The sequence below is a fragment of the Cnephaeus nilssonii genome (assembly GCF_951640355.1).
Source record: "Cnephaeus nilssonii genome assembly, chromosome: 9".
In the NCBI taxonomy this organism is placed as follows: domain Eukaryota; kingdom Metazoa; phylum Chordata; class Mammalia; order Chiroptera; family Vespertilionidae; genus Cnephaeus; species Cnephaeus nilssonii.
In genome coordinates this window covers 62,534,874-62,606,962 of record NC_137080.1, presented here as the reverse complement: position 1 = coordinate 62,606,962, position 72,089 = coordinate 62,534,874, and positions in this window count along the sequence as shown.

The window sequence follows — 72,089 nt, the reverse complement described above, 5'->3', positions numbered from 1 at the left end:
CTAACACAGTAGTGACAATAATAGGCAATATATTTATAGCATCAGGTATTCTTTTGCAACTCAGAGAACTTTAAGAAATCCTTTGATCAAAGTTATATGAGATTATATAAAATTTAACATAAGTAACCACAATTTCTTATGTTACACCAGCTTATAAACTTTTTTTAAGAATAATAATTAGTAGTTCTTTGTGGAATTCTCTTTGGACAAAAGTGATTCTGATATTCACCCCCAATGACTTGGGGAATCTACCAGTGTATCTCATGAATGTGCTATACAGTAGTGTCCTTGGCCATTTGTTAACAGCTACATATTCCTGCTTTTTGTGGTTGAATCTCCTGTCACTGCTGATGCCAAAGAAACAAGCCTGCCTACTGTCAAATCTCATATCTGAGGGAAAAGAGAGAACCCCTATCTCTAATTACAAAAGAAAACTGATGACATCAAGGCAGTTTAAAACATGAACTCTCAAAGTGTCATAGAAATTTTACTCAAGGACTATCAATTGTTTTTTGCTTTTCTTTTTGCAATATAAGTTAAGCACCAAAAGTAGACCATCCTTAAAACCAACCATTTCCTCTAACACCCAACTCTCATGAAACAGACTTGTGCGCTTAAAACTAACAAGGGGGAAGACCATACCAACATTGTTTGACATCTTAGTTTTCTAAGAAAGAATTAAATCAGGATTTTATGTGCAATCTACTGAGTTTTAAGCCTTGATGGCTAATTTAAGCAGTGAATAATATTTTTACTATAATATAGAAAACTACCTGAGATATTGTGATTTATAATAAGAAATATATATTTTGGTCTTCACCCATGGTTTCTGGCATAGAGCTCTTATGTCCCTTGCTAAAAGCCACAGAGGGATCTTTTGTTAGAATAGTTCATCTTTGTTGCCAGTTGCTGAAATAGCTCGAGTGATAAAAGTGAAATGGCTGTCTTGTTATTCATAATAATCTCCTTTTAACCACACCTGACTTTACATTAGTTGGTTGATTTTTGGAAAGCTTCCAGATAACTACTGGATTGGGGCGGGTTGCCAGGAGAACCTGTCAGGTAATTAGAGGGTTAGAACTTTTAACTCCATTAGCTGACTTCTGAGGAGGGAAGAGAAGATGCAGGTTGATTCAGTCACCAATGGCCAATGAATGATTACATCAATCAGTAGAGGCCTGGTGCACGGATTTGTGCACTGGTGGGGGGCGTGGCCTGTGGGGATCGGCCCACTGTGGGACCGCTGCTCATCCCAGTCAGCCAAGTGGCTACTCCTGCTGCGGGAGCGCACTGACCACCAGGGGGCAGCTCCTGCGTTGAGCATCTGCCCCCTGGTGGTCAGTGCACATCATAGCTACTGGTCGACCAGTCATTCTGCCATTCGGTCACTGGATTTTTATATATATAGATGTTTATGTAATGAAGACTCCATAAAAATCCTAAACAACAGAGTTTGGAGAGTTTCTGGGTTGGTGAACATGTGAAGGAGCTAGGAAGGCGGCACGCTGGGAGTTCTGGGTCCCTTCCCACATACCTTGCTCTATGTATATCTTCCATCTGGTTGTTTCTGAGTAATATCTATATATATGAAACCTTACTATGCAAATAGACCAAATGGCAGAACAACAGAACAACCAAACAACTGGTTATTATGACGTGCACTGACCACCAGGGGGTGGATGCAGAACATGCACCGGTCGCTGTCATTCAGGTGAGCCTCTGGTGGTTACTGAAAATTCTTTGCTCCCATGTGCTGTGGTCCCACCCGGCGCTTGCACCTGCTGCCAGCACTAGCCTCACTCACACCTGCTGCTGGCTCCCGGTGCCGAACCTGATCACTCGCCACTGTCAGCGGGTGCGAGTGGCAGCTGCCGGCCCCGATCGCCCCTCAGGGCTTCTCTACCTCCCCCTGCTCCTGAGGGGTGATTGGAGCCGGCAGCCGCCTCTTGCACCTGCTGCCGGCAATAGCCCTGCTCCCACACGCTTCCAGCGCCAGAGCCGCTGCTTGCACCCACTGCTGGCACTGGCCCCTCTTGCACCTGTAGCCAGCACTGGAGCCACCGCTTGCACTTGCTGCTGGTGCCCAGTATAGGTCCCAATCGCTTGGCACTGTCAGCGGGTGAGAGCAGCGGCTGCTGGTCCCAATCGTCCCTGAGGGCTTCTCCACCTCCCCCTGCTCCTAAGGGGCAATCAGGGCAGCAGCCACCACTTGTACCCACTGATGGCACTCGCTTGCATCCACTGCTTGTGCCGGCCCCAATCGCTCTGCGCCGTCAGTGGGTGCAAGCGGGGCTCTCGCCATAAGTGGGTGGGAGCAGCAGCTGTAGGAGTGGGGCTGCTAACAGACAGGAGACCGGGGCTGTGGTGGGAGGGGCTGGGCGGGGGCACGGAGGATGGGCTGAGACCCGCCCCTGTGCCCACCGCAGCCTCGTAGCCCATAGTTCCTTTCAAGGTACACGAATTTGTGCACTGGGCCCCTAGTCTTTTTATAACAAACAGGTAATCTAGTAAGTAAAATGTTTCCCTGACTTCTGTGAACTGCTCTAGCACGTTAATGAAACCCAAGGAAGGGGTGGTGGAAATCTCTGTTTTATAGCTGGTGGGTCTTAATCACCTGGAATTTTTATTGTCATTTGAAATGGAGGAAAGGACATTCTCGTGGTGTAACTCCAGGTAGATAGTATCAGAAATGAATTAAATTGTAGGACACTCAACTGGTGTCACAAAACTATGTAGGGTTGGGAGGGGGGGGGATCCCCACACATTTGATGACCAGAATTCTGTGAGTTGAATGTTGTAATAAAGTCGAGAAAAACAGAGGCCTTGTTATTTACAATTCCTTAATTGCTATGCATTCCAGGAGGGAAGGAGAGATGAGATGTCTACAGAAAAGTCTACTTTTAGAATATTTCAGTTCCAGAACATTACTTAATAGTTGGGAGAAAATGTAGAGGAAAAGTTACAATAAAAACACATCAAATTTACACTATTTAACTGGTCTACATGCCGAATTACCTCTTCTTCATTTTCAGTGAACATTCCTGAATAGAATTATTGTGTGGTCACCTCTTAAAAGGATAGCTGATGTGTACATCTTCAGTAGAGGTTAGCTTCCATAAAAACTCCTGTGTTATAGAATTTCCCCCAGGCACCTTTTTTACCTTAAAGTAAAGCAAGAAGTTCTACTATGCACAGAAAATAAGCAGTATGCAGAAAAATGTCAATACTTCCTATGTGGTATGGCATCAATAATATGGTCTGTGTGTTAGAAGATGGTCGATGACATAAGGACATCGGGGAATTGAGGGAGCTGGAAGGAGTAATGGTGAAAATAAGGGGTAGCTTGGGGACCATAAATACCCCATAATCTCTGTCTGCCCCACCAAGCCACCTTAAAGAGATGTACCAAAGAAAACAATTTTTTTTTCTGTGCAGACATAGCTTTAAGACAAATCCACTATTTGATGCTTCAAAAAATTTAAAAATTTGCTGCCCAAAATGTCCCCTTTTAAGATAAAGCATTTGAAGCACTACTAGGAAGGGTGGGCAAAACAATAATACAATGTGACTGCTCAAGTCATTATAATCTAGTAGTTATTAATAAAGGTTTTCTCCTTTTGCTTTATTGTGACCAGCACATTTGCCCAAAGGAAAGTAAGGTAGCTATCCCAAGCCTCTGGAGCTTTGAGATGGCAAAAGAAATTTTAGGATTATCATGTTAAGTGTGTGTGTTTGTGTGGGGGAGGGGGTTATAATATAGCAAATTATAGTTTCAAAGTAAGGGATTAAGCTTATAGCTAATCACAGGGAATATGTTATTGTTCTTGATGTGAGAATAGCTTTTTGGCAAGAAAACTCAGAAATGCAGGGTTTCATCAGGTTCCACTCTAGGGTAGAGAAGCCAAGTTTTTCTAAAATATAGAACTCCTTGAGGACTTAACAGCATAGATCCCATTCCATGAAGTTCAGATTTGAGTATGGGGCACTGATTTAATAAAATTGTTAATTTAAAGTTGGTTAATGATGAATCATAGATATTGGGGTTTTTTAATTTTATGTAGTTCTTTTAGATTGTCAGTATGTGTGTGCATATATATATATATATTTATATACATACTAAGGGCCCAGTGCACGAATCCATGCACCTTGAAAGGAACTCTGGGCTGTGAGGCTGCGGTGGGCACAGGGGCAGGTCTTGGCCCTTCCTCCATGACCCATGACCCCACTCGGCTCCTCCTGCCTGCGCCACCCCCCCCCCATCCCTGTCTGCCAGCAGCCCCACTCCCACTTCTGCTGTTCCCATGCACTGGCAGTGCCGGCCCCACTCACACCTGAGAAACTGAGCCACTGGATTTAAGGTAGGCCTCTTGGCCAACTGATGTGAAGTTTGATCTAATACAGAGCAGAGGGGGGAAATAGGTTTAAGTTTCCTTGGAGTATAAAGAGTTCAGTCCAAGTACTCAGATTAGTCCTGCCACATTCTGTTTTAAAGCTTTCCAACAAATCTGTGTCTGGGAGTCACAATTTGGTCATTAATTAGTAAGTGTCTTTTGGAAAAATATGTATGTGACTTCTCTGAGTTTCTGCCTCTTCGTATTTAAAGAAGGAAAGAGAGCTACAAGGAAGCAGGTTATCACTACACTTGTATGTGTGTTCTATGCTATCTTCTTAGCAGGCTACTCCCTGTGGGGTACACCATGTCCTGAGTGCCTGACGGCTGTCTTCCCCTAGTGAGTGAGAGGCATGCCAAGAATGAAGGCCTAGGTTATTTATCTGGTGGTAGTACATTTCATTTGACTGCAACCTCTGGCCATTTTGACACCCTGTCTATGTGTTCTGAGAAAAGAATTTGTTCACTAAAAGCAGACAAACAAAGCGTGGTTGGCTGTGGCTTTTTGTAGAAAATTTTTTTTCTGGGTTCCTAACTCTGCTGCAAAATGATCCCAAAAGACTGACCGCAGATGATCCACTCATAATGCCACGTGGCGAGGCTGCCCTCCATGGGCTGTTTATTGTTTTCCCTTGAAACAGGTATTCCTCACCTGCTCACCAAACAATTTCATACACTCCCTGGGGGTTATCAGTAAAGTGTCTACTAGTAAACAGATCTTGCTCTTCCAGTCAAGGATTACAGCTTCAACCCAGGCTTTGTATCCCCATAGTAAACTGGCAAAGTAGTTGTCTTAATTGTTTATTTTTTAATTCCACATTTACCAATGAAGAATTTCAGATTGTTATAAGAATATAGTTAAGTATTTATAGGCTGTCCTATCTGAGGAGAGCAATTTGATTCTGTCCCGGCAACTTCCAGAAGCTGAGTATTTCCACACAGAAGGATACATCCCTTGATATGGAAGGGGAAAGGAGGAAGAGTAAGTACACATGTCATTATAGTTTCATAAAACCACAGACTTTCTAAGGAAAAATAGTTTTGAAAGACATCTAATTTAATTCCTTCATTTTGTGAATGGACAAATGGATGAGCTCATCCTAAGGAAGGATGTAAGGTATGATGTTCCTGACTTTATCTTCATTCCTATGGAACACAATATATAAACGTCCCTTGGAAAGAAACAGCTTATCCTGTACATCTGCTAGTCATTCCAGGATTCTCCTTTTTGAGTTTTGAGATTATACAAATTAAAACAACACTTCTAGTTTACAAAGGGTAAAATAATATTATCAATAATAAAATTACTTTGAAGAGTTAAAATCATTATATTACCTGAGGTGATATTATTTGAAATAATCCGTCCATTCCCCCTCCCCGAAATACAATCTTAGTAGTTAAGAAAAAGGAAATGAAATTGTGTTATTTTTGACATAATCATAAAATTGTTTTTCTCCAGTCATGATGTCAACTTCAACATACAATAAAAAATAAAGTAAAATAAAATATCACTTCCTAGTGAAAAGCCTAGTAAAAACAAAGCCTGTTTATGGAAACTCTTGTTTCTTTCATCTTTCTTCACCCCTTCCTCCAACCCCAACCCTTGCTGTCCCTCCCTGTTCCTGGTCCCCTGTGTGTCTCCACCCAAAAGGGAATATTTCTGAAACATGATAATGGGAGACTAAGATGAAGGGATTTCTGGAATTGGTGACTTTCCATGCTTGAGGATTCTTTGCAGCAGTGGTAAGAGTTCAAATACCAAATGATACATTTAAGGTTACATTGACAGAACTCAAAGAGCATATTTTCACTAAATAAAAAGCACTTAAGTACCTATTTCCTAATGTGGTTCCATTCCTCAGACTAAGTTCACATTATTTTTCTCAGTGTTTAAATGGACACAGAGCTTCTAGCCAGACTGTGACACCCCACTTACATGTTCCTTCCACGAATTAAGCCATTGAGGACATTTTTATGACCATATTCATCATTTACGAGTCCCCATGGTATTACTTTTGATAGTGGAAAATCTTATCAGCATATTATTCTGGTTTCTTTAGCAAAGAGAATTCTCCTTAACAGTATTCTATTACGTACGTGATGTGAGACCAAGAGACTTGAAAACGTTTTTCCCCTGTGTTCCCTGAGTCATCTTATCTGGCATTTCACAATACATTCCAAAAAGCAGGAGGGGGAGACTAACCACAACAGTAGCAGAGGCAGTTCTTTGGGAGGAAATGCCTTATTTCAGGGAGGGGAAGAGAAAGACAGGAAAGGGGGAGGGGGCAGAGAGAATGGGAATCAGAGCTGCCAGGGATTAAGACAAGAAGAAATATTCACTTTTTTTGTAGGGTTGTTCTGAAACTCAGTAAGTGAATCACAGGAAGAAGGATAAAGAAATTTAAGGAAAAGAAATAACCAAAAAAATCTTGGGTCTTGATTGTGATATTGGTCTGTTTTCTATCCTATTATACTGGGTCCTCTGATGGGACAGGTCAAGAAGATGTAGGACATTTACCAGATTGGTCCAGAGTGTGTGTGTGTGTGTGTGTGTTTGTGTGTGTGTGTGTGCGCGCGCGTGCGCGCGCGCATGCATGTGTGTGTGTACATGTGCGTGTGTGACCTGCCTAGTTTAAGTTTTAGTCTTTGATATTGTGATAATATTTATTTCCTACTGTTTTTAAGGGCATTATATAGAAATGCCAATTTGACTTTCCAAAAACAATATCCAAGTAAGGATGGCAGCCACAATTTTTTTGTTAAGCTAGGAGATATTAACCTAGTTTTTTAAAAAAAAAAAAAAAAATCAAGAACCCAGCCAAAGTGGCTGAGTTGGTTGAATGTCATCCTGTGCACCGAAAGGTTGCTGGTTTGAGTCCAGGTCTGGGCTTGTACCGAAGGCAAATGATCAATGTTCCTGTCTCACATTGAAGTCTCTCTCTCTCTCTCTCTCTCTCTCTCTCTCTCTCTCTCTCTCTCTCTCTCTCTCTCTCTCTCCTTCCTCTCTCCAAGCATGTCCTCTGGTGAGGATTTAAAAAAGAAAAATCAAGAATGACTTTTTTCTCACGATCAAGTGAAGCTACCATTACTTAAATAGAGAAAGTCTAACCCAAAAGGCCTATCATAACTGAAACAAAGATACAGAGTTTGCAAATATTCTTAAGCTAATTGTTGATTTATTTTCATATTTAACATGCTATCATCTGATAGCATGGACAGGAAAGGTAAAGGATGGCAAGAGGATCATGGAGCTGATGCATATTCTCAAGCTGTTCCATGCTCCCCAAAAGATGTCCAAGAATTATACCTACTGGCCAAAATATTTTTAAGACTATTATTCTGACATCTTTCTGACCTTACATTTCTACATTTTGAGTTTCACAAAGACAGCAGAGTTGGAATTTTACCTACCCTAGATTAGATTTGCTTTGTACAAAAATAATATTACCTTGCAGCCAAGTAGACAAAAGCCTGGAACCAGCTCCAGGACAAATGCTTAAATGGTTGCATTGCCTGGAACACGGACATAGGGTCAGGGAAGGGGAGGTAACACCATCCATGGGCTTCATTGCCTCCCATTGTTGTCTAAATTGCACCCGGCTGTGATAAAAGAATTTAGTCCTCTGAACATTTTCCAGAAATATGGGGCCTGAGGGCAATAGGAACCAGTAGCGATTGAATACATTCACATGGATGGGGGCCTCAAATGCAACAATGCCCCCACACTTTCTAGTTTATTCATCTGCTTATATCCCAGAGCATGGGAATTAAGAGAGGCTGGTTAATGAAGTTTCAACAGGAGGAATATGCAATGTTCTGTCTTTCTACTATAAGAAAGTTGTCCAAGCATTTGCATTGAGTTTTTAATTCTAACACCCATTCTATGTAGAATTGTGAGGAGGCAAAAATGTATGGTCTGTTTCATTAATGTTCCCACCCTAGCCCTTAAGGAGGAGAGGAGAGGGAGAGGAGAAAGGGGAGAATGTTGAAGCCCTGGGGAGCCATTCTGTAATGTTGGGGGTCCCAGGAACATGCTCCACCCTTTCTAAGCCCTGCTTCCTTTTAGGGGAGAGCAGAGTTCTGAGTTTTTAATGGAAAAGTTGTAACTAGTTCAGCAGGAGGCAGGAATAGCTTCAGCAGCACCCTACTGGCAGTTGATAAAATGCTCAACTTTGACAAGAGTTTATCAGTTAGTTATAACCAGATAGTGTTGGATTACAAACCCTCCAAAACACAGTGGCTTAAAATAATAAGCATTTAGTTAGCTTTCGGGTCTGTAGGTTAGCAATTTAGATTGGGCTGAGCCAGGGCATTTTGAGTGACTCATCTCTCCTCCATGCCTCTCATTCTTCAGCAGTCTAGCCCATGCATATTCTTAGGGTGGTGGCAGAAGCACAAGAAAGAAAAAGTAATAACAAACACACTCTTTTTAATCCTCTTCTAGTATCATGTTTGCTAACATCCCAGCCAAAGGCAGGCAGCCGCACAGCCAAGCCATGGCAAAAGGCATAGAAACAAAATGGATGAAAATTTGAAGCCATCAATGCAGCCTTCAATTTGGGGCAGATGCCTTTAGTCAGTCAGTGAACCCTTAGCTTCCCCAGAGTGATAAGATGCCAGCAGGAGAGCGATAGCCATGAGAGATGAAGAATTTGGAAAGGAAAGAAATGATTTTAGTAGAATTAGAAGAGCTCTTGGCCATGCAGGAGCAAACCAGGGAGATCAGTGTGAAATCACCTGGTATTTGATTGCAGGGCACCAACATGAAACAGGCTACTTAGGGAAGGAAGAAAACACATATATTAGACTAGAAATCAGTAAAAGAACTGCTAACTCCTCTGTGGCCTCACATATGCTAGAGCATAGCAAAACAATGAAGTTCCAATCTGTTCTTTAGAGTTTCCAAATAAAAAGTCGCAAATCCCCAAAGGGTTGAAATTAAGTTTGCATTGAATGTTTCCATGCAAACTTAATTCAACCATGCTTTGAATGTTTCCTCCACCTTGGTTTTGGTTCACTGATAATGATCTTTTAGAAATCTTTCTCAGTTGTACCAAACTATATCTGCACCTCACTGGTCAACTGCAGTCAGGAGCTCTGAGGTATAGGACAAGCACAAACATAATATAACACCCAGGGAGAGAATGCTGGAGAGCCAGTTGATGATGGTGCAGCATGGAATTTCTGAATTAGTGCAGGGATGAAGGATGTTTGATAGTTCGACAAAGAAAGTGACATAGAGTCAGTGAGTTTGACTCAATGGGACCACATTTTTGAAGGTATCTCTTGCTTAAAATTGGTGTCCAGGCATGTTCAATCCCCTTAATGAGTCTCTCCAATCAATGAGCAGGCCTACAGGTACAACCATGGAAAGTCCTACTGGGTACAGCCCTTACAAGCAGTCTTCACACTCATCTTCCATTTTCCACTCCTGTCCTATTTTTCTTCCAAGTCTCTTAATACTTCAATAGAAAATGCCACTTGTCTTCATCCAGGCTTTAGCTCTAGATTTCCATGTTCTGAAACCTTGGCCAGAGCAGGTCTGCTCTGAGACCAACCCAGGCTCCAAGAACTGTAGCTCAGGCATAATACTCATTTGTCGCTTTAGAGTTTTAGGAGCAGCCTCTTAGGACACTTCGGCCCTGAGAAAAGGGTCAATGAAGGTTCTTAGACCAAGAAAAAGACAGAGAAAGAGAATGAATGGTGGGCGGGTTGGACAACTAAGGTATCACTTAATAATATAGAGAATGAAGCTGTTTGAAGTCAAAGGGAATTTTTAGGTCCCACTAAAGGAGTGTAAACATACTTAAATGCCAGAATTTTAAGGATGTATACCAGCAAATTAAGAGAGAAGCAACTAGAACTACCAAAACAAAGTGATGAAGAACCTTGGGACTTAAATTATGAACATTACATAATTATGACCCAACACAGAAATCTGTATAATGAGTTTTTTAGCACTGATATAAGAAAGTACTTCTTGTAATGTAGATGTGAACCAGTGTGGAGACAGATAATCATCAATAAATGACATAGAATCAAGTTCTGGTTGAACAAGGGATGAAAATATGTTTTCTTATCAAATACTAAGAATTTCATCAAATTTTCTAGTTGCAGAAATTTGGGTTTAGTGCTAGGATTATGGTACTCATTATTTAAGTTTTGTGATTATAATATATCTCAGAATACATGTGTATGTATATCATGTTTAATGAGTTATATGTAGTACATTTATTCTCTACATTTATTAATCATTTCATTGGCTCCTAAGTTAAAAATCATCTCCCACACACACCTGTCTTTAGGTATTGTTGAAAACTGGTGTCTGAATCCAGCAAGACCCCAACCACCACTGAGCGAACACTCCACAGCCCAGAGTGGGCTTCCAGGGAAGACAGCTCCCTTTAAAGAATTCTTCCTTAACTGATTTTTTTCCTGTGTAAGTGGGACATATGTTACAATTAAAAATTCACATACCTTATCTTTTATAATGTAAGACATATGTGATAGCTCAGGACATTTTATACCGTGTCTGCTGACTTATAAATTAGATTGGCAATTTTTAAATCAAGTAGTCCCTGCTTTGGGCTAATTCGTACCATTTTAAAAAACTGAAAATAATTAAAATTATGATTTTTTTGCTTCTTTTGTTGTCAGACACATGGAGCTTATTTGTTTCTTTGATATGGGAATGATTTTCATTATGTGAGAGCTTATTGAAACAGAAAGATTGTGTACTACCTCTAAGAGATTTATCTGGGATTTTGAATAAAGATTAACTTAATAAATAGAATGCATGTAATATACACTACATGTCAGAAGAGACAAATAAATCTGATTTATCTGATTTTTTTTTCCTAGCTATTTGTCTTTCTTTGGCCTATTAAACATACCACTGCTAACAAACTTTTCATGTCAGAGAGCTCTAAAAGTTTTATGGCAGGCATTTAAAAAAATGATACATGATAGCAGTTTTCCCCCTTGCCTGTCTTTTATGATGTGAAAGCCCTGTTTTAAAAAGGAGTTATTATAGCATATTTTATTGCTGTCATTTATGTAAGTGCTACCCAAATATGTTCCACAAAGCTCAAAAAATTCTCAATTTAGCTTGTAAAATTTTATGCTTTCCAATACCATAATTTTTAGCTCATTGTTCTTTTCATACCAGTACAGATATCTATTTTAGCATGCTAACATTGAACTCCATTCGGTGGAATTTCTGATGTAATCCATCGCCTCCAAATAAAATATTTTTATTAACTATTGTTCTAAATGCTATAAAATATTCTGTCATGAAAAATTAACTTTGTAATTTAAATTAACATAATTAAATTCAATTTTATTCAAGCACTACAATTATCTGATGTAAGGTGTTTAGTAATAAATAAACAAAACTTATACAAAGCTGTGGGTTGAAAAAATGATATCAAGTAATACTATGAAATTAACAGCATTCACCTCATAGTTGGCTCATAGTTACCAATTTTATACATAAATATAAATTGACCTAATATTCTTGAAAATCAAATAAGATCCAGCATTAGAAAAATGTATTTATCTTGCCAATTAGTCAGTATATTTAGTTTTCAACTAATGCGCCCAATAATTTTGTGAATGTTCTGAATTAACATACTTAACTTAATTAGCTTATGAAAGAAGTAAATTATTTTTAACTTATTATATGAAAAAAATTACTATTTCCTCTTACTAAGTGATACAATTTCAAATTTTGCTATTAAGATAAAAGGCCAAGAATACTTTTATTTAAAATCTATGTGACAGAGCTTAAAGATGCAACAAAAATAAAGTTATAGTATACTTGCATATTCCCTAAATATATTGGTCCCTATCTAAGGAACTATATAGGCATGAACATAAACTTACTCAGCTCATAACTTGAAAAACTAAAATTGCTTGGTTTTCTGATTCAACGGATTAATACTTTCTAGATATTTTAGAATGATAAGCTACTTGTATAATTTCATACCCGTGATAACAGCTTTATAGACAATTCAGTTATATTAAAATTATCTAATGAGGGCAAGAATAAGAATTCTCATTAGTCTAGGCATTTGGAACATTTACACAGATGACACAATCCCAAATTACTAAAACCAAAGTTTGACCTTTAGGAGATATGTGTAAAGCAGAGAAAAACAAAGTGTCCTACTTAGATTTTCATCAATATTTTTCATTGTTCCTTGGCATGATTGTTAACAATGCTTATGCTGAATAGTTATTGTCCATGTTCGACTGAGATTGACTATTTTATTTTTTCGTTAACCTTAGCACTTTCACCGTGTCAGGAACTAAAAATGTGCTCAATAACCTTATGCTGCTGCATAGGTCATATTAAATGTGCTTCTGCACTCCTTTAGCACCATTCTGCTCTCCCTGTTGTGAAGAATCCATTCGGTTCCCCAGCTCTTCTTTTGATTTTCCATCTCAGCCCTGGTCGTTCTGAAGGGACACATGGGGAGGCTTGAAATTTGTGTTCACATCTTCCAAAGCAGATCTCTGTATGAGGACATATGAGGTGTATGTGTGGGAATGGGATGGAATCAGGAGAGGATTATGCTCCCTTTCTATATGTATGTACTGTCTTCTGTGATGTCAATTTAACCTTTTTTAAAAAAACCTTCATTTTAGTTAAGGATGCATTTTTGATTAACTGGCTTTCTAGCCAAACATCTGGCATAGGAAAATCTAGTCATGTACACCTGTGGTCAAAGCCCTTCCAATGGCCCAGGGGATAAAATCCAAATCCTTTAACTTTATGGCAAAATGATTCTGGACTTGGCCATTTCTTATCTTTAAGCTCTAGTCACCAGCAGCTTCTAGTAGACCTTTGTACCGCTAGTTTCTCTTACCTGGATTCTGCCTAGAATAGTCCATATGGCCCTTTCCTTTGCTCACTCTTTTCTGACCTTTAGAAGTTTCCAAGGACTCCCAGTGGTGGACTTAGAAAGCAGCTGAGGTGAGAACCAGAGGCTCAGAATGAAAGCTCTCGAGCAAGATGGTTTGTTGCAGAAAGTATAGGTGACCCAAATTGCTTACCTTCTGAAAGTGACAACAAATTTATTCCTCAGATATTGGCCGCTAGCTCATCAATGTCATCAGCAAGCTAATGAACATCAAAAATGTTTTTCAGTCATGCTAGTCTTCATGGGAAGAATGCGTAACTAAAATTCCCTTCTCAACTTATTCTCGAATTAAAATCATTCTTTTCTTCACCTGTTTCTTTCACATACAAAATGCAAGTAACCCAAACAGTTAAATAAGCTTGTGTGTCGGAAGCAAAATATCAATACAAAACACCAGTTTGCTTTTCATAAATATTTTTCACATCTTAAATTCACTGGAAAATGCTGAGAGGGATTGGGGGGGCTGGGGGAGAGAGAGAGAGAGAAAGAGAGAGAGAGAGAGAGAGACCTACAGATGAAGCTTTATGACTGACCACATATCAAAGAGGCCCTGAGTCTCTCAAGTCTCTCAGTCCCTTCTTGGCCAACCAGACCTGCTCCCAGCCACACTTCCTTTCACTGTTGACTCTACTGCTGGTTACCAGTGCGAGACTTTCATGCCACTTTCCTTTGAATCAGCTTGCCATTTCTCACTAAGACTTGGCAGTCAGGATTTGGCTCACCTCAATGCTAAAGGCTAGCCCATCATTTGGAGCCCATGTAGGAATGTGAAAAGGGAGGCTGGGGTTAGCCTCAGGTCACTGGAAGTGTACCACTTTCAACTATAAGAAGGACTCTTGTTGGGGAGGAAAGGAAAATATTAGAGCATAATGGTGTCCTTTAAAAATGTAGTGAGTGCTAGGAGTGGACCTTATAAATGATCTACCTCCTACTGCGAACAGAACTGCCTCTTTGACAGTCCAAGCATGTCAGAAAAAAATTCTTGCTTTTTGATGTTAAAATAGTAACATTTTATTTTTACTTTTTTTCTCTTTTTAAGATATATGTATATAAAACTTCTAAATGAGAAAAGAGAAAGCACATTTTCTGTATTATTCCCATCTTTATTACAGTATAAAACTTTGATTTTCATTCAAATTATTTTAATTATTTCTGTTAAGAAGTTATTCATTGGCAACAACTTCTAGCTTAAAAAGTCTTGTCTCAAGAGAGCTATACTACCATAGTAATCAAATGAGATGTAAAATAGCTCTGCCTTGAAACTTCTAGGGATGATCAGATTATTTCTTTATGTCCTGCTCAAAGTATGGACTTCCTCAAATCTAAAAAAATAAATAAAAAATACAGAATTGGCCTGGCTGGTGTTGCTCAGTGGTTGAGCATTGACTTATGGACCAGGAGGTCATGGTTTGATCCCCTGTCAGGGCATATGCCCAGGTTGCAGGCTTAATACCCAGTGTGAGGCATGCAGGAGACAGCCGATCAATGATTCTTTCTCATCATTGATGTTTTTATCTCTCTCTCCCTCTCCCTTCCTCTCTGAAATCTATAAAAGTATATTTAAATAACAATAATAATTATAATAATTGTTTTGAAATGAAATACATACACAGGGAAGAAATCCTAAAGGAATAGAGATGATTTTACTTAGAGACTTCTTTGTATCAAGCTACCAACTATAGACCTGTAATAGAAAAAGTGGTCAACCATTAGTGGTGAGTAAATAAAATAGCAGGCATTTTTATATTATTATAGAAGTACAAAAGCTTTTGTGTGTGTCTGTATTTGTTTCACAATAACACAGTTAACATCTCTATAGTCCTCAGCAATTTACAAAGGGTTTTCAGATTTTATATCACACTAGTGGCCTGGTGCACAAAATTCATGCACAGTGGGGGAGTGGTGTTCTTCAGCCCGTCCTGCACCCTCTCCAATCTGGGACCCCTCGAAGAATGTCCTACTTCCAGTTTACAGGGATCGGGCCTAAACTGGCAGTCAGACATCCCTCTCACAATCCGGGACTGCTGGCTCCAGCAGCTCACCTGCCTGCCTGCCTGCCTGATTGCCCCTAACCACTCTGCCGCTGGCCTGCTTACCCCCAAATGCCCCCCCACCAGCCAGATCACCCCCAACTGCCCCCCCTGCTGGCCTGCTTGCCCCCACCTTCCCTCCCCACTGGCCTGCTCACCCCCAACTGCCCCCCTGCTGTCCGGCTCACTCCAAACTGCCCCCTGCTGCTGTCCTGCTCACCCCCAACTGGCCCCCCTGCTGGTCTGCTTACCCCTAACGGCCCCTGCCATCCTATCCTGGCCTGATCACCCCCAGGCGACCCAAGGTCCCTGCCCCTCCTTTTATTCTTTTTTTTTTTTCAGTGCCTCCTTGAGCGGAGGCCAAGGCTGGCTGGAAGCAAGTATTTAGGATTTATTTATCTTCTGTAATTGAAACTTTGTAGCCTTGGGCAGAGGCCAGGGCTGGCCAGGGCAGGAAACTTGGCTTCCTTCATCGCTGGGGGCAACCCAAGCCTCCTGCTCAGCTCCAGCTCCGTGGCCACCACCATTTTTGTTGGGATTTATTTATCTTTTATAATTGAAACTTTATAGCCTTGAGCGGAGGCCAGGGCCGGCCAGGGCGGCTTCCTCCATTTCCGGGGCAACCCAAGCCTCCTGCTTGCTCCAGCTCTGTGGCCGGCCGCCATCTTGGTTGGGTTAATTTGCATACTTGCTCCTGATTGGCTGGTGGGCGTGGATTGTGGGTGTAACAGAGTGATGGTGGCTGGTGGGCGTGGATTGTGGGTGTAGCGGAGTGATGGTTAATTTGCATGTTTCTCTTTTATTAGTGTAGATGAGCATTATAACCAAGGCTGCTTTGGGGCCAAGGAAGGTGCCTCTCCTAAGACATTTTAATTGAAAAGTTTCTGTTACTCCATTTCAATTTTACTCAATACACCTTTCTGCGATAACTTAATTTTCACTTTCTTTTAAAAATTTACTTAGCCTATTAACTAAAAAACCATTTATTAAACTCTTTTATTTGTAAATCACCTTGTTGATTTCGAAATGGAAGTGAATACAATATACTCTAAAAGGAGTCTGTGTTCTGTTTGGATAAAGAGGAAAAACTAAGCATTATAAAATAATAGCATCTATATATATAAAAGGCTAAGTGACCATCCAACCGGCCGGTAGGTGTGACGCACACTGACCACCAGGGGGCAGATTCTTTTTTTTAAAAAATATATTTTATTGATTTTTTACAGAGAGGAAGAGAGAGGGATAGAGAGATAGAAACATCGATGAGAGAGAAACATCGATCAGCTGCCTCCTGCACACCCCCTACTGGGGATGTGCCCGCAACCAAGGTACATGCCCTTGACCGGAATCGAACCCGGGACCCTTGAGTCCGCAGGCCGACGCTCTATCCACTGAGCCAAACCGGTTTTGGCAGGGGGCAGATTCTTAATGCAGGAGCTGCTGAGCTATGGTGAGTTGGCAGTGGCAATTCTCGGGTGACACACCTGGAACCAGAGAGGAGGGAGCCTCATTCTGGAGTGCATCACCCAAGAATCACCCTCTCGCAATCCGGGACCCCTTGGGGGATGTTGGAGAGCTGGTTTGGGCCCGATCCACACAGACCAGGCCAAGTGACCCTACCTGCCAGAGGGACCCCGCTCACTTCACAGACAACCTTCCAGCCGTGGCGCCACCCCAGGTGTGGCCAGCCAGGGAGGGACCACAGGAGGTTGGCTCCAGGGCGTGTCTGACCCGTCTTGCCCAGTCCCACCCCCCGGCCACCTTCTAATTAATTTCCTTTCAATGTGCACAAATCTGTGCACTGGGACACTAGTATATAAATAAAAGTTTATATCATATAGTGGATGTAATATACTCAAAGTATCACATATAAATTGGATTATCAAATGAATAATTGAAGAAGGGGTTTCAGTCTGATTGCCCTCAGGCCAAGGATGTGCAATGCTTATACTTGTTAATTTGAAATTTTAACGTCTGACACTTATACATTAGAAAGTTTCACATTGACACTGCAAAATTATTTTAGTCAGAACTCATGGCAACATCAGGCCCATATTTCCATGTAGTACATGTGAGTGAGTTTAAAAGAGGCAGCTCTATTTAGACAAAGCAGATTTGTCCAACATTGGGGTTTTGTGTAAGAGGCTATCCAACATTGGGGTTTTGTGTAAGAGGCTTTTTAGCTAGTTAAATATACAAGAGTTATACCCCACCCAGCTCATTCATTAAGATCCTGGCCTCTGGATGCAGTTAAGTTTGCAACCTCTGTATTAAACTAATAACTGCTATGTACCATTGGAAGAGAGAGATACCACAGGCTCAGTTTCTAAGGTCCTAAAGAATATAAGGATTGGAGGCAATGGGTTTCAGGAGATAGACAACAGGAAAGCATGAGGAGAAGCACCAGGATGAGAAAGCAGGTGTGTTTCTTGAGGTAAACCAGTTGGCTAGACCACTGTATTAAGTATGACAAACAAAGGCTCCTGAGAAGGATAGTAACATTAGTATTCTTTTTACCTAATCTAACCTGTTCCCTAAATAATTACAATCTACTTCTTTCAGTCAACACTTGCTTTTCCTGATTGTCTGCTTCACCTTAAAAATGATAGTCCTCAGTGATTTCCACCAGGGTGATCTATCCATAGCAGATGTGATCTTCCTGATGTGGCCAATAACTGGTGGCCAGAGCCACCACGAGAATAACATACACGGGCTTCTATAGGAGATCAATAAAATATTAATACCTTTTCGGCTCACTGCTTCCATAAGTCCTTCTGCATAGTTGTCAAACTGCTGTTCTAAAGGTGAAAAGGTGTGTTTCTGGGTCATACTGAAGTTGAGAGCCCTACAACTATACCTGAGCTTTTGTTTGTTTAAAGAATGTGTTGGGGTTATATAGCAGGAAATAAAAAGAATCTGAAACAGGAAATTTTAAGTGATCTTAACTGTTTTCACTTTTCAGAATGTTATTTTGCTGGCTTAATTTCCCCTGACACTAAATGATTAATATGATTAAAGAAAAACAAAATACAAAAGGACTATTCTTTTGTGTAAAGACATGAAACATTTAGAATGGAACATGTGAAAACATGACAAAAAGTACCTATAAAGTTGCTGATTGTTATTAATTGTCCCCAAATACTGAACTAGATGTCAGGCTATAAAAATAAATTGTTTTACTTTTGAGGTAATTCAGTTGCCTTGTGTAAATTCAGTGAATACAATGTCTTTATAAGGGACAGTCTTTGTGGAAAAAAGTTCAGTGTGCACGTTGGAATGTCCTGCATCTCTTTCCTTTGAAATTTTATCTGGTCCCAGGTACCATCTGCTCCCAGTTTGATTCAGTGGCAGAGAATGAGCTGAGCCTGGATACTCAAACTGAAGTAGGCATACTCCATGAGGCCTCCTTCTGGTGGTGTTCTTTATATATCAGCTGAAGTTTATAGACAGCAACTTTATGAAGTTCTGTTAAAAATCCATAAAGCTAAGAATATCTATGCATAGCCCATGGACACAGACAACAGTGTGGTGAAGGCAGGGGAGGGGGACCCTGGGTGGAGGTGGGCAAAGGGGAGAGGACATCTGTAATAGTGTCAACAATAAAATAAAATACATAATGCAGCATTTAAGTAATGTATTTTTGAACTCTTAGTTAGCTGCCAAGGTCACTCAAAGCTTTTTAGCTAGTTAAATATACAAGAGTTTCTGCTATAGCTCTTATTTTATATTATTTTATTTTTTCTTTCCATATCAGAATCTTTATCAGAAAGCAACTGAACTGATTCCTTTGGAATAGACTGGGATATGTCCCTTAGAACTCTCTGGTTTATTCAGTTTGGCAGACATTGGGTGCAATTTAATGCCGGTGGTCTTGATCTGGCATCTAGAAGGGTTCAGGAAACCTGGAGAAGGGGTTGTGCATAAATTAAATAAGAGTCCAGAGATGAAACATGATTATGAAAGGCATTTGGGGGCGCAGAGGAACTTGGCTGAAGAAACCAAGTTCTCCTTGTCTCAGGACCCCTTGCTTTTTTATTAACACAATTTGTCCTAAGGCAAGGTGGAGATATACACATCAAAGGGTAGGGTTTCCTGCAGAACCCATTTTCAGATTGGGGAATAGCCTATGGCTATTCAGGTGTTTGGCCAACAGGAGGCAATAACATGTAGATCGAGATGCCCTGAGCTGTCTGGCAGCAAGCAATCATCCTTTTCAGGTTTGGGGAAATGCCTTTAGCCATTCCAGCAGGCGATAATATATGTGACTCAGCCCTTGTTGAGTCCCCAAGTTCCATCAACCTTTCAATAAAACTCTTGCAATTATGACATGTGGAATTGGCTTCCAGCACAGTTCAGTTCATCTAATATGTAATGACCATCTGTATGTGCTTGGCAGTGTGATAAGCGTTGGCCTAGAGCAACAAATGTGATGGACAGTGTCCTTGCTTTCTCTTAGTTTCCAGGCTTTTGGAGAAGACAGACATTGACTATGGAGAACTAAAAACCCAAATAGTCTTTATAGTTCAAAAGAGTTTCACTGCTCTTGTACCCACAGTGTCCTTGGGTGCTGGTCAAAACAAAACTGGGTGTGATCTGCTCTGCTGTGTTCACCACAGGCATGGAGATGTGGCCTGTGGATACGCCCCAGGTAACAACTCTGGTTCCTGGCCTTTTCCCATCCAGGCACAGAGCCCTCCATCCATCTAAGGCAGGGGTTGGCAATAGTGGATAGAAGGCCAAATGTGGCCTATTACCTGTTTTTGTGTGGTCCAAAAGCTAAGCATGGTTTTACATTTTTAAATAGTTGAAAACAAGTCAGGAGAATATTTAATGACACATGAAAATTTTATGAAAATTAAATTTTAGGGTCTATAAGTAAAGTCATATTAAAATATAGTTCATTCGTGTATATGTAATCTGTCAGCTTTCTTGCTACAATAAGCAGAGTTGAGTAGTTAAAACGGAGACCAAGATGGCCTGCAAAGTCAGAAATATTACTATCTTGCCCTTTACAAAGAAGTTTGCCAATCCCTGATCAAAGGTACTAAATTATCTATTTTCTGAGTTTGCCCCGCACTATTCACTGCATAATATGGGCCATATAATATACCATCCCCTCGTCTATTGTTCCAGTTCCCGAATCTTTCCTCCAATGAGAGCACAACAACCTCACTTTACAAAAACTCTATAACTCATGTTCAAAATATGGAAGGGAGATGATAGAGCTCTAGCAAGCCAGAGCATAGCACTCATGTAAATTTAACCTGTGTTCTTTAAGCCTCATAACATGATATAATTTATGCCTCTATGTTTAGGGTGTTTCAATTTTAAGGACAAATAACTTTTAGTAGCTACTTTAAGTAGCTTTCCCATATCATTGCAATGAATAGTCTGATTCTACTATATGCTTTAATAAGAAACTGGCTTTCTAATTTTCTAAAATTATTAGGGATTAAGTTACACAATTTTAAATAAATTTAGCTACCAGCTTTATTTTTTAAATGCATCTTCTCCTCTAAAATTTCTGAGAATTTCTAAAACCAGGAATACCTAGATAGTTGGCATATTCTCCAAATGGCAAAGTCTGACCAATATAGCTTGCTCTAGTACTTACTTAGTTACCTAGTACAGTTATACTCCATACTTATTGAAACTGCCCAATATATGACAGTTCCATCGGAATGGATTATATTACTTAGAAAAAATTTCTTCATGTTTCATGTTTATCTCCACAAAACAGGCATGATTAACTATAAACATCTAATATTTTCCAATTTAATATCTTCCTCACACAGTCATTGGCAATATTTCCTTATATCATAATTTCACATGCCATTAAAATGCTTACTTTAAAATGTAATGAAAATTTAACTTGATTCTCTTAATTCCAGATAACATTGTGGCAAGTTAAACAATTTAAACAACTTTTATTAGATTATTATTTCTGACAAATAACATTTGATCATGAAGTAATATAGTTTGGAGCCAAGAGACAATTATTATGTTTAACCTAATTACTTGAATAATATCTAAATGCTTTCACTACCTTTCAAAGACAAGTCTCCATTTGTTAAAACTGAATGCAATTGTATATTTAAATAATATGTGTGAGCCACTGGCATCTTATATTTGGCTTATGAGGAAATGAAAAAGTAAGCTATAAAATTGTTCCTCAGAAGATTAAAGAAGCAAAGTTACAGGTCTTGATGATTTTTATAGTATAGAGAGCAGGGGCTAGGTGAAACTGAACTGGTACCTCTGCCTCAAATATTATTCACTAGAGGCCCGGTGCACGAAATTCGTGCACTGGGGGGGAGGTGTGTCCCTCAGCCCAACCTGCACCCTCTCCAATCTGGGACCCTTTGGGAGATGTCCGACTGCCTGTTGGGATTGGGCCTAAACAGGCAGTCGGACATCCCTTTTATAATTTGGGACTGCTAGCTCCCAACTGCTTGCCTGACTGCCTGATTGCCCCTAACCACTCCCCTGCCAGCCTGATTGACACCTAACTGTTCCCCTGCCGGCCCGATCATCCCTAACTGCCCTCCTCTGACAGCCTTGTCACCCCCAAATGCCCTCCCTGCATATTCCCTCTTTATTAGATAGTGTTTTTTCTTTAACATATTGGACAGTGTACCTGCTTGTAGTCTTGACAAACCAGTAAAAATGTAAACCCAAACTAAAGGTGTCATAAAATAAACTCCTTAAACAGGCATTTCATGAGACCTTGGAAAGGTGATATCATGTGGTTGTTGGGCTTATATTTGAATAAGTAGAAGGTTTATAGGTGATTTCACACTTTTTCATATTTTCTAAAAGTTTCCTTTTCTTTTATAAACAATAGACATGTAATCAACTGTCCATCTTTCCCTCCAAAAATTATTTTGAAAGGGCAAAGTCAATTGGAACCAAGTCTGTTAAGTAATGTAGGTATCAAGATGGAAGGTTTTTTTCACATAGAGGTCTACTAACACTGTACTTAACCATTTTCCCACAAACTTTTGGCCCATTTTTTCCCTTCTGCTAGAAATACTCCTTCCAAGATGCCTTTTTCCTCTTAATAATCTCAATCCTCTCTACCTATGAAAGTTCTACTGGGCCCTTTGAGGGTTGGCCAAGTCTCTGTGGCCCTCTCCCCATCCTTGCAGCCAGATCTGCTTGCTCCTTCCTCAGTGTTCCCACAGTGTGCCGTGGACACAGCTCCAGCACAGTCCACACATGCAACCTGTTGTCACCATTTCCTGGGAACGTCCTGTCCTATTCTCTTTCCCTTTATAGGGGAATCAAGCTGGAGTTTTGCAGGTTGGGAAGAAGCTGGCAGCGGCTGAAAGCGGAATGTGCCTAGAGGGGCGCAGATGCCTCCCAGCCAACAGTCCTACGGCCCGGGTCATGGCTGGGAGCGGATCGCACTGGGGAGGCGCGCCCACAGCCCTGGCCACAGCTGGAAGCGGAACACGCTGAGAGCGGTGCAGGCACCTCCCAGCCGACAGGCCTATGGCCAGGGCCACAGCTGGGAGCGGATTGCGGGAGCGGATCACGCTGAGAGGGGCGCAGGCGCCTCCCAGCCGACAGGCCTCGGCCCTGGTGGCGGCTGAAAGTGGAGCAGCAGAGAGGGGTGCGGCTGCCTTCTAGGCCCACAGTCCTGGCTGAGGCTGGAAGCAAAACACGCTGAGAGGGGCACAGGCACCTCCCAGCTGACAGGCCTACAGCCCTGGCCACAGCTGCGAGTGGATCGCGCTGAGAGGGGCGCAGGCACCTCCCAGGCGACAGGCCTCGGCCCTGAACACAGCAGGGAGTGGATCCTGCCAGGAGGCGCGGCTGCCTCCCAGGCCCACAGCCATGGCCGTGGCTGAAAGCAGAATGCGCTGAGAGGGGCATGGGCGTCTCCCAGCTTACAGGCCTACAGCCCTGGCCTGAGAGGGGTGCAGGTGCCTCCCAGCTGACAGGCCAACTATCTGGGTCCCTGCTGGGAGCAGATCACGCTGGAGGGCGTGGCCGCCTCACAGGCCCACGGCCTGGGCCAAGGTTGGAAGCAGATCTAAGCATGGGCCTACAGTTTTGGATTGGCCTGGGTCCGGAGGATGTTTTTGACAGCCACACGCCCCGGCCGGTGCCCCGCGGGCGGCGGCGGCGGCGGCGGCGGTGGACCGGCCGGGGCGTGCGGCTTGATCATTTGCGTAGGAGCGCGAGTGCCTCCCAGCCGGACTGTGGGACTCTGGAGGGGCTGGACTGGGGTACTCTGGCGGGGTTGGACTGGGGGACTCTGGCGGGGCCGAGAACACTGGGCGCCGCCATTTTGTGGCTATGGGCGCCGCCATTTTTGTAGCGGAGTGACGTCTAATTTGCATATTACCCTTTTATTAGATAGGATTCTTGAAAAAAACAGAATAGTGGATCTAATTTCTGACAAGCATCTTTGAAAAACAAAGATAATATGTTGAAAGGTAGAACTTTTTTATCTGTGGTTCTGCCAGATAGTTTCTGAGACAAAAGTGGACAGTGAAAGCATCAGTCTGGCCAAGCTCTACAAGATAGCTGACCTCTTCTCTATTGAGCAGAACTGATGCTGATATATCAGAGATGGAAATTGAAACCCAAGCATTTATGTGCTTTTCCCACAGCTTGTGGTTACTTGGTATTTGAACCTGGATCTCCAGGATCTTCTGCTAAGCCTGGGACTAGACCAAGAGGATACACGGCACAGGGCTTTGACCATCTTGACCAGAACCACAAAGTACTGGAAATGTCTCAGGAATGGATATTCTCTAGTGATTTCCAAACCATAGGTATGTCCTCTTAGGTAATGGCTAGGAAAAATAGGATGCTTCTAAAGGAAGGTAATGGCTGTCCTTAGGTAATGGCTAGGAAAAATAGGATGCCTCTAATAGAAGTTTTCAAGCCATAGAAACTACAAAGAACTGAGACAATGTTTGACCTTGTGCCCTCTTAATTTGTGAAATATTGTTGCCTATGTTTTACTCTGCAGCTTTAAATAATAACACATTTCCTTTGTCCTCAGATCTCTAAGGAACTTCAGTATACAATTTCTCTAGGATAGAAGAAGAGGCAAAAATATTAACAGATTAATTAATTTAATGAGATTTTTGGAAGGACTACCCAATTGCAGTATTCAACATCTATTTGGCTTGTTTGTACTATACTTGAGCATTACTTGTCTCAAGCAAGACATTGACTCTAAACTCATTTTAGGTGACTATAACTTCAGTTTGATTCCTCAGACATTTGAGTGCCTGCTATATTCCAGAGCCGAGGCTAAGCACTGGGGTGAATAAATTATGAACTACTCACAGCCTCTGCTCTCCAAAAGCTTGTAGTCTATTGGAGGAAATAGATTTATAAGTTAATTAATTTATATTATATAGTACAGGCACCTACTAGGGGCTATGGGAGAGATACTTAGTCAACTTAGCCCCAGTGAGAAGAAGTCTCCCGGAAAGAGAAGCTACCCTGGTAAGTTACAGTAGGAGTAAGCTTTATTCAGGGAATATTAGGCAGGAAAAATAGCCCGAGCAAAACCTTAAAGTATGAAATTGCATAATGCATACATTTTATAGACATTAAAATATGAGGGGAGAAGGAAGATGAGGCTGAGGAGGAAAGTCAGAGCTAGGATGCACAGGGATTATTTTATGCTGAACTAAACCACTTTATTCTATAGGCAACAGGAAGCACCTTAGGAGAGTTACGTGGTAATATCTTTACTTGAACTAGATTTCTGAGATTATATGTGGAATGTGGTTCTAAAGGAGACAAGACTAGAGATGGGAAGAAAAGGCAGGAGGCTGTTGAACATCACAGATTAGATAGTGAGAACCTGATGTAAGACAGTGACAACAAGGATGGAGATGGAAAGAACAAGATATGATAAAAATTTGAAAATAAAATTCTTGGAGTAAAGCAATTGAATTTGACTTGATTGAGGGAGAAAGGAAGTCTAGGGCATGCTTCTATCTAGAAAAAAATTGGATAGTTGGACCATAAACAAAAAAAGAATAATAGAGGAAAATGAGAAGATTTGAAGATATATGGATAAAAAGGTGAAAGAAATTTGTCAGAGTTCCATAGGAATAGCAACCAACCAACATTATATTTTAAAATATTTTTGTCTTTATTTTTCATATATTTTATACATAAAGTTTATACTACATTTAAAATGATTTATTCTCCCTTTTATTTGACAAAAACATTTATTGAAAAAAGCACCATTTCATAATATTAAAAATTCTTTTAGAACATACTTTTCAATAACTGCATAATATTTCTGTTGATGGATTTACCATAATTTGCTTAGTATTAAATCCGTATGAAATAAAATACTGTTCTAGAAATTGATGAGAATTCCTTGCAAAGGCAGAATTTATAAACTTCATATGAAAATTGAATGGATGCTACCTAAAGATTTCATTAGTTTGAAGTACTTATAAAATACTTCACAAGGAATGAGATCAATATTTCTCAGAAACAAATAGTCAAATTCACAGGAGTCCATCAAATACAATATCTTAGGATAAAAATATTAAAAATATTCCTCTTGTTTTATTTAAAAGATCAAAATTTGTCATCTGTATTAACATAGTAGCAATACTGTATTCTGTTTAAAATATGGTCTCGGCGTTAAAAGAGATATGTATTCAAGAACAAAAACAGTGAAATTTATCATCAATCTTTTTCTTCTTCTCTCTGGCTATATGGTTCAGAAGAACAAAGTCTTCAGTTTAAAAAAAGTATTTCACCAGAGCTGGCCTTAGACAAATCCACACTGTCTATCACATGGATAAAATGCAGTCTAGGTTGCCTAGTGTTTTTCAAAATAGATAAATGAAATATGAGAAAGCAATATGACCCTGTATTTATAATTCTCACTTCTTGGTTGGCATAGTCTAGAATTATTAAATATGCAGACAACATTTCCATTATTTTGGGGTTTCTTCTTTTTTTTCCATTTTCTCAACAGGGAATTTTGGTATACATTTTTGCTTTTTGGTTTCATCTTTTGGTAGCTCATGAAAAATGATACGTAGGTGGTTTATACTCAGCGCCAGAATCAACACTCCTTCTTTTCCGAAAAGCTGATGATTTGAAAGTGTTTTTCCTCCTCACAAGGATTTATTCAAGTATTTATATCTTATAATAGTTGGCATCAGTAATATTATTCCTTCATATTTTTGGATACTTTTATTTAGAATAACATGCTTCACAACCAAGGAAGCAAATTACTTATAAAAATTGAATACAGCATTATTTCCAATTATTTTTCTTCTGATCACTGTGGAACCTGCATTTAAATATATTCCATGCATATGTCCTATTTTCCTCAAATGGAAGTTCCAGTATTTCAAGGGGAATATGATGATATATTTAGAACTTTTAATTTTTTTACTGACTGATGAAGACCAAGTTCAAAGAACATTCTATGTATACAAAGTATTGGTTTACTACTGTATGTTTGGAATTAACAACTTAGACCTTTAAAGTTGTGGGGAGAGGGAATCAGCTGTTAAAAGTAGGCACTTCAGGTACTTTTATGCAAAAATAAGTGACAGAGAAAAAATAATCCTAGCTCCTTAATGGCATAGGAGTTAAGATATTCAGTAGAATTCACAAGTACATAGTGTTTCTGCAGGTTTCAGCATTTAGGGACTATATGATCAACAGCTTTTTCTGAAAAATAAAAGTAGTTTATATTTTCCATAATTCCTTTTTTGTTAAATAATATTTTCTGTGTACAAAATTAGTACCCATGACATAATAAAAAAATAGAAGTGTATTTATGGGGAAATAGGACAGAGTATTTGAAATGGTACCGTCATAGGAAATTTTAATGTAAACCACTCAGCAGGATCAGGCTATATTCAGTATAGATTGAAAATACTTGCATTCTTAATTACAAAATGGCAACAGGCATTGGAAATGATTAATAGTCTTTAACATCTGTGAATCAAGCATCAGAATAAGATGAACTATTCAAAATTTCTGACAGATTCACTCTAATAAAATTTATGTTGGACCACCAATGACACCACTATCTAGCATTCCCTTGATGAATAATGGAATGTGTGATGAGGTCCTATGATGGCACAGTTGATTTTACACTGCCAGAAAGAGTGGCGTCTGACTCTCAAAGCTAAGTCCTATGCACACCGGTCACTTTTCTCTTCAGCCTGTCTGAGCAGGACAAGAAATTGCCTCCTGTACCCATCAGGCAAAGCACAATCAATATTAGTGTCATCCAGAGGGCAGTACTGCTCTCCTTTCTCAAGCTATTGGTATTGTTTTTTTTGAGTTAACCTGTGCTCAGAAATCTGTTTTCAATTCTTTTACGTTTTAAGAAAAACAAATTGTCCTTCATCCTGTGAACCCTGAGAGGGTGGGAGGAGACACCTACTAAGAAGGGCTCCTGATGGCTCACTGGCTCAAATAAAGAAAAGAAGAGGCAAGTAGCCACTTTCGTACAGGAGCCTCTCGTACAAAACTATTCTTCCTGGAGAAGCCTTCGCCCTGAACCGCCTGCCTGCACTGTTTCTGCCATCTGAGACAGCCCTTATAAAGGACGGAGACTTTTGCCATTCAGTCGGAAAGCTGTGCACCTCTGACCAGTCAGAGCAGCTCTATTCAGACCAATCAGGATAGTGCCTTTGGACCAATCAAACAGCAAGGATTGGAGCAAACTGGGAGCCCATCACAAAGCGGATTTTGCCTCCACAGTGCATCACAATTGAGCTGTTTCACAGCAAGTACTTTTTCCACAGCCATGCTATATCACTGCTTGTACTGAATAAAGTTTCCTACTTCACCTCACCCCAAATTGAGGATTCCTGTTGGTGTTGAATTGGCATGAACAACAACTGATTGACAATCCAAACCAAAGGGAATTCACAAGCCTGGGTGCAAAGCTGAAAATGGCCAATTACTGTAGCATGCTTTTTGTGCATGTGAGTAGAAATATCCTAACAGGTCGTACCTGAATATGAGGGCCATTTAAGGTAGTATTTTAACATGATTATGAAAAGCAAAATGCCTTGTATTCATAGGCTGGGACATATGTAAAATGACCTTTGAGTACCAAGAATGTGTGCGTCTTTTGAGTAAGGAAACAAGAAACTTGCATGGTATTTGGACATAATAAATACCATTCATTAAATAGCTATTGAACAAATTAATGTAAAAATATGAGCTGTGTGCAAAACTAAGGAACTTTGTATATATGTATGTGGTTTTCTTTTTATTAGCAATCTAGGTTTGTATGGTGAAAATTCAAGTAAAAAGATGCCCGTCTCTACTACTGGCTCTATTCCCATCTCTTATTCTCTAGGGTTGCTACTAAAATTTTGTTCAGTTTTAACAAATGGATCAGATTTTTGTATCATTTTTCACATTGTTTTATTTCACTTAATATTTTTTGGAGATTTTTTTTTCACATTTACCCAGATTACCACCTTTGCACGCATACATCTGTTTCATTCTTTTAAAATTGTCTCTATCTATTGTTGTCTACTGCATGGCTTCACAAAATTAATTTCCAGCTCCAGGCTGATAGATCATATGATTGCTTCCAGTTCTTTTTTAACTGATAATTACAAGTAATGATGAAATGAATATCCCTGTGCATATATATTGTGTAATTATCTCAGCATATATATAGAATAAATTACTAGAATTGAAATAGATGAATTAAAGGAATACACATTTTTTAATTTGGATAGCTACTGCTAAATTGCCATTTACCACAGGCTTATGAGCATTCTAGCTTTTCCACATCTTTGTCAAACTGGCCAGTAACAAACTTTTAATCTTAGCTAAAATGATAAATGAAAAATATTAATTTGTTGTCTTAATTTGAATTTCTATCATAATTAGAATGAGAATTTTATGTTTACTGACTATGTTTGTTTTCTGTGAAGTACCCAGGCATGATTTCTTTTAAGATATCAGACATCAGACTCATAGACACAGAGAACGGACTGACAATTGACAGAGGATATGGTGGCTTGGTGAAAAAGATGAAGGGATTAAGAAGTACAATTAGTAGTTATAGAATAGTTGCATAGGTCTAAATTACAATCTAGGGAATATAGTCATTAATATTACAATAACTATGTATGAGACCAGGTGGGTATTTGAACTATAGGGGGGACCACTCTATAAAGTACATGATTGTCTAACCATTATGGTGTATATCTGAAACTAATACCAAATAATACTGAATGTAAACTATAATTGAAAAATAAAGATACCAGACAACAATGTTTGCTATATGTGTGATAAGATGGTATAACTGAGAAGAAATCACTTTCAAAATCAAGGTGGAAATTCTTCCTTCTTCCCTCTGCACAAAGACACATTGTTAAGCCAACTTAGGAACTCTGTTGAAAGTTACAAAGAAGTAGAATGTGGATTTCTCCAGAACCAGCTGCAATGAGATATAGAAAAGGGAAACTTCTTTTCACCAGCTACTTCTTTGCTATTTATTATCCTCCAAAAGATGAAATTTCAGAAATAGCGTTGTACATTTACTGTGGTAATGTCTTTTATTTTATTTATTCATTAACTTTTAGTTATGTACAAGCCATCAATATAGGCTTTAGTAAGACACATACATAAAATAAAATAAGACAATGAATTTAAAAAACTATTCCTCTTAAGACATTTATAGTGTTTTGGAGAACAAACAGGAGAGAAAAGTAAATAATGGGTTAGGGATCATACTTGAGTATCAAGAAATTTGGAATTCACTTTGGGCTATAAGAAATGACTGCAGGTAAGTGACTATTCAAACTGCTCTTTAAGCAAATTATTCTGAAAGCAAAGTAGATGAAGAGGAGAGAAGGTAGAAAAACTAACGAGGAGGCTATTACCTTTTGTAGATAACAGATAATAAAGATCAAGACTCCCACAGTGGCAATGGGAATGGCAAGCTGGGAACTACCAATGGAGATGCTTGGGTGCTGCACAATTGTTAGGAGCAGACCCTGCATGGGATAGAACAGTGGTGGAAATGTGTTAAATGTGACTCTTTGGCCCCTTGAGTGTGGCTCGGCGTTAGAACCACTTCTTCAAAATAGAGTCGCCCAGGCCAAAAACCAACTTCTGTGCCTGGGCCACAAAGTTTCAATCGCGCCCGCACGTGGTATTTTGTGGAAGAGCCACACTCAAGGGGCCAAAGAGCCATATGTGGCTCGCGAGCCGCGGTTTGCCGACCACTGGGATAGAACCATCAAAGCCAAGGAAGGATGAGTTCCTAGAAGGAGGGGGCATCAAGAATGTAAAATGCTACAGACTAATGGAATCCTTAACAAAACCCATCTTTATTCATCAAATGGAAATGAAAGCATGCCATTATCTTCAACTAGCAAATACTGAATTCCTGCTATGCCAGACACTATGCTATGTGTTGTTAATATAATGGTGAGCAAACTTGATAAGGCTCTTACTTTTTTTAATTTAAATTTTATTTTGCAATTACAGTTTACTTTCAATATTATTTTGTATTAGTTTCAGGTGTATTGCATAGTGGTTAGACAATCATATACTTTATAAAGTGGCCACCAGATATTTCCAGTACCCACTTGGCACCATACATAGTTATTACAGTATTATTGACTTTATTCCCCATGTTGTATCTTACGTCCCTGTGACTGTTTTATAACTTCCAATTTGTACTTATTTGTACTTCTTAATCTCTTCACCTTTTTCATCCAGTCCTCTAACCCTCCCCCTCCATGACAACTGTATCTATAAGTCTATTTTCATTTTGTTTGTTTATTTTGTTATTTAGATTCTACATATAAGTGAAATAATATGATATTTGTCTTTTTCTGGCTGACATTTTATTTAGCATAATACCCTCTAGGTCCTTCCATGCTGTCACAAATGGTCAGATTTCATTCTTTCTTATGGCCTTATAATACTTCATTGTATATAGTGATTGTCTAACCACTGTGGTGTACATCTGAAACTAATACCAAATGATATTGAATGTACTAGTAAACTATTATTGAAAAATAAAGATATCAGACAACAATTTTTGCTATATGTACCACACCTTTTTTATCCACTCATCTGTTGATGGGCACTTGGGTTGTTTCCATATCTTGGCTATTGTAAAAAACATACATGGGGTGTATATATTCTTTTGAATGAATGTTTTAGTTTCTTCAGATATATACCCAGAAGTGGAATCGTTGGGCCATAAGGCAGTTGCAATATATATATATTGACCTTCGGTATGTCCTCTTTGGAGAGATGTTGATTCCAGTCCTCTGCCCATTTTTAAATTGGATTATTGTGTGTTTTGGGGGTGGGAGGGTCAGTGTTGAGTTGTAGGAGTTCTTAACATTTTTTGAATATTAACTTCTTTATTGGGTGTATCACTGGTGAATATCTTTTTCCATTCAGTAGGTTGTATTTTTGTTTTGCTGGTGGTTTATTTTGCTGTGCAAAAACATTTTAGTTTAAAGTAGTCCTATTTGTTTATTTTTTTTCTTTTGCTTCCCTTGCTCAAGGAGATATATCAGAGAAAAGTATTGCTAAGAAAAATGTCAGAGATTTTACTATCTATGTTTTCTTCTAGGAGTTTTGTGGTTGATAAGGTCCTTACTTTCATGTAGCTTAAAACTTACCAAAATAGACACAGAGGCAGAGAAGCATCAAACAGACTGTCAAACTACAGCGGGAATGCTGGGAGGGTTGGGGGGCGGGGAGCGGGGTAAGAGATCAAGTGAAGAACTTGACAGGGGTGCGGGGGAGGGAGGGCATGTGCCAAGGAGTAGGGGAGGCAGGTCAATGGGGGGGGGGGGGGGAGGAGACATATGTACTACTATTAGTAATACTTTAAACAATAAAATGAAATTTAAAAAAATAAAAAACTTACCCAGAGGGAGCATCAAATCAAAAGCAATAATGGCACCTCCATTTTGCCCTGGGGGAACCACTCATTTGCCATTGTTAGATAATGTGCTTTAGGTAAAACCTAAACTCTCCCCAACTCTTTGAAATAATGTACTTGATCTAAGCCCAGACCCATTGGAGACAATCCTTGGTCACAGTGATTTTATGAGAATAGCATAGAACCCATGGTGGCCCATCAGAGCTGCTGACACTTCATTCTGGGTCTTTTATTTCAACTCTCAGGAAAACAAACTCTCTTCCCTACATGGCCAGAGCCTGGAAGTGTGAAGCACCTGAGCAGTGGCCGCCAATTTACAACCATGAGGTCAACCTTGTCTGTGATTTGAACAATACTTTTCTACAATAAGTAGAAGGCAGAGCCAAGAGTTACAGAGAAAACCATGTCCTGATGATATCATTGATGATATCACTGACCAAAGCTAGATTTATTCCTGAACTTTTGGGTTAGGCGAGGCAATAAATTCTATTTTGGTTCAAACCAGTTTGGTTTGGATTTTCATTCACTTGTAATCAAAAGAAGTCTAACCGTTACAACTCAGCACTAAAAAAATGTCTTGTCCTTTTACCCCAGACAGTAAAAAAATTTCTTTTCTCTAAACATTTTATTGCAAAACTATGGTGTATTACAAAATTTAAAGCATTTGAAATCCAAGAAGAATGGTATTTTCATGGAAATAATTAAATGACTATCTATGGAAAGTTATAGTACCTTCCAGTCTGTTTTAAATTATGGTATAAAGTTCACATCTGAATGTACTTCAATTACCAGAACTCACAGAAATCTGCTCTTTAGGCTGTTACAAACCTACTGTTATTTCTCTTTTGAAATAGCAACAATGTTACCGTGTAATTATTTTACTGGAAAATAATTGAAGTTCACTATTTATTGCTAAGTAAAATCTTTTAAAAAATTAAATAGCTCTTGCTTTTTGAGGATCTCTCGTTTTAGTGGAGGATGTGAATCCATAACCCACTAAATACACTGAAATCAGTGTACATGTGGCCTTGACCTTTATCTTTATATTTGAAGCGTTGTTCATTGCAATGAATTCTCATGTCTTTCATCTGGAAACAATGACAACACTGCTTGGGTATTTTGAGGAATTTTTTCACGCTATGCATGGTCATTATTCAAAATCAGCTTGGAAATGCGGTATTAGACATAATCAGACTTTCAGACATGAGTAAATACACTGCTGCTTTCCTGACCCAGAGTTTCCCTCCCACACGATTATAATTTACACAGTCTTCCTTGTGTATACTCTTTGAGCAACCACAAGGATTTCAATTCCAGTGTTCTGTATTCTTTCTTCGTGGGGATAGTTAGAAGAAGAAGATAGTAACAGTTGGCCATCAAAAGGGAACATAAGTTTGTAGAGTTTTCTTTTTTTTCCATGATGAATATTTGAGCAATAAAGAAAATGGCAAATAATTACCCAAGTTTCGCCTAACCCAATTTTTGACAGACGAAGTCTGAGGCTAAAAATACTACCGTTTCTAGCTACCTCACAGGCTTATTAGGAAGAGTACATAAAATAATTTTTATGAAAGTGGGTTGTACATTTCAAGTGCTGTACAAAGTTTCCTAGATGCAATGTGTGGTCGGGGCCAGTGGGCAGGCTGTGTAATACACAAGGGTGTAATACTACATCATATAGAATTCTAGATATGTGTGAATGATTTTCTGGTAAATGGCAATAAAGAGAGTCTTGTTCCAACAGGAAAGTGTACATTTTAAAATTCCCACAAAGACCCTTTGTATGATGATAGAGGAACATTACTTTAGCCTCCTTTCTCTCTTTCTCCGATCCAATATTCACAGTATGGACTCATAATTGCTCCTCAAATGCCAATTAAATAGTGTTATTCCTCTGCCCAGACCTCTACAATGAGTCTACAATTGCCTTCAAAATAATGTGCAAATTTCTAAATATAACAAAGTTGGAGGCCCCTCCTGAACCCAGTCTCCTCTCTCCCAGCTCCCTGCTAGCTCCACCCAAGCTCCAGTGTGAAGAAATACCCACAATTCTCTGAACAGCATGCACTTTCTTGCCTCTGAGCCTGAGGAAATACTCCTTATGCCTGAGACATCTTTCTGCTCCTCCTTCCCTATATGGAGTTTAAATGCCACATTAGATGGCACCTCCTCTAGGAAGCCATCCCTAAGCTTCCCCTTTTACTAACCCTGTAGGGATCTATGTTTGCTTCTATGTTCTCTCTCTTTAAAAAAATACGTTAGGGAGAGAGAGAGGGAGGGAGAGGGATAGAGAGAAGCATTGATGTGAGAAACATTGATTGGTTGCTTCCCATACACACCCCAACTGGGGACCTAACATGCACCCAGGGCATGTGCCCTGACCAGGAATTGAACCGGTGACCTCTTGGTACATGGGGTAACACTCAACCAGCTGAACCACACCCACCAGGGCTCTATGTTCTCCCTGGTGATGACCTTGTTAGTCATTCAACTCCCTCAAGTAAATGATGAGCAACTGGAGGACAGAGAGTGTGGACCACTCAGCTTTGTGCCTGGCACATATTAGGTCTCACATTATTTGCTGAATGAAATGGGATCTGGCTTCTAATTGTGGTTGTGCTACTTATTTGTTTTGTGACTTCGAGCAAGTCATTTAATCTCTCTCAATCTCACCTTCCTGCTAGAAAAATAAAAGTTTGAATTAGTTCATCCATAAAGGAGAACAATTACACTTGGAACTGTGCCCTCATTTTTTCAGACATAAACTCAGAATCTTCTGTCTTTGCTACTGAAATGGAGAAGAAAAGGAGGGAGATCTTGGTGGTTGAAACAAAAAATATATATGAAATATGTGTGTGGATTTCCTTAACATTAAATTTCCCTGACCAGCTTTAAGAAGCTTTCTAACAAATGATCATGGTAAGGAAAATGCTTGGCAAATGAAATTCAGCTATTTTATAGTGGTTTAACATTTTCCACATGCCACGTGTAATATAGGTGTTGGACATTGCACATAAGTCATGGGATCTCTTTTTCATTTTTACTATAAATGTATAGATTAAGCTTCAGGGTAAATGGCTTCACCACACAATCTGTGACTATTCTGAGACTGTGAAATGGAGAATTGTACAATTATCTCATTAATTTGAAAGTCAATATGCAGAACTCAAGGGCCAACTCCTCTTGGATAGCAGTGTCATGATCTTAGCCATCCTGAGGATTTCAGACTGTGGTCAGAGCGGAGTACTATTAGGATCTGAAGGAAGTAGCAAAAAAGCAAAGGGGCTATAGGAATTGGAAAATGATGGGGAGAAGGAAAGAAGTGAGTCACAGAGAACAGCTGTTGAAAAATTCTAAAGCTTCTGGTACCTTAAGATTAACAGACTGAGCAATAATATCACGTAACTAATGTTGACCCATGTTTTGTAATATGTGCCTTTTGATACCTACAGGGCATGAATGCTCTCACAACCCCTGCCAATTTTTATGTTATTCTGGAGGCTGATTCCCAGAGGAATCCATTATCTGCTGTGTATCCCCACTATACAAGGTTCCGTTGAGCTTTATTAACAAAAAGAATGAGTATTTTTGTGGAAATAATTAAATGACTACCTATTTATTTTCTGTGAGTTATATTATAAAAACAATATTTTTCCCAAATAAAAAACTAGAGTACAACCTTGAAAACAGCTTTCAACATACACATATGCTCTGCCTACAACTATGAGATTAACATATGCTCCTTAGCCCTCTACTATAGAATCATAAATATGTTGGGTGTTAAAGAAGCAACATGTACTGTAGAGAGTGACAACCAAAAAAAGGAAATACAATGGAGCTACATTTGATTTAGAATTATTGCTGAGTACAACCCTTGAGTCATTGAGAAGTTCACCTCACATGAGATGAACACAAATCCACGGGCAGTACAGAGTGGTCACACATCTTTGTAAAATGCTTGTTGGACTGAAAGCATCAATTGTGCAATATGTGACAGCAACAGCCATAAAGGCATCTGCTTCAGTACAGAGAAGGGAACACATTCTACTACTGTGTCACCCTTTATAGAGTCACACACGCAGGAGCCTGCCATATGTATTTCAGTTGAATTAATCAGTGATTTTTTCAAGACCTGTCAGTGAACCAGTGCCATACTGGCTAGATAAGAATCACCGAGGAGCTTATTATAAATAAATTCACCTGGGTGAATTCTCTCCTCAGCACTCTTGAATTGGAATCCTTATGGAGAGAGTCCAGAAGTCTTTATTTTAAAAGAGCTTTGGTGGTAATTCATATGACCAGCTTTGAAACCACTGTGATACATCTTATTTCACATGTTAATAGCTGTAAAAATGAACTTTTGCCTCACGATGACATTGTATGTAAGTACAATGTATATTTCTTCTTCTGGAAAAATAACTGAAAAGGTTGACGATGTCAATTATCTGAAGAAAGTAAGCATTGACAGATGATACAGCACAGTATCAGAACTGGGGCATCCATTGCCCATCCTCTGCAGATGAAGCAATTTTTATCTCTGGAATCTTAATTGCCCTCTTGGCAGGGTCACGAAATTGGAATCTTCCTGAAGTGGAAGTACATTAGTAGACTTTTACTCATTTTCTGGAACAAAATGAAAAAGTCTGTATTCATTCACAGCAGAAAAAAAATGCTCTCTTTAAGTCAAAACGTCTTAACACTTCAAACGAGGCCAGACTTTACTACTGCGCAACACAAAATATTTTAGAAGACGTGGTAGCTCATACATCACCCAAGCACCCATGTTTTTAGTTATTCAGTGCAAGTAAATTGCAATGAAAATTAGAAGTATGAATTTAAAGATTAAACTTTTACCCAGTTTCTTAATATCAAAATTATGGGACTTGAAGGGAAGCTGAAATGCCAGACTGTTTATATCAGAAAAAAACACACTATTAAATGTGAAGCTTTACAAATGTACATGAAAAATTATTGGGGAAAAAAGTATTTATCAGGAGTTATCTTTTCTTCACTTTATGAGAATGTGAGCTTTACCAGAAAGGTCATTCATTCATTCACCTATCCAACAAATCTATTTGTCGTCTTTAAAAGTCACCTCTACTATGGACCCAGCACCCTGATTAGCTTGTGCACTCAACTATGTAGTTTGCATTTAATTCTTTCCTTCACATTAAACAATTTTTTATAAAACCTGGACAGAACTAAAAGATGTATTTACTTATTCATTCATTCATTTGAATAATTTTTCTTGATTATCTTGCATAACACTGTGCTATACTTTACTTAAAAATGTTAAAAATGATATACAGGGCTTCTCTTCTAATAATTTATAATCCTTAAAAACTCATAAAATGACTGTATACCATGTTCTTCAAATAGTAGAAAGTAAATGTTTATACTTTCAGCTTCTTTGCTTTTTTTTTTACAAGAAAGATAAAAACAGTTGTGAAGGGAGCCAAAGAAATACGGGTACAAATTCTTTCCCAGTGGAGTTCTATAGGGATGGATAAAGTATGCTGTTTCTTTTAAATTATCTGAGTGGTTATCTTCTAGTGTAATATTTATTTGTCCATGAGGTGGGATTTCATGATTATTCATTATAATAATGTCAGCTGGACATGCTCTTGAGGAATGGAGCAAACCTGTTCATTCCAGATGAATTTTATAGTTTTGTCATTTTTGCTTAAATTTTTCCATTGGGATTTTTTTTTTTTTTTGGCATTATATCATCTTACAAGTTGGGAAGAATTATTGACATTATTTTCAAATAACATTTTATTTCTTAGCATTCAAATTTTCTTGTAAATGCTCTTGTTAGATATACTAAAGTATAGCTTTATTTATTTTGGTAACATGTTTCTCATTAAGGGTAAGATTGGGTATTTGTATATTCATTGCTCTTGTGAGTAAGAGCTATTTGTCATTGTGTTTACAGGTAATATATGGGTAGTATGATTTGTGTTTGGGGGATTTTTGGGAGAGCAAACTTATTTGGCATCTGTGCATCTTTTAAAATTCTTCATTATAAAAGCATTTTAAACTAATTTTCTGGATTATACTGTATATAATAATTTTGTCTCTGACTATCCTTTGTGTCAGCTATAGAAGGGTTTTTTTAAAAAAAAACACAAAGAATTTTGTATAACAAGAATAGGAGCATGAACCTTGGTTTTAATGAGATATATTCTAAGATTTTATATGGTCTGTGTATATATTTGTCCGCTGGTCAAAATTGTAGGACATACACGTTTCACCCATGTTACTCCATCACTTCCTCTAATACTACATACTATTCCTATATACAGAGCATACTTCAAATTAGAAATTAAAAAATTAAATGATTTAATGAAAATAGCTCTTGGAATAATGACTACATTTTTACCTCACTGTTGCATTTTTCTATTACCGTGTCAAGACATATACTTGGAAAGAATTCAATGTGCAGCCTTTTCATGGAGCGCTTGGCTGTATGTTCTGAGTAAGGGAAGCCCCATGGAGAAAGCTGCTTTGAGATAACTCTGAAGAGGTGGAACTAGCATGAATATATTGCTTTAAAGCTGAGACATTTTATACCCTTCTGTGACACTTGAAATGGAAGCAATAAAAGTTGGTGACAGAAAAATAGCCAGTCTCACAGGTTCATTCCTTCTCTCTCAACTGAATACTATTGGAGAAAGGATTGGTGCTGCCAGAGATAAACTCATAATCAGAAAACCCCAAACAGAAATGGGACTACTCAGGGGCAAGCCCACCAGTGGATTTCCTCACTAAATAATTAATATACTTCTAAAGGCATGGTTTTCTAAGTATGGAGAAAGGGACTGAAATAAGGATCCATTAGGAGGCTTTTATCGGAAACATCCCTGGCTCACATGCATACACACGCATGTGCACACACACCCACACACTTATCTTGGTGATTCTGCTTAAACAAAGAAAATCGCATTCTTTAAACATGCAACACTTAATGATAAAGCCAGATGTCAAAAAGCATGTGGATACATTAAGATTGAATATTTGCCATGGAAAATCCAAATACAGATCAAGGAATTTTTTTTAAGTAAAACTTATAACAGTCTATTTTTCATAGTCAATTTAGGAGACAAGACATCCTATATGCTGTGAAAACAGTCACTGAACTGAAAATAATATTGATTATAACATCCATTTCTTCCTTATAACCACCTTTATTAGAATAATAAATTGATAGTACTTGCATTCATATTGTCAAATTAAACATACAATCCAAACCCTTTCCCCAGTTCTGATATTCTCATTAAGTCCACGTTCTACAAAGTCTAACATCACACACTGAGGCTAAAAACATTTGTCAGTTTCACTTTAACTACTCTATCCTTGTAAAAGCATGTTATTTTTTTCATGTCTGAGTACAACTTTAGTTTGGGGAAAACATGGAGGGTTTCTTGGGTTTGTGTAAAGGAAGGGACTCATTAATAAACACACTTTGTTTTAAGATTTTAGGGAAAGCTATCCAAAAATTACAGCGCAATGATAAGCTGACACATTGTTTTGTCTAAATAAATCCATGTGTCGAAGCACGGATTCTAGGATATCTTCCAAAGCTCCAGACCTTTGGTGCTGCCCTTGTTGCGTGCATGTGCATCTGCTGAGCTAGCATGCTATGCTGCTTTGACTCCAAAGAGTTGTCTATATCCAGGCATTAAGTCACTATACCGAACACGCACCACTGGAATGCTGTGACCTACATACGGTGTATGTGGTTTACATTTTCAGTAACTGGGAGGCAATTTAATTGTCTGACTCAATTACAGTAAGCGAGAGCCAGACTGCCAACTCTTCATTCACCTCACTGAAAACGGACCCCTCCAAGTCAAGCCAAATTCTCGACGGAGAAGCTGGGTCAGCAAAGCAGCTGCTGAGGCACATATGTTCCAGTCTGTATCTTGAGAAAGCTGTTGCTTCTCCTTGATCCTCTACTGGCAGCTCTGGCTCTCTGAAACTGGTCAGACTCTAGGATCAACAGTACAATTGAGTTTGACTCTAGCAGAATGAGGATCCTATTTTGGGCAACTGTTTCTTTGATTAAAGCCAAAGGAAATAGTGCTCAGTAGGAGGAAGCTTAATAAAGCTGGATTTTAATTAAATTGGAAAGTGTACATTTTCCAAGCAGCACTGATACGCTTGGAATTCTACATTAGCCTTAATCTTTGCTAGAAAGGGTAGCCTGGGCTCTTGGGACTAGACTACCTCACATCCTCTGTGGTTTGTCTGAAGATTGGTTTGTCAACTGACTCATTCTTTGACCTGCCCAAACTGACTTCTGACCAGAAGGTGCAGAGTGTGCTCAGCCAGAGAACAGCCACTTAGCGAGAAACAGCCCAAGTGTCCACTGGGAAACAACTGGGCTCGCTCTCGGTTCCTGATGAAGCAAAGGGAATCTGTTCAAATCTTTCTTTGGAACGAGGCAAGCAGTAGGCATTAGATTTGAAGTCTTCCCTCTTTGGTAGCTATGTTAAAAGAAAATGGAGCTAATCCCGGCAGGAGTGATGATCAAGCCCGGTCTGCTATAAGAAGCTAGAGAGTGGAGGTCCTTTTCTATTCATCAGGTCTGAAAGCAAATAATTCTGAGGTATTTACAGTAACTATGAAACTCCCCACAACATGATATAAGCAGGTGGGCCACTGACATTATTTAGAACTACTAATAATTGTACTGAAAACTTGATTCTCTTTCCCTCACAAGATGAGTCTACATAGTAAAAGGAAGGCCCGAAGTGGGGCAGAAGAAAAGGCTGCAAGAGAACCATCTGACCTGTGGCTGATGCTTTTTTGTTTTTATTTACAATTGTGGTAAAAGACACATAAAATTTATTATCTTAACTTTTTGTTGTTGTTGTTAATCCTCACCTGAGGATAGTTTTTCCATTGATTGTTAAAGAGAGTGGAAAGGGGTGTTGGAGGAAAGAGAGAAAAACATCAATGTGAAAGAGACATGTCTATTGGTTGCCTCCCACAGGGGCTGGGGATCGAACCTGTAACCCAGGTATGTGTCTTTGACCAGGAATCAAAACTGCAACCCTTTGATGCATGGGCTGATGCTCTAACCATTTAGAAACACCGTCCAGTGCTATCTTAACCATTTTTAAATGTACAGTTCACTAGTATTAAGTACATTTACTAGTACACTGTTGTGCAACAAATCTCTAGGGCTATTTTCATCTTGAAAAACTGGAACTCTATACTCAGCAACTCCTTGCTGCTTTGTTTTCAAATTGGCATTATATCTTATTGAGAAATCTCAGTGGGTATAAAACAGAGAATCTTTAAATTGTTTAACCTGGTAAGATACCTACTGGTGCAGTGGAAGGCTTTATAAAATGTAAATCCAAGCAGTGCATTTTTTGTTTATATATTATGAATATCTTTAGGATCACATGGCTATATTTGAAAGACTAGCAGACCAGGAATTACCATAATTTAGGTTCCATGACATTATGTATTTAAAATATGGTATGGAGAAAATACAAAATGGTAAAGCAGATAGGCATTATCTGTCAGCACCAAATTGCTGAAAGCTGTTCTACTTTATGAGGAGGATATTATTAATCAATGCTGGCAGGCTCTTTTGGAGTCTTCCACTTGCCTTTCCATAGAGCACATTTTTCAATAATATCTCATAATTTGTTAAAAATGCATTAATGTTAAGATTTTTTTTGAAATTGTATGCCTTGAAATATATTCTTAAAACAAATGAGTCCACACAGTTGTTCGGGGAGAGTGATAGGGAGTGGGGGAATGTGGAATGAGATGAATCTGGTTTTGGATCCAAGCTCTACCATTTTGTCGCTGCTGCCTATACCTTTCTATTCTATTCCTCAGTTTCTTCATTCATAAAATAGAAGGAAAAATGATTAATGAAATAATGCATGCTATATAGGAAATAGTTAACAAAAGTTACTGATTAGTATTATCTTAAAAATAAGCAACTCAGCAAACACACACACAGATTGTCCTTTATTCACCCCTTGGTACTAAGATCCCCATGTAGTTCTTTAGCATAAGGACCTTTACATTCTTGTTCTTAGATATAAGTTAGAAAATACTGAGCAGGTGAAGTAAGGGAGCATCTAAAAAATGTGATTTCAGGGTTCCTGGAAGACACCTCCTCACATGCTGAGGGGCTGTTGCTCCATATACTGTAAGCTTCATCCTATTCAATTTTATTTAATAGTATCTTTAAATTAAAGTTTAAACAACTTCTCTCTTCTTCGCGTCCTCTTCTTTTCCCACTCCTTCATAATCTCTCTTCCCCTATCTGGGCTGTCTTGGTGGGCTTCCCAAAGTTCCTGTCAATGGTATGAAGCTGGTACAAGCTACCCAGGGTGCAGATTTACTAAGCAGGCCTGCAAAGTAAGTGCTACCATCTGTCAATTATCATCTAGTTTAACAGTAAGATGAAAATGTTTTCAGAGACAGATAGTTTAATCTCTAGATGATTGCAATATGTTTTTACTTTCTTCATTATTTGTATGTTTTTAATTAATTCATTCATTTACTTATTGCAATTAACATGTATCATTTTCATAATCAGAAAAGTAAATGTTTAAGGAAAATAAATATAGAAATTGATAGCATGATTTAGAGAATGATAAGCCAGGGCAGGAATCAATCATTTGTTTCCTTTCTGCTGCTTCTACCACAATTTCTAAGACTCGTGGGTGTGTGGAAAGTGTTGACTTGTATATCTGGGTTATGTATTTTATGGTTCTTGTCTTTCATCATAACATTTCTGACAGGTTTCCTCAGGGAAAAAATGTCAATGTGAAGTACATTGACACATAACATTTTTTTTTCCTTCCTGGGGTGTGCACAGCTTATAAATTAGATTGCAAATATAAAAATCATTTGCTATCTTTATCTGCTGTTTGACCTCAGAGGTTTCCTCACACTTTTATTTTTTTCCTTCTCTGCATATGACAATTCTATTATGCTACATGCTTTAACTTTTACCTCATCTTTTTTTGAAACCTTCAGTGTATCAGACCAATTTCCCGTGTTCACATGGAAGTATATTTCAATAGAATGGCTCCTCAATTTGCATGATGAATAAGAGTAAAGACTAAAAGCATTCTCTGAAAATAACATGCAAAAAATAAAATTTACAAATATATCTATAGAAATCTGCCCTCCCCTGCTGGCCATCTTGTGGCGGCCATCTTGTGTCCACATGGGGGCAGGATCTTTGACCACATAGGGGCAGCCATATTATGTGTTGGAGTGATGGTCAATTTGCATATTAATCTTTTATTAGATAGAATAATATAATGATGCACTAATGGTATATATGATTCAATTTATATAATCTTGAAATGACAAAATTATAGAGATGAAAGTTGACAGACATTAGGGATAGTAGGGTGAAGGAATGGGTTTGACTATAAAGAGGTATCAGGAGGGAGATTTTTATGATGATGAAATAATTCTGTATCTTGATTGCAGTAGTAGTAAAACAAATCACCACTCGATAAAATGGCACCGAACTATACACATTCATTGCACCACTGTGGATTTCTTGGTTTTAATACTATGCTATCTATAATAATAAAAGCATAATATGCTAATTAGACCGGACATCCTTCTGGATGAAGCCAGGGCTGTGAGGGAAGCCCGGGTCCCGGGTGCCAGAGGGAAGCTGGTGCCAGCAGCCAGGGGGAAGGAAGGTCTACTCTTGCATGAATTTCGTGCATCAGGCCTCTAGTTGTTACATAAGACATAACGACTGGGGAAACAGGATCTCTTTCTACTATCTTTGCAACTTCCTGTGTACCTATAATTGGTTCAATATAAAAGATTTAAACAAAACTTGCATCATCTATTAACTTGGCAATAAATTAACTAACTTTTATGATAGGCTCAGAGTGAAGAGACTAAATATATTTTTTCCCTCTGAAATTTAGGAAGTCTTAAAGCACAACAAGATGAAGTTATTCCAGGAGAGGTATTGATATGCAGAACTAGTTAGACTGTGAAATAATATCTATGGCTGATGCAGAAGAAAGTCCTCCTTTTCTATCATATGAATTTAAGTTAGAGAAAAACATACTTTGCTGGTGTTGGCAGAGTTGGTACAGCTTAAATATCATTATCTTTTGTTATCATAATCTATTTAGATGAACAATTCAGATAATTTACATTACAAACTATAAAAGAAGTGAATTCTGAAATTTTCCCTTTTTTTGAAATTACATATTGAAATAATGAGAAATACAAGAGCAACACATGCACTTTCATCGCTAGAAGTGACATATAAATGCACATAAAAATACATGCATGCATGACAAATGTGACATATATATGCATGTATGTGTGTATATATATAAAATAAATATATATGTACATATTATGAATAGGTATCTTTCTTATGTGTGCTAATAAGCACTTCTTCATGCCAGGCACTTACTGAAAAATATGCTTATGGTCTCATTTCATCCTCATATGGACCCGATTAGATATATTAGTATCACCGTTTTATAGAAGAGACAACTGAAGATCAGAAAAATTAAGTGACTTGCCCAAGTTCCCCTGCTAATAAGGGATAGAGCCAGAATGTTTAAAAATAAATGACTTTATATCCCAATACTCAGACATTAGGAACCCCACATAATTCCCCTGAAGCTCTCTAAACATGGCAATATATAAAGAAGTATATATTTCTTAAGCTTATTTACCTTATTTTTTAACACAACCTATATTTCTTAAATGATGTGTTTAAATTAATTCATTATTGAGAATTCTTTTTAAAAGCTATTGCATAGCAATTATTCAGAATGGAAAAAAGTGACATTTTCAAGGAATAGAAATTAAGCAATCCATATGGCCATGTTTCCACTCGAATTGACACATTTTGGCTCACTGCTGGACCATGCATCAGAACTGGGCAGGCTCTAGCACGTGTCTCAGAGCCACTTGATGATTGTTTTAGCAGGAGGCACCAACACTTGAGCAGAGTTAAAACAGGCACTTGTGCAAATGAGTCCTGGCTCCTCCTGCACAAACAGCTGATGGGAGACAGACTTCATGTGTTCTAATGTGGGAGAACTTCAGGGCATGGCGTGGTCTTTTTAGTCACATGTTTACATATGAGCTGCTTCACAGAATGATAGAACTGGAAGCTATCAGACAGAATGTCTCATCTGACTTCCACATTTTGCATTCAGGTCTAGAGAAGAAAGTGGTTGGCTCGGAGACAAAGCTATTCAAAGGCAGAGTTAGGATGAGAATTGAGGTCTCTTGACTAAAATATAGTGATTTCAGCCCCCTAACATCACCTGAGGAGTATTCTTTTCATTGCAAGTGTGAAATGTCTAATTGGAAGTGCTGGTTCATGTAACTGAAACAGCCACAGAACTCCATTATCAGGCTTCTCTCTGTAGCAAGAGAGCTTTCATAGCTATAGCTTCAGTATCTTCTTAAGTTCAAGTGCAGAAGAAATGATAATTTTTCTTTCTCCAAACCATTTCAAACTAAAATCTTGGGCCTGACTTTCACTCGCTGGAACTGGATTTGCCCCTATTCTTGAAAAATTATCAATGCTAGGCCAATAAAATGCACCAATTGTGTGAGGCAGGGTCTAGGTCACATGCCTTTGGGAAGCCTTACGTTCTAGCTGGAGCAGTCAGTAAACCTAGAAATAACAAATAAATTCATTATATAACTAGAGGCCCGGTACACAAAATTCACTGCATTTTCTCAACTTGTGCTACCATATTAGGCCCACAGTTGTTCCTTCAAATATGTTAAGTTCAATGCCAGCTTGATGTGATGTGATTTTTTAAAAAAATGTATATTGAATTTTTCTATTTTGAAATGTGTTGGGAGCATATGAATAAGTTGTATATTAAGAATTATTTATATTTTTCTTTGGCAAAACAAAATTAACTTTTTATAATAATAAATGCTGCACTTTACCATATGGTCTTTTAGAGTCTTTTTTTGCTATTTGTGTTCAGTGATAGTTTATTTTTAAATGGATTTTCCATTGAAAGCTTAGGTTGATGTCTAATGGAATTAATGCATTAAGTTAGGGGCAGACAGCATGAATTATTCATTGGGTTCTCACACTTGCCTTTATGGTTAAGTCATCATAATATATCATTGTTACCATGGAGAAAGTTAAATTTCTAAAACCAAAAATTATTAGTCTTTTTAAAGTGACTTTCATATTTCATGTAAATATGTATGTTTTAAAACCCATTATCAGGGACTAAGGATTATTACATATTGGTATCATAACTGTAAATAAAACATAATTCTTATTTTTAATAACTCAGATTTATGCACATAGTTTCATAAAAATAAAATACTTTTAAAACTTTTATCTTCTTTAAATACTGAATTTTAATGTATGTATTTTAGTATATTAGTCTATAATTAATTCTGAGTTTTATATCCCTTAATATTATGCATAAATACAAAGTAAAGAAAAATACCAAATCTGGTCTGCAAGACAGACACTAACTGTTTTAGATATTTCTCTTTTAACTTAATCATTTTAATTTTAATTAGTATATCTTAGAGTAGTAATATACTGTTCATTCATTTCTTGGGCATGTGTCTAAAAATTGGGTTTACAGACTATGAGTACCATTGCACTTAGAATAAAATATAAACACATTTAAAGTGATCATTTTGATGTGTTTGTGAGTTCACAATGATAGTTATAAATTAATTGTTATCGGTCCCACATGGAATGCAACCTACATGAGACTAGACACTGGTTTCTGCCTCTTTTGGTCTATGTATCCCCATCACCACGGCCAATGAGCATGCCCAACAGAGAGTAAGCTATCATTAAATATCTGTAGAATGAATGAACCAGGATCCTCTAGGGCAGGGGTTGGCAAACTTGTTCTGGGAACAGAAAGATAATAAATATTTCAGGCTTTGTGGAAATATTGTTTTGTTTTCTTCCTTTTTTCTTTTCTTTCTTTCTTTAACCCTTTAATGAAAGACCATGCTTGGGTAGACTTTACAAAGACAGACAAACCATGGGACAGATTTTGCCAATGAGTCATAGGCCATGGTTTCCCGACCCCAGATCTTGGTGGTTTGATATACAGTAGATTGCTTCTAGAGACGCCTGAATCAGTCTCAGGAGGTGGAACCCAGAAATTTGCATTTTCTCCAAGGAGCTCAATCAATTCTCAGTCACGGGTAAATATGAGAACTAGGGGATTAAAATGAAGTGAATAAATGTAATGAGTCCTAGGAAAGAAAATAATATTAAAATTCCACTGAGCAATAAGTCTTTTTTGGTAAAATCTATACTAATAAAAGGGGAATATGCAAATTTGTCAGGACGCCCTCACAGTAACAAATGAACATCAGGCTGCATGGGGAGATAAGGCTGGCAGGGGGGTTAGTGAGGGACAACCAAACAACTGAACAGCAGGCTGCGTGGGGCGACCAGGCCAGCAGGGAGGACAGTGAGGGGTGACCAGGCTGGCAGGGGGAGCAGTGAGGGTGACCAGGCCGGCAGGGGGGACATTGAGGGGCAACCAGGCTGGCAGAGAGGGGCAGTGAGGAGTGACCAGGCCAGTAGGGGGGCAGTTGGGAGTGACCAGGATGGCAGGGGGGGGGGGAGTTGGGATGACCAGGACAGCTGGGGCCAGTTGGGGGCGACCAGGCTGGCAGGTGGTGGCAGTTGGGGGTCACCAGGCTGGCAGGGGGGGCCGTGAGGGGTGACCAGGCTGGCAGGGGGGCAGTTGGGGGCGACCAGGCTAGCAGAGGGGGCAGTTGGGGGAAACCAGGCTGGCAGGGGGCAACCAGGCCGGCAGAGGGGGCAGTTGTAGGCGACTAGGCCTGTAGGGGGTGCAGTAAGGGTTGACCAGACTGGCGAGGGGGTGGGCAGTTAGGGGCTACCAGGCTGGCAGGGGGGAAGTTAGGGGCAATCAGGCAGGCAGGCAGGTGATCAGTTAGGAGCCAGTGGTCCCTGATCATGAGGGGGATGTCCGACTGCCGGTTTAGGCCCTAAGATCAGGCCTAAACTGGCAGTCAGACATCCCCCAAGGACTCCCGGATTGGAGAGGGTGCAGGCTGGGCTGAGGGGACTCCCCCCCCCCCCCATGCACGAATTTCATGCACTGGGCATCTAGTATTAAATAATAGTTTGATTTTTTGCAAAAATTATCTCATTAATTTAGCTTAAGTCTCCATATCTAATGAACAACACTTTACCCTTTTTTTTGATGCCAGGAAGTAGGATTTCATATATAATTCATTATAAAAATTTAAAACTTAAATATAAATGAAAAAAATCCAGTGCTTTGTTACATCCATTTTCAGACACTGCAGTAGTCACCAGTGCTGGCTACAAAGTCAAACTCTTTGTTTAGTAGAAACCTGACATGGAATTGGGTCACTGAGAAGAAGACAACTTTAACAGGACTTTCTTCAAAAAGCCCTTAAATTCTATCTCAGCCAATTGGTGCAGTAGCATTTCAGTGAAATGCAAAGCACAGCTGTGACTGTTCTCACTTTCAACATTAATCCTTCAGTACAGGCCTTGAAACCATTTTCCTTCTATAGATGTTGTTGTCAAATTGATTTATCAATTACCAGATACTAGGAGCAATGTGAAACATAAAAAGTAAAATAATTAAAAGTAACAACTGCAGTCTATTTTTAATCCTTCAGTGTGCTTTTTCTCAATAGTATTCAAGCCTGGACTATATTTCCTCATGATCTGACATCCAACATGTCTAGTCCAAAGCTTTGTGGTTAATATAACCTGCTATTTGATTATTTATTTTTATAGTTTTATTTATTAGTACTACTTATACCTTTATTGCTTGTTTATAATGCTTATTTTAAACATTAACTATGTTCCAGGCACTGTACTAAACACTGCCTAGACATGATCTGTTTTCATCCCCTCTCCCTGCTTATCCTGCCATCTACATTTTATGGACATCAACCTAGACCACACCCCTGGAAAGTAGTGGAGCTGGGTAGGTATAAAATATGTCAATAGAATAAGGAAAGTAGAGAAACCAAGGGTCTGGACAAAAGTAAAGAAGGAAAGAAGATAAGCAAGGTGGAGAAGGAGAAATTAGAAAAGCAAAGAATTGTCTTAGATTCACATCACTTAATAAGACTTCTCAAGACAACGATAAGCAATATTGCAGCACTTCTCTGCAATATCTTCTTTGTTTCCTGTCTTTTTACCTTCTCGGTGAAAAGTATTATGATGCTGCTGAATATGAGGTGCATCTTATCATTTTTCCTAAATTCTGTGTATTTTGAAGAAAAAGACTTTACCAAAAACAAAAGGCAAATCTTACCTAAATCATTTTTATTAAATTTATATCCACTCAATGTAATTTTTACCTAGAAAATTACCAATTAAATAACAGATAATAATCAATCTAGACAAAAAGTTTATATTTGATTGTGAGGGACTTGGATTGAACATCCTCTCTTCAATGGAAAGTTTTCCCAGAATACAAGTCACTTCATAATAGATCCTCTAAAGCACAGCCATGGCATGCTAAGAGGCCAGGATACAACGAGGAAAGTTGATTAAAGTACAGAGAGTCACGGACCTACAGATGAATCTGCTTGCACATGCACACGCATACAAACACACCCAGCTTTCTCTCCAGGAAATGTTTGAAGTATTTCTTGTTCTGTTACCGTATAAACACATAGAAGCATATTTCTATGGTTATGTCAATGTTTTTAAAAAACTATTATTTTACATTCAATGCCAACTTTCTAAAACCATGAGGTACTTATTGTGAGATATAAATGACCTTAAATAATTGAAGTTCTATACCTCTAAAATATTACTTGAATTAGGAAGAACTTTTAGTTGATAAAGAGGTGATAACAGACACCTAAGAGACCAGGACCTACAATTATCATGTTAAGGATTTTGGCATGAAATAATCTCCAAAGCAAATATATATATGGAAATATTAGTATCTCCTTAAAAGCTATACACATTGAACATTTTCCTCAGGCTCCCTATATGTCCATTTGCAAAGCACAATGTGATGCCATGATTATTTTATTCTATGCACTTGTGATGTTTAGTGAGTCCCCAAACTTGATCTGATTACAGTTCTCTGAAGCAACTAGGGATCAGAGGGTAACAAGAGTGATCTCTTTACAGTGTAGCTGTGTCATTCAATAAATTGGAATAAAAGTTATTACTTTTGGGGGATGGTAAAAAGGAAAATTAGAGTATTCAATAATAATTTCAAAGCATTTTTTACTTCCAGAGTAATTTGTATTATTATAATTACCTTTAGAACTACAAATTATTTAATGCCTTCATAGGATAATGATAATCAATTGATAATTACAACTCTAAAATGATTTAGCACAAACATACAGACTTTTATTTTTTTATAACATAACTAGTAGCCCGTTTGCACGAAGATTCGTGCAATAGACCTTCATTCACCTGGCTGCCTGCACCAGTTTTCTGCCGGCACCGGGGACCCAGGCCTTGGCTGTGGCCACCGCCTTCTGCCTTTTTCAGGGTCGGGGCTTGGCCCCGGGCAGTGGCCTTGGGCTCAGCCGCACCCAGCGTCCCTGCTATGGAACGTAGGAGCCGACCTCCAGTGGTTTCCTGCAATCCCTGCAGGCTCCCCGCTGGTGCCCAAGGCCGGGAAAGCCTCCGCCCCAGGCTTTCATGGCCTTGGGCTCGCCGCACCCAGCGTCCTTGCTACTGATCGCAGGAGCCGAACCCCAGTGGTTTCCTGCGATCGGTGCAGACTCCCCGCTGGTGCCCAAGGCCAGGAAAGCCTCCGCCCCGAGGCTTTCCCAGCCTTGGGCTCCGCCACACCCCAACATCCCTGCAACGGTTTCCTGGTGGGCGTGGTTGGTGGGCGTGGCTCGGTTGGTGGGCATGGCTTGGGCGTAGCGAAGGTGCGGTCAATTTGCATATTTGTCTATTATAAGGTAAGATAGACTATAAATCCTGACATTTTTATCCTCATAAAAATCTTTAAAATATTAAAATATTTTTTAAAAAGATGACAGCCAAGCTCACAAGAAAGTAAAGAGAATTTTCAGAAGGCAAAACAAAGTGAGAATGCCAATCCACAGTGGTTAAAGAGATGCCCAAAGCCAGAAGCTTGCCCTGGGGACATTGGCTGGTTTCCAGGATCTGTAAGTCTTAATGGAACTCACAAGCAACAAGAGACAAGGACTTAAAAGTGGGGATTCCAATTAAAGGTCCTTTACATTACATCCGAGTCCCCACAGGGCTAAGTTCAGGAAAAGGAGAAAACAGGGGAGGAAATTGTCCCACAAGTGGAAACAACTATGCCTTGCTCATCATGGCCAGGGGTGAACCTGAGGAGCAGCAGTGAAGGATTAAAGAAGACAGACAAGAGAATACAGCTGGGGCCAGGTGGTACACTGCTCTCAGATGGAGAGACAGTGCCACAGTCTGCAAGCCAAGTCTTTATAGCCAGATTCCACGAGGCAAAGTAAGGGCATGGTCAAGATGTTTATAATGTTCTCGAGGATTTCGAATCTACTCAATTACATGCACCTGAACTCTATCAAGCTTTGTTTTGGCAGCACTTGCTGAACCTCCCGCAGCCTACCTCACTTAGCCACCTGGGACCATAGGTACAGACCATAAGGTCAAGCTTAAAACTATAGCCTTTGGCTATAATTGTGCTGGGAGGGCTTTGCCTTCCAAGCTGGGACTTGCACGTGGCTTTGTCACGAGAGAACTGTGCCCTCTCATTAATCAGAGGCTTGAACCTGTCCAAATGCTGTAGCCGCTCTCCACAAACAACAAGGAAGCCTATCTGACAAAGCCTTGGATCTCAGGTAAGGTGTAGGGGTGGGAGGATATTAAGTACCTGAGTTAAAATTTATAGTAATTTCAAGGTACCAGAATAACCCCACAAGTCTTTAACTGATAAGTTAGTTTATGGGTATCCAGGCACCATACCTAGGTACATAACAAAAGAAAGAAAAGTAATTATTCTAAAAATCAAAACAAACAAAAAAACCAGCATCTTCAACTCTTTCCCTTTTTTTGACCCTTTTACTATTATGAAATAACCCCAGTGTTTTTCAGAGATGCCATATTACTCCATATAAATCCTCTGGGAGAGTTTATAAGTGGAGCATTGTTACACAATAATAATAATGATATTAAGTATATTATATACATCTTACTAGATCCATATTAGTTTTTAAATTAAAAAACTGAAAGATATGACACTATAAATGTCATTTCTCTAGCTTCACAGAGCCTTAATATGCTTAACATACCCACAGACAATGGTGTGGTGAAGGTCTAGGGAGGGGAAGGAACCAAGTGGAGGGGGGTCAATGGGGGAAAGAGAAGGGGACATCTGTAATATTCTCAACAATAAAGATTTTTAAAAAGGAGAAAGATAAATAGAAAGACATAATCCCTTTCTCAGATTTTACAGCTTAGTTGAGATTAACCAATTGGAACAAACACACATATCACCATTTCAATAGGAACAGATATACTTTCCTAGGGAGAAGATTTCTTCTAAGATTTCAGCCAAGATTTGAAATTACTAATGTATTGCTGAATTAAGTAAGTTTCTCCAGCCAGGTCTACATTGATAAGGGGAGTAACTCTATTCAGTGTGACCACTGATTTCTTACAGATAAATTTTCAATAAACTCGAAGTCACACAAAAATATACAAAACAAAAACAACACCAGAGTATCAAGAGTAAGAGTAAGAGTAAGCAGAGACACTAAAGAGAAGAATAAAAATTTCAAAGATTTAACAATATTGGAATTGTTCTTGAACTGCAAAGTTAGTGTGCTTGATATCCTTATGGAAATAAAAGAGGGGATTAAAAACATGCCTAAAGGTTATCACAAATGGTTAGACAAATGTAAAATCAATAACCCAAGAAACTACTATAAATGTGACATATAATAATTAAACAGCAGATTGGAAACTGCTCAAGATATTTAACAAGTTAGAAGACAATTCTGAAAAAATTACTCAAAATGCATGAAGGAGAAACAGAAAAAAAATGAAAAAAATTATAAACATAAAGTGAGAAGCTCTAACATACACTTAGCCAAAATCCCTAAAGGAGATAATAAAATTATGGAGAGATTTAAAGATATAATTGCAGAGAACTTTCCAAAATTGATTAAGGGACATATTTTTAGATTTAAAATTGTCTTAAACAAATAAATAAAATAAAATTTACACCTTGTCATTTTATGGTGAAATTGCAGAACCAAAGACAAATCAAGTGAGGAAACAGATTAGCTACAAAGTAACAATAGACCGCCAACTTCTCAAAATAAAAATTGGAAGACAGACTGCTTCCCAAGCTCAAGGTCCATCTTGCAAAGCCTCGGCCAACAAGCTCACCTCTTTTCCATCACTTCAAAGATGACTTCTAATTTGTTCAAGTTCCCATGCCATTTTACACAGTCTTAGCATTATACACAGTTTATTGTTGTTAATAGCCCATCATCTCCCTTTAAAATGTGTTCCCCTCAAGGACAGGGACTTTATCCAATTTACTGCATCTTCGGTACCAACCACCGTAAAGTGTATTAATGTACTGAATGAACAAATAAATACTTCTGACCCTCCCCATTCAAATTTTCCTCTCCCAAGCACTTTCCCATTAACTCTTTGTGGAAACAGGGGTTGCTAATCCAATTGCTCAGAATATGAAACAATTGGGTCACATTCAGTGGTGTATCAGTTTACTCTACCTTATGGGTAACACTGTCTGTCTCGCCTCCTGTACTACCAATGCAACAGGCTCTCTTCTTTCAGATTCCACCTGGACAGGGCTTCTTTTTACTGGGAGAGGTTTGTCCTTTTTCCTTTCTGATTCAGCCCTTAGAATAAGAGGCTATTTAGGTAAAAGATTTGGTATCTTCCCCATAATCACAATCATAGCACTCCTACCATAGGCGTGTGTGAGCATGTGGTCTTTCACATTAAGATTCAGAATATTCAAGGGGAAGCCCCAATTTGGCATGATATCTAGGTCACATTAAAAAAAACAAAAAACAGTCTTTGCCAAATCTTCCCTCTGTCATATTGAATACTTTCCAAGGAACTGGTAAAATTGTCATGTGGTTTCATTCATGGCATTTTTTCTTTGTGTGCCACCATGTCTTAGTTGAGAACTCCAAAAGTGTAGGAGGATTAATGAAAGCATTTGGGTACTCAAAAATTTTACCCCAAACCTTAACAGATACTTTCTAATATACCCATCCACACCCAAAGTAATATTTTTTGTGTAGTATATACCCTGTTCTTAATAAATAGTCCCTTATTTGTAAAAAGTTATTTAATAATCAGATATGAGGAAACAGAACAAGTTGGTTTTAGGCAACAGCTAGGTAAAGCTATATAAGAATTAACTGGCCTTAGGTTTAATCTGGGTAATGAGGGTAAAAGGACATCAGTGAAGGAAAAGTCGGTGAAAGCTGAGAGAATCAATGGATTGGAGATCTCTGTAGGGCTGCAAGATTGTTGGCATTGATGTTTTAGAGAGGAAGAGCTTGAAAGGTCAACGGTATCGGTTAGTAATTGGGATGCACAATTAAAATTATTCGGGGGTTCAGTTAATATTAATGGCAAAGGTTAGGGAATTGCCATGGGAGTGAGTAGCTAAGGAAGTGTGGAGAATAGCAGCATTGGAAGAAAGGAAGGTGCTACAAGGATCATATACTTGTATAATAAGATCCAGAGGGGTATGAAAAAGAAAGAGTGAGTAAGGGGTTAAGATCATGAGGATATGAGAAGCAATTACCTGAGGGTGAATGGCAGTAGCAGAGTATTCATCTGACAGCATGGGATTTAAATACGAATATGGGAGGTTTTAGGGAAGGGCATGGAGAGATCAGGAATGGTCAAAGAGACACCCAGACAATATCTCAGCCTCGTAGGACAAGAGCCGTAAGAGGAAAAATAAAACAGACAGACAAATAAAAATAAGCCGCAATTTGAGAGAGCTCGAGGGGTAACAGGGTACTCTGGGTTGGGAGCCAGGCTTATCATGAGGCTGAGAATAGGGAAAAGGGCAGAATGAGGTTTGGTCTATTGGACTGAGGACGGAGAGTGGCGGTCAGGCTGGGAGTGCTGTGGAGCAGAGAAGTGGGTTCGGTGACACAATCCTAGTGTCCAATTCACCCTTGACTTCCGAATGTGGGTGCTTCATTTTGACCTCTGTGGATAGAGTTGAAACTTCTGAAGAAGCTTAAGTCAGACCCGCTTCTCCCGTGATGACGCAGTTTCCAAGGACAGCTGTGGGTCGCTCTTCACCCTGGTATAGCAGTGTGATCCTGGGAAAGATATTTAATTTTTGTGAGCCACTATTTTCTTATTTTAAAATGTTAACAATAACTGTGATAATGAAATGAAGGAACATATAAAATGCTTGATTGAGTGTGCCTCTTAGTAGACACTCAGTAGATGTTGTTACCTGTTTCTATTTATTTCCCCAAAGCTTAAGCTAATCATCACTTAGGAAAGATCAAAGCCCATTGTTTTGTTCTTGTGGTTAGAATTCAATCCTCTCCCACTCAGAAATATGCTCATTGACTTCCAGAAGTTATTTAAGCTTTACCAAACATGTCCTGAAGGTAAATCACGTAATAGCACCGTTTCAGCATCTAGGGTGGAGAAACGGAGGATACCTGGAAAAAGCATGTTGGTTTGAAATTAGTTGGTAGTCACGGTTATGTCTATGACATTATTGAATACATTATCTGTTGTGTCCACACATTCTATTTTTGCTCTAACCAATGATACTGTACAGACTTCCTGACCTGTGGCATTCAGGAACTAATGGTGAAACTAATTACCATAATTCAGACATAGTAATGAAAACAAAACATAAAAATGCAGTTTATTCTTTCTGAGACAAAAATTGATAGAAAATGGAAAAATAATACAGATCACATTGGCATGCTTTTTTTTTTAGCACGTCATACAGAAAACTCATACAGGAAGATGACTATTTAAACTTTTGAAGGGATTTGATTTTTTCCAATAGCATTTCATGTTACTCAGTCTAATCCATATGCCTAAAGGATAAAGAAATACTGATGCCAAGAGACTCCGATATTAAAGTATGTGACTTTTCAAGAAAAATCATGTAAATACAAAATACCTTCCAGTGCATGGCATCCAGAAAAAAATATTTTTTAATTTGTACTGTTTCAGTAATTTAGCCTTATAGTTAATTTTTTCCATTAAATGTATAAATCGTATGTTTTAGCTGTTGAAATAAATATTTGAAACAATACTTAAAATATTTGGGGATATATAGATGTTTTTATACTACTCTTTTACTTCCTAGAAACTGTGACTTAACTTGAAGTAAGGTTTAAACTTTTCTTGAATCTCTGCACTAATAGTTTATTTTCATTTGTTTCAGAATTGCTACATTTTAAACTCAATTTGCTTTAGATTTTCTATTCTAACATTTTTGCATGATCATTACAAAAATATATAAAATACAGAGAAGTAAAGAAGATGGAGAAAATATTGTTACTGTGCTCAGTAACAATATAACTTTTGCTAATACAATGGCATAATTTCATTCTGAATTATAATTTCTTTTTGAAACTGTTTTCTAATTTTCTTGACTAGTGTTCTAATAGGTTGTGAATTATAATTTATCAATATGAAAATATTATTTTTCCATTACTTCCCAGTTAAAATGTATAAAAACTGGTTTAATGAATGGTTAAAAACTGACTTAAGCAGTCTCTCATGCCTGATGTACCCTCTCTCCATCCATTGCTCTGCAGAAACAATGGCTTTTACCTCTTATAGCCTTTTCTCATGTGATTATTACATAAGTTAATATATACATATTATAAATATATATGTAAAAATCTAGATGATATGCATATTCATATATACATATATTTTTTGCTTAATTTTATTGTCAGTGGGGTATTCGCTTACATTACTATAAAAATAAAATAGATCACTCCTGAGCCATATAATAGTGATCATCTCTTCTACAATTTATATTGATTTTCCTGGAACTGATCATTGTTTTATTGTTTTTCTTAAACAGTGTTTTAGTTTTTTCATCAGATTTCTCTCTTAGTCTTGTGACCAGAGCTATCATTTTGCAACATTTGATTGCTTTCTCCTAGGTCCCATATCTTTTTCCTTTTTGGTTCATCCCTCATTTTGCTAGCTGCAGACACAGGAGTTAGCATTTGAGGTCTTTGTGTTTGGAAATGTCTTTATTCCGAAACCTTCACACTTGACTCATAAATTGGCAGGACATAGAATTCTGGTTTTCAAGACATTTTCTCTCAAAATTTGAAGCCATTGCTTCCAACTGCTAGCGTTTTGTAACTCCCAGTGTATTAGGAAGGTACTGGTTAGAACAGACCTCCGGTTCCACCTCAGAGCCACTGAATTAGAATCTGCATTTTAACAAGATCTCTAGGTGATGTGCATGCACATTAACATGTGAGAAGCACTGGTTAAACCTGCAGTATTACCATTCCTTTGTATACGGTCTTGTTGAATTCATTCAGCTGGAGATGCAGTGAGTCATTTAAGAGTTGAGAGTCATGTTCTTTGATTCTGGGAAATGTCTTTGTACAATTTCTTGATAATTCTTCTCTGCCATTTTGGTTCCTACTTCGAAGATTTTCTAAATGGATATGGAAACTTCTAGATTAATCTTCTAAGTCCTTATCTTTTTCTCCATTTTCTCTTCATCTTTTTCTTTCTAGGAAATTTTTTACACTGTCATCTTCCAACTCCATTGAACTTTGTGTATAAGCTATCATGGTTGTGATTTCAGTGAGCTCTGTCTTTTTCCTGATTATTTATTTATATCTCATTATAGAACCTGGTCATAATGCACACTTACCTGCATGGGATGCTGAGAAATGTATTTTTTTTATTCCAGGAAAATGTGTGGCCTGCTAAAAATCAGTATTCTGTTACATAGCAAATGTAGAAAGTGTATTTTCATTAGCAAATAGGTACCTCTACTCAAGTTCCAGATAACTAACTTATTTAAGATAAAATAATGTTTCATCAGTTTATCTATTTGGTTTACATTTGCCTATAAGCCTTCTTGTCATGAAATAGAATAAATGACGACTAGTAAGAATTGAAGAAAAATTATTTTAAATAGGATAATTATTCGAAAACAAATGTGGTGACAGATGCCATTGTCCATTCACTCTCTCTTATCCATGAATTTATTCAGACTACATTTATATCCTTCCATTTGGTCAGCTCTTGAAAAACACAGTAAAAATCCTGGAATAATTTAAATTTACATACAAAAATCTGCCATGTTGCAGTGAAACAATCCTACAACCCTAAAAATTAAAATTCTCACTGAAGAGAAAGTATCAGTGGAAGATGCAAATCTAACCATCATTTGAAATCTTTCATATCATTTCTGGATGCAAAACCCTCATTCGATTAGCTAGAGAATATTTTTAAGTATATACAGAGTTACTTCAGCCACATTAAATTAATACTGATATTTCTACCTATTAAAATATGTAAGTTAGAAAAGAATTATGATTGACAGAAAGCAAACAAAATAACTTGAACTTTAAAGAATTTGATTACTACATGTAAGTTCTTAGTATGCTTACTTGTCAGTTATTGTTATACTTAAATCTTGTATGTTCTTTCTCTGAAAATTTACATAAACTACAGAAATTTATATTTCATTCATAAAGTTGAGCTTTACTTAATTTATATTTATATTATAATGATAGCCTATATTTTTCTTATATTTCTAATATGTTTTTTGTATAACAGATGTCTATTATATATTCTATCACCTATTTCTCATGCAAATATGGAAATCTCATTAACATATAGATCTTTAGCTCTGTCCAGTCTTTTTGAGACATTAAAAAAATGAGGAGAACTAAGAGGAGCAGCAAAATTTAGCTAGGTTCATCCGTATTACTGGAAACTTTGCTCCTGGCATAGCAATTAACACTGATGTTTGTGACTGCCAGAAATAATGAAGTTTTGGATTTATGATGAGGAACTAAGAGTTATGCCCTATTTTATTTTTAAGGTTGAAAGATTTACAGTCGATGAGGCTTGAACTGACGTGGCTCATTCATTCCAGAAATGTGGGAGTGAAGGAATGTGAGTGCAAGGCCAAAAACTGCTATTGTGTGCAGGTGGAAGTGGAGCAATAAAAAGGAAGCTACTAATTGGGCAATTGGTTGTAAAATGTGTTGTATAAAATGTATAAAACCCTCAGCATTTTGGTAACAAAATCAGAAAACTTAAGTTAGAGTTACATATTTATGTCATTATCTTCTTTATCTTTATTTTCCTACAGATATTAAATCTCACAGCAAGATGTTCTTCATTAACCTCTAGAAAACTATCAATCCCCAGTGAAGCCAATTTACATAAAAAATAATGTTCAGGAAAAAATAGGTCCCGGCTTTTTCTTCATTACCCCCCTTGCTTTCCTTCGGTTTTTATCCTGATGTTTTTATCTGCAGCACAATTTCTACTTAAATACTCTGTATCCCAATAACCCTGCCTCTTCTTCTGAGGGATGTGGGGGGGCAGGGTGTGGAACTAGGCATCTGTAATAGTTATTATTTAACTATTTTCTTTTCCTCACATGTTTCTAAACTTTTGCTTTTAGCTTCTTTTGGGTTGAGGCCCATGGATTTAAGTTATTTTTCAGTTTCCTGGTGCTGTCTGGGTTTTCTGAGATGGTAACAATTATGCTTGCCGTGCATTTGGAATCAAGGGCCTGGAGGACACAGTGCTGTGTTCACATCCATTCTGAGCTTAAATGGGGGCGGGGTAGGTTTTGTCTTTATCTTTTCCTTTTATGTGTATCCAAATGATGCTAGAATAAAATCTCTCTTAAGCCAGGTACAGCTTTATTTATTTAGACACTACTATTAGAGCCCCACAGGTAAGATATAAATAGATAATAATTTTAAATTAGTAGACAGAGATTTACTGAAAACAAGCACATTATTTTTTCAATGAAAGATGAATGCAAGGTTCAAAGATATCCAAAAGATTCCTATCAAAATAGTCACTATGAATAATGTTCTCCCTGCTGCCCTTTATTTTAAATTTATGTCATTATTTTTAACTGAAGTGTAAATGAACGTGTAATGTTAACATATGTATGTTTATGTGTAACACATAGACATATAAGTATATTTATGTGCATGTCTCTGTGGCATTTTCTGGTTTGTGAGATTCTCTCTTGTCAATTACCTGTGTCCTTCTCAAACAGAGAAATCTACACCACAGAGGAAGAGAAGGGTGAGGCAGAAATGCAGATAGAAGGGATCAGACTCTGTGCATCCCTCCCTGCCAGTGGCTGAGAGCTGCAGACGACTAAAGATGACCTATTCCCGGGAAACATGGGACTCCTTGTTAGGCCAACCTGCTCAAGGAATCCTTTGGCTTTGCCAAACCTTTACACTGCATACAAATCTCAGAGGTGTCCACTCGATCTCCTCCAGCTTCTCCTGCACTTGGGGTCCATCTGCATCTTGGTTTCCCATCTTTCCCAGCCTTTCCAGCTCCATCCTTATTTCCTTTGACATAGCTTTTCCCCTAGTGAAATTTCTGCACATTGAATCATGTCTCAGAAGACCCAGACAAATACAGGGTTTACATGTGTGAATCCACCAAGTAGCCCATGACCTGATGCCTCAATAGCAGCTGGCTTTTAGAGAGCTAGAAATAAAACTGTTCTGTATGGTATTGGAGTGGTAGGACGTGCCGATATGCATTTGTCAAATCTCCTAAAAGCAATACATCCTCCAAAATGAATTTTAATGTATGCAATTAAAAAAAAATCACACCACAGCCTGTAAATACATAAGGGTCCTTCTCAGTCAGGGAGAAGGTGTGATTAGAGCATGAGCTCACGCTTCTCCATTCCTTGATCAAAGAATAAAGTTTCGGCCCTACTTTACCGAACTCAGTCTTGTTCTATTGGCATGAATGGCACTGGGTCCCTGGACTGGGAGGGTCAGTAACAAAGTATATAGAATGGTTAAAACACAAAGAAAAATCTATTTTTTAATCCTCACCTGAGGATATTTTTTCCATTGCTTTTCATTGCTTTTTTCCCTGACACTTAGGGCAGGGAGTGAACACAAAACCCAGGTACCTACCCTTGACTAGGAATCAAACCTGTGACCCTTAGGTATGTGGGCCAACATTCTATCCACTGAACACACAGGCCAGGGCATATCACAAATATTTTTCTGAATTAAATTATTTCAGGTTAATAAATTACTATAATAAATAACATAATACCTCCCCCCCCCAAAAAAAAAGCACCCAGCACTCATATCTTGATTTCTAAGTACCATTTGGAAGGAAACAGGAATCCTCAGAGAAATGGCTGAGTCTAAAGCTTGGTAGGAAATATATATGATGAGCCTGGATCATCTCTTACTGCCTAAAAGTAAGGGAGTACTCAAAAAAAAAAAAAAAACACAACAAAATAATGGGTCAGGAAGAAGGGATGCAGAAAATAACTGGAAAGAGCTTCAATGGCCAAAGCTGGAAGAAATCGAGCAACCAAATAAATAGTATGACACAATATTACATCCCAGAGTATAAAATAAATATCCATGGGTCCTCACTAATATAAATAAATGACTGAGTAAATAACTGAGAAGGGACAAATCTTTCATATGACAGAATTCCAAGTAATAAGCAGATACTCACACCTCCAAGAGGGGGGATTTAGCCTTGGGTGTGGGTTAAGTTTAGTAATTCACCTTCAAAAACTAATGTTTAGGGCCCAGATGGCATGACTCAGTGGTTGAACATCAACCTATGAACCAGGAGGTCATGGTTCAATTCCCAGTCAAGGCACATTCCAGGGTTGCAGACTCAATCCCCAGTGTGGGGTATGCAGGAGGCAGCCGATCGATGATTCTCTCTCATCATTGTTGATGTCTCTCTCCCTCTCCATTCCTCTCTGAAATCAATAAAAATATTTTTATAAAACAAAACAAAATTTTTGTATAGGAAGCTGAATCCCTCTTCTGAATTGACTTTGGCAGAAGCAGACTGTTTATCTCAAAGTTACAGATTGTGACCATTCTCCCACTCACCCCCATCGATTAACTGGTTCCTTCTTTCCTTGTACTTGTTGCTGCCGACAGGACTGTCTAGGAAACCTTTTGCATGCAAATCCCTGTCTCAAAGTGGAGTGCTCAGGGACCTGATCTTAGATACTCTGTATTGTGAAAGGGAGGAGGCAGGCAGAATGTAAGAGGTGGGTATAAGGTGAAGAAGAAGGTATACAGTAAGGGAGTAGATACAATGGTGAAACAGAAATAAAAACGCACAAGTAAAAAATGATGAGTTGGTTTACTGGTCTAGATAAGTAAGGTATGGGGCAAAATGTGACGGAGATGCACACATTTGAGGGAAGGAAGATAGAGAATTTGAAGACCACAGGCATGAGCTGATCCTGAGTGGATCCTCTGCTCTCACAGTACACAAGATTCCCTAATTCCCTTCACATGCACTCTACCTGCACCTGCATCCCTGCTCAGCCTCAGCCTCTGCTGTAGTGTCACTGGCGTGACCTGTCCCTATCACAGTTTAAGGGTTACCTTTGGCCCAGCCCAAACTCTCTTGATAGTTTAATAGTCTTAATTCCAGTTTAGCAGAAATATAATCATTACAGCCAAGTTTCACCAAGTCTAATCAAGTCTTGTGTGGGATCTAAACTGACCCAGAACATAATGGAATTCTTTATCTTAAGGGCGAAGACAGGAAAAGATTGAGAAAATGCTGGAAAGTACATGGAAAATTGTTAACTGTGTTGCATAAATTGGGTTCATGGCTACAAGGTGGAAATGAATGTAAAAGGAAACATGGACTAGATTGTGTTAGACTCGTTCCCATAGGGAGCAGGCTCAGCTGAAACTCCTTCTGGGTAGCTCTAGGGCTCCAAAGGGTAACAGGAGTTATTGAATTCCTACAAATTAAGATGGAGGGGCCAGCATTAAAGGAGACTAGAAACACTAGAAATATAATAATAAGCCAAGGGTCAGAAACAGACAAATCTAGTTTCTCAGGTAGAACCTTGTGGCTTGAGAAACAATTCGGTAAGATGAGAATTCCAGCTCCTCAAAGGCTAATGTTGTGCCATTCCATTGCACCCTTTTCTCAATTAAACTGTGAATTAAAACCATACTTTTCTCATGAATTGGCATTTTTACCCACAGTAAAGAAATATCAAAAGAAATCTATGTATCTAGTTACAGGCTCTTAACCAAATTTATTTCTGTGTGTGTATCATCTAATTATTGAAGATTATGATTAGAGAAAGGACGGACTCCAAAAATACCATACCACAGAAACAAATTTATTTCCTAATTGATTTCTACAGAAAATTAGTTTAACCTGTAAATAAAATCAAGAATTTCCTGCCGAGCTGGTGTGGTTCAGTGGTTGAGCATTGACCTATGAACCTGGAGACCATGGTTCAATTCCCAGACAGGCATATTCCCTGGGTTGCGAGCTCAATCCTTAGTAGGGGGCATGCAGGAGGCAGCCAATCAATGATTCTCTCTCATCATTGATGTTTCTATCCCTCCCTCTCCCTTCCTCTCTGAAATCAATTAAAATATTTTTTTTAAAAAAAACAATTTCCTAAATTCCCATATTGAGAACTGACTCAAAGGTCAAAAATGTAATCCGAAAGGAAATTTGAAAGTCAGGAAATCGTTAAGCCCCCAAGACTATTCAAGAAACAGACATGATTTTGCCTATTGCAAAGATTTTATTTGAATTGTATTTTTCAACATATTAGAATTAGAGTAATTCCTTTCTTTTTGGGGGGGGAGGGGGTGGTAGTGGCATGGGCAACTTTCCTAAAATGCATAGTGGGATTTTAATGGTCTATATTTTCCTTCTCCTTTCCTTTTATTTCTATCAATCAACTTGTACTTTTAATAAAGTCATTTACAAAATAATTAATAGTTTTGAAAAGTTGTTATTTCTGTTTGCTTCATAAAGTTTTCCAAACCTAATCCTTTTGTTTTAAGCCTTTTGTATTTGTCAGTATCTAATTGTTATTAACACTAAGACTTTGGAAATAAATGCCTTAACTGACAAATTGTTTAAATTTACATACACACATAGAAGTTAATTTTAGATATTTCAATAGCCACCATATTTTATTTATTCATTTAATTCTTAAGAAATTGGAATAACATAAATTAGAACGTATATGAAATACTAACAGTGGAAAAATATAAATTTGGTTCTGTGCTGGAGTTTTCAGTTTGTTTTAAATTTAATTGATTTTTGTTCATAAACAACACTGTTAATTTTCCTTTGCAAATATGTATAACAGATACAAACTTCACTTATTTCTTTTTAACTATGCCAAATGTTCTTAGAATAATAAATGATTCATATGAGATACCCATTTCCAAGCATGCAAAAATAATTCGCAGAAATATGTACTATGTGGTAACCACCTATTCATGGCATTTCCTTTTTTTTTTGCATTTAATTCATTTTTCCTTTCCCTTTCATTTATTTTTGCATTTTATCACATACACAGTTTTTGTGTGAGAAAACTATGTTTATATTATTAAGGAAATATAAATCAGCTCATCACATTCAATTTTCCTGAGTTTAAAATGAGGAACAGAAGATGGTAAAATTTAGCTGCATTTAAAATACTCTGAACTATCTTGCTAGCTTTTTGACTAATTACACTAAAAGTGGATTAAATGTTACAACTAGCATCATGAGTTTCAAAGATTTCCACTAGTCACATTGGGAAACATACCAGAGTCTGAAATAAGTGCCTTAGACTATCTCACTTCTAAAATTGCATTTTAGAAAAAGGCAGAGAAAGACACAAGAATAAAGTACTATGAAATTAAAGAACATGACCTGTGACCTTTTGTTTTCTGGCAAACCCTTCCTCCATAGCTGCCGAGCAAGGTGCAGTTTTTACTGGAGAGTTCTATATTGTTTCTCCTACTAGACATTACAAAAAGCTTTTTCCTGTTCAAATTCTATGACAAGCTCAAAGACTTTTTTGGGGGGAAAAAGATGTCTTACTGATTCTGAGAATGATCCAGAGAACACAAATTATGATATAAAATGGAAGTGTAATTTTTCCAAATATAAGTACATCTTTTACTCTGTGTCCAAAAGAGCAATGACATTGCAAAGAGAGTTATTGCAAAGACATCTACATTTAACAGGGGTAAAGAAGTAAGCTATAGGAATAAAACTGTAATAGTGGGACTTCACACATCACTCAGCAAGACATGGGAGGCCTTCCTTGGAAAGACAGTGATGTTGTGGAAAGAGCACCGGGTTAGGACAGCTTTAACTTGGATCCTACCTCTGTTGCCTAATAATCCCGAATAAGGACAAGTTTTCTACCCTTTCCTGAGCCTTGGTTTTCTTAATTGTAAAAAAGACATCATAATAATTGCCTCATATGGTTATTTTGACTTTCAAGTGAAATAATAAAAAGGTGGAGCGTGAAATAGGTGCTCAATGCTAATCTCTACGGAGTCTGCTCAGAGAGCTCATCTTAATATCCTTGAAGTATGAGGTGCTCCATCAAAGCCTTTCTCTGGCTGACGAGTCAAGTATATGAAACTCAAAGTAGCCTGAAAATTCCTGGCACATTATATTTTAAGGGAACTGAAAGAGAATAAAAGGATGATCATACATGTATTGAGCATCTGCCAACTGTCAGGCCCTTTTTCCACAAACGTATCACATAATTAGTTTAATCTTGAGAAGTACCCTATGAGGAAGGTACTATTTATTATTTTTTAATATATTTTATTATTTTTTTTTACAGAGAGGAAGGGAGAGAGATAGAGAGTTAGAAACATCGATGAGAGAGAAACATTGATCAGCTGCCTCCTGCACACCCCTTGCTGGGGATGTGCTCGCAACCAAGGTACATGCCCTTGACCGGAATCGAACCTGGGACCCTTCAGTCCGCAGGCCAACTCTCTGTCCGCTGAGCCAAACCAGTTAGGGCAAGAAAGATACTATGTAGTCCTAATTTTCTTAGCATAAGAAAGCTAAGTAATGTGCTTGACCTGACATGATAAGGAGGTGGAAACTGCATTTTAAGCCAGGTAGTCTAGCCATTTTCTCAAGGAGCACTACTTATTTTCGTTAAGAAATGGAATTTAGAGTTCATAATTAAAACTATTTATTTTTTAAGTTCTTTTATTCTTTGGATATATCACTAGGGTTCCCTTTTTTTCCACACCTTGCCAGCATTTGTTGTTTGTTGATTTATTGATGTTAGACATTCTGATAGATGTGAGGCAATGCCTCCTTGTGGTTTTAATTTGCATCACTCTGATGATTAGTGACATTGAACATTTTTTCATATGTCTATTGGCCATCTGTATGTCCTCTTTGGAGAAGTGTCTGTTCAAGTTTTTTGCCTATTTTTTTTTTAATTTGTCTTCCTGGTGTTGAGTTGTATAAGTTCTTTATATATTTCAGAAATTAACCCCTTATCAGTTGTATCATTGTCAAATATGTTCTCCCATACAGTGTGTTCCCTTTTCATTTTGTTGATGGTTTCTTTTTAAAAAATATATATTTTTTATTGATGTCAGCGAGGAAGGGAGAGGGAGAGAGAGATAGAAAGATCAGTGATGAGAGAGAATCAGTCATTGGCTGCCTTCTGCATGCCCCACACTGGGGATTGAGCCTGCAGCACAGGCATGTGCTCTTGACTGGAATCGAACCGTGACCTCCTGGTTCATAGGTTGACGCTCAGCCACTGAGCCGTTGATGGTTTCTTCTGTTGTGCAGGAGCTTTTTAGGTTGATGTGGTCCTACTTGTTTTTTGTTTGGGTGTTTGTTTCCCTTGCCCTAGGTGATACATCGGCAAAAATATCGCTACAAGCAATGTCTGAGATTTTACTGCCTGTGTTTTCTTCTAGGATTTTTATGGTTTTGTGATTTACACTTAAGTATTTTATCTATTTTGAGTTTATTCTTGTGTGTGGTTAAGTTGGTGATCTTGTTTCATTTTCTTTCACATACCTGTCTAGTTTTCCCAACATCATTTATTGAAGAGACTGTCTTTACCTCATTGTATGTTCTTACCTCCTTTGTCAAATATTAATTGACCAGCATGGCATGGGTCAATTTCTGGGGTCTCTGTTCTGTTCCATTGGTCTGGTGCCTGTTCTTGTGCAGCTAATGAAGAGACTATCGTTACCAGCTTCCCATTTGAGAAAGCCTCAAGAGATTGACCTGGAGGTAGCAGGATGATCATCATCACCCTTTTCTTAAACTTATGCTTCTTAAACTCACAATTTATAAGTCTGCTTGTACATAATTTTTACATTACTATAAAGTTCACTAAATTTTTTCTAAAATTTACATTAAATACTTTATTTGTCCAGAATTATTTGTCCTTATTTATGATGTAAAATCACAAAGAATACTAACACATTTTTATATTTAGATTCAGCTTTTTTTCTAAATGAAAATATGCCCTGTGCCTGTTTATTTTGTTGAATTGAATGTACTTCTTTTACTCTCAGAGTATCCTGTGCTTACTTCTATCATAGTGTTTGTCATCTTAGATTATAACTGTCTTATTACTTAAATTTCCCTCACTAGAATCAAAAGCAAGCATGGTCCCTGTCTTTAATGCCAACATCTATCACCTTGCACTTACTCTGTTTGGCTCTTAGAAGTTGATCAATAAATGTTTATGGATATGATATATATTTCAAGAAAATGATGCTTTTTAATTATTGCTTTGTTGTAATAAATTCAGGATCTATTCTGAGTTAGAAAATTAAAATTAAAATTTGATGTATTTCCAAATGACTTCCTACTTCTTAATAATGCTTTCCTAACCTTCATGCTGATCTTAGGAAATAATGTCAATCAAACTGCCTATAAGTGCAGTAATTTAATTCCACTGTCTCAAATATGTAGCTCTTTATAAAAATGCATTTTTGACATGTTCAGCTCATCTCTCTCCTCTCTTCTCCTTTCTTCTCCTCCTCTATCTCTGCTATGGCTATTAAACCAGGTTAGTATTGCATAAACCCAATCCCAACACCTTAACAATACTAGTAAGTAATGTAATCAACAGTGGGCAAAATTTCCCGTGGGGCAATCAGACTCTTTGGGGAACTATAATATTTAGAGTTAAAAACACTAGTCTCTGCTGTCACTTTCATTGAGATGCAGTAAATCCAGGGACTGAGAACATTGTTTTGATGCACTTATGTTTGATTTATGTGCAAAAATAGCAGAGAGAATCAGTTTCTTTTAAAAAAGAAATCAGAAGTGCAGAGAGTAACAGAAAAAAAAAAATCCAGTGCTTTCAGATGAAATGGAAGGAGTTACTTCTATTTGTGTGACTAATCACAATTTCCCAAACACAAGTCAAAGTTCAAGAATGTGATTTTTTGTCATCTTTTTTTAATCAAATGCAATTTCTATCTCAGTTTCCCTTTTTACTGATATTAGAAAATACTGTCTAGTCACTACCTAGTAAACTCACCAGTAATTATCTGATTTATTTAAGATCAAAATTTATCAATTCTGGATTTAAATTCAGTGAGTTGAAGAGTCCTACTTAAGAGTTTTCTCCTACCTACTCCTGAGGTTTGTGGGAACATGTAGTAGTATTTCACAGCATTTGTGACCAGGGCATCTGATCCTTGATCATCTCTTCACATCACCTTCCACTGAGATACAATGCTTCCTATTTGGTCATTGTCAACCTGTTCTCGGTAATGCTGCTGCTGAGGTCCCTGGGTTCACTATGATGCCTGATGTCCAAGTTCACAGAGCTCTTCTGCTGTACCTGAATTTTAAAGGCACTTGCAACTCTTTGGCTTTCTTCTTTCATGCCTCCCTGGCATGCTGAGGCTTCCTTTCGGGCCTAATAGCATCAACCTTCTGCCCTTGTGGCCCGCCATTGTACACCATTCTGGATGTGGGGTTTCTTTGCAAGGACGATTACCTTCTGCACTGCACCTGGAAACAAGGCAAAGGCATTCTTGCGCTAGGATTCTCTCAGTTTTACCTTTTCTCTTTCATTCCCTTCCCATGGGCAAGGCTCAAGTTTCTTTAGAAATTTAATTGGTTCTATTTCACAATAGTTGTTAACATTCCTGTCCTCCTTTCCAAATTTGGAAAAATATCTTTTGGTCCAGCCCAGAAAGGACACTTATTTCCTTTCTGTGTGTAGGGAAAACTAACTAACCACATCTTTCCAAGGAAGTCACTTATGTAGGTCACTCAGACAAAGAATAGTATGACTGTTTCTCCGGATTCCCTGTCTCTCTCCCTAAAGGAAAGCAAGAACAGGCCCTGTGAGCTAAGGGCAAGGGGCTTGGTGTACACATTAGTCATGGAATCAATCAAATTCAATCTGTGAATGTAAGTGATAGGGACTGTGTTTACTCAGATGCTCCACATACACTCGAACGGCTAAACTGGGGAAATTCTACAACATTTTTTAAGTTGGCTCTTCTATTTAAAAATAATGTATAAAGCCCTAGCCCATTTTGCTCAGTGGATAGAGCATCGGCCTGCAGACCAAAGGGTCCCAGGTTTGATTCCGATCAAGGGCACGTATCTTGGTTGCAGGTTTTTCCCTGGCCTAGGCCCTGATAGCAACCAAAGGATGTGTTTTTCTCACATCGTTGTTTCTCTCTGTCTTTCCCTCCCTCTTCCACTCTCCCTAAAAATCAATGAAACATATCTTCGGGTGAGGATTAACCAAAAACTAAAAAATGAAAAAATAATAATGTATAAAAATTAGAAGTGCAATGGATAGTTATTATTAAACTGTCAGGCACGTGGCAGGCTTTTTCACATGAAATATTTAAGTTTCACAATCATTCTGACGGAGATGTTAGTAGCTTCATTTTTGGGGAAAGAAAACAAGATTGAGTTAATCAAGTTATAATAAAACCCTATTATCGATTAAACTGCACTCCCCCCCCCCCCCAAAAAAAAAAAAAAAAAAAAGATAGGGTCTTTTCAGATGCAGTCAAGTTTACATGAGGCCCTGCTGGATTACGATGGGCCCTAACTCCAATGACTGGTGTCCGTATTAAGGAGAAAAAGATTTAGAGACACCCAGTTACACGCAAAGGGAAGACAGTCATGTGAGGACAGAGGAGGCTGAGGTTGGAGTGATACAGCTACCACAAGAAATGCCAAGGATTGTGGGAAACGATCAGAAGCTAGAAAGAGACCAGGAAGGATTCCTCCCTTGGGGTCTTCAAAGGGAGCCTGGTCTTGTGACACCTTCGGTTGTCTAGCCTCAACAACTGTGAGGCAATACTTTGCTGGTTGTTTTAAGGTCCCCAGTTTGTGGTAATATGTTATGGTAACAAAGCCCAATTCATTGAATGCCTACTTAGGTTGCATACATTTTTTTTTTTTTTTTTGGTAATCTCTTACATGCTACTTAATTAAATCCTCATACCAACCATCACCTCCAATTTACAGAGAGGTTCAGAAGGGTTAAGTAACTCACCTATGTTACACTGTTTTCAAGACACAGGGCCCGAATTTTAAAGTTTGACTTCATTCTCTGGATATGGCCAGTGTTAGCAAATTAAAAAATACAACTATTCATTGTTTATCTGAAATAAAATAAAGGAACATGATTATTCATCGTTTATATTAAATTCAATTTTAACTGGCTAGCCTGCATTTTATCTTGCATTCCTAGTGGGGTGATGTTCAGGAATCATGTTTTAACCTGCATTTCAGGTGGTTTTTGTTACGGTGTCTTGAGTAGGGGCTCTGAACAGTTTCCATTTTAGCCAAATCTACTCTCCAATTGACACTTAAAAATGTTCAAATCATCTGTGTGCATGTCACTCATTTCATTGTTAGTTACTATCTATGACTACTTTTTATGTCTTCTAATTGTAATTTATGTATATTGTTCTGCATATATTAGATGCATTTTAGTCTATCTTTTTGTTGATTACAGCACTAATCTCTGCACTTATTTTGCTGGTTTTCAAATTTTGGAGTTCATAATCATTGTCTTGATTTTTAAAATTAGAAGGAAAATTTCACAAGACACCCTGGAAGCTGTAACAGTGGATCTTTAGAGGTGAATTTAACAGTTCTTTTTGACCTTGGATTTATGACATCATTGGAATCAAGCTGCTTAATGATAGATATGATGTGGTAAACCTTGACTCAGTTTTGTCCTCAGAGGATCCTCAATTCTGGAATGTGCTTCTTCTCTTGGACCAATGAAACATGAGTTTCCTGGCTCCAAGAATACCTTCAAGGGCCAATTGTTTACAAAAACATTTGCCTGAGGGATTGAAAGTAGGGGTCCAGATGATAGATGACATTTTAAATGCTTTTGCCACGTATGAATCCTCGGGGGATCAGGAATGAAAACATTTCAAAAAAAATAATACCAGTAATTAGGCATGTTGGCTTATGAAAAAGCAGTCTCCTATATTTTGAAGGTTTGACATGTCAATGATTCCCAGATTTCTAAAATCAAGGTGTGAGAAACTAATTGCCAAAAATATAGAGATGGATTTAATAAACGTAACTCAGTCCAGCTTTAATAACCCAGAAGCCGAAGAAAAGTTCAGTACTTGACTTCTCAGAACTTCTATGACTTTTGGGAGCCTTCCATTAAAGAAAAATGAAGCAGATTTGCTTTAAGTAATTCCAGCCTTCAGTGATAAATAAAAGGAATTTTTCATAAACATCAGAGATCTTTGAAAGTTTTTTTCTCTTTCTTTCTAAAAGGCCCAAATGTTCTGTTGGGTTTTAAAATTATTTTCAT